At 39.5% G+C, this 72,089-nt stretch overlaps 2 long non-coding RNA genes across 2 annotated transcripts; one reads left to right on the top strand and one right to left on the bottom strand.

Annotated features, from left to right (window-relative positions):
* Nucleotides 1–28,491: 28,491 nt before the first annotated feature.
* On the bottom strand, nucleotides 28,492–54,517 carry LOC138742894 (uncharacterized). Its single transcript, XR_011344505.1, has 3 exons — nucleotides 54,435–54,517; nucleotides 29,087–29,223; nucleotides 28,492–28,956 (listed from the first exon to the last, which is right to left on the bottom strand). It is a non-coding gene; the product is annotated as an uncharacterized lncRNA (long non-coding RNA).
* LOC138742895 (uncharacterized) lies at nucleotides 42,235–61,538 on the top strand. The gene is made up of 3 exons (XR_011344506.1): nucleotides 42,235–42,462; nucleotides 46,941–47,034; nucleotides 60,239–61,538. It is a non-coding gene; the product is annotated as an uncharacterized lncRNA (long non-coding RNA).
* The last annotated feature ends 10,551 nt before the right edge of the window (nucleotides 61,539–72,089 follow it).

Below are 72,089 nucleotides of genomic sequence, written 5' to 3'. Positions count from 1 at the left end.
ATTGAAATGTGGGAAGGTATGTATCCATTATACTTAAAAAAAAAGTTTTGGACGGGTTATTTCTAGGCTTATATCCATTATAATCTTGCATAAATTGAATAAAACAAGTATTTAAAACAATGATGCCACTCTTCAGATCGGGCAGCATTGATGAAGAGAGAAGCCCGAGTTAGTCATCGTGATTTGGAGAACTTGGGTTTCCTGGCATATTGAGGTTTGTCAGCAGGATCTGTCAGTCCCAAATGCCTCTTCACTGCTCTTTGCCTTGAAATACAAGTGAAGACATGTGGTAATTAGTAATTGTAATGGTGACTGCAGGTTTTTTTTGAAGTATCACGCTTTGGAATCTTTTTTCTTTGAAATGATAATCAGATAGCTCCTTACCTCTGTTAATGCTGTATTGGACAAACTTCACACCATGATAAAATGACAAGCCACAATATCACCCAGGGTTATTGTCCCTATAGGGTAACTTGGGCCTTGCTTACAGTGAAGAATCTCTTACTTTTCTGGAAGAGTCTGTGAGAAAAAGCTTGTGGTGCTTTTCTTAAGGGAATGATGAAGAATTTGTTTGAATAGCATGAGTATAAAATTGAATGTTTGATGGTTAGCATGAATCTGGAGGGCTGAAAGGCCTATTTCTGTGCTATATCTATTGCAAAGTGTCTGGAAAAACAACCACCTGAAGAAACACACAAAGATCAGCATGTACAGAGCCGTTGTCATACCCACGCTCCTGTTCTGCTCCGAATCATGGGTCCTCTACCGGCATCACCTACGGCTCCTAAAACGCTTCCATCAGTGCTGTCTCCGTTCCATCCTCAACATTCATTGGAATGACTTCGTCACCAACATCGAAGTACTCGAGCTGGCAGAGTCCGCAAGCATCGAATCCACGCTGCTGAAGACCCAACTGCGCTGGCTGGGTCACGTCTCCAGAATGGAGGACCATCACCTTTCCAAGATCGTGTTATATGGCGAGCTCTCCACTGGCCACCGAGACAGAGGTGCACTAAAGAAGAGGTACAAGGACTGCTTAAAGAAATCTCTTGGTGCCTGACACATTGACCACCGCCAGTGGGCTGATATCACCTCCAACCGTGCATCTTGGCGCCTCACAGTTTGGCAGGCAGCAACCTCCTTTGAAGAAGACCGCAGAGCCCACCTCACTGACAAAAGACAAAGGAGGAAAAACCCAACACCCAACCCCAACCAACCAATTTTCCCTTGCAACCACTGCAACCGTGCCTGTTTGTCCCGCATCGGACTTGTCAGTCACCAACGAGCCTGCAGCAGACGTGGACATACCCCTCCATAAATCTTCATCCGTGAAGCCAAGCCAAAGATCTATTGCCCAGTCATCCTATGATTCCAAAATTACCAGGGTGTGTTCTCTGGCATTCCCTTGCAATATTTACATTATAATGACATCAGTTTCACTTTGAACCTATACTAAGAATCTATTATACAATTGTAAGGAGTCTATTATTAATCAATAATAACTTTAATATAAAAAGATTAAAATTCCAATTTTAATTTTAATAGTCTGTCACGGAGCTGTGAGCCAGCATCTCTATTAACTGCACCACAGTGCTGCCTGAATAGAAAAAAAACGTGAAAATGCTTGAGAAATGGTTAAGAATTGAATAAAACTTCCACTAATCTACCTGACAGGTAATCTCAAAAAATAATTTAAAATCTTCATTTTTCCTACTGTTTCTTTTGTTGCTTTGTGATGCGTGCTCAGTCGGCAACTGTCATGGTAACGGGATAATTAACAGCAACACACCTCTGTTACCAGAAGCTATTTTGCTGCTTTGAACAGGAAGACTATTATTGGTGCAGCAGTTCCAAATGGAAAAGGGAGTTCAACTTAGGAAAGTTCAGGGTGTTGAAAGTAGAAAGAAATTCGTTCTTAATACAAACCATCCAAATTCACCAGCAATAGTTAGTGGTACACATTGTTAACCGACAAGCTAAGTAGACTCAAGAAATCTTTATTGTCATACACACAAAATTTATTTTCCTTTGTTTTCCCTGTAAAAGTATACTAAGGAACTTATATTTATACTTTCAAGATCTGCATCTCAAATCCACCCTGATCCAAAGTGGTGAGGCTCAGTGTGGCAACCGGGCCTTGTATGATGTGATCCAATTGCATAAGCCAAACAAAACCAGCCACGTCCACCAAAACCACTGAACCTTTGAGTGCATGTCCTTAGGCATTGCCATCTGTCATAGTTAGATTATTTCTCAAGTCTCTGACATTCCAAGAACATTTAAAATTATTAACATTTAATACAATTATTTTTTCAATAATAGCATTTTCAAAAATGTAGTCTGTTATAACATGTTAATTTAAGAACAAATCCAAGTTTTCTGTACTTGTGCAGCCTATCGCAGCTGTTCCTCTCTATTCAAATGAATGTGCTCATTGTCCCCATGCCAGGCCTAACCATCTGCAGGACCAGCAGACATGTTAATAGAACATAGAACACAGAAATCTACATCACGGAACAGGCTTTTTGTCACACAGTGTTATTTTTCTTCTTCTTTGGCTTGGCTTCACGGACGAAGATTTATGGAGGGGTATGACCACATCTGCTGCAGGCTCGTTGGTGACTGACAAGTCCGATGCGGGACAGGCAGGCACGGTTGCAGCGGTTGCAAGGGAAAATTGGTTGGTTGGGGTTGGGTGTTGGGTTTTTCCTCCTTTGTCTTTCGTCAGTGAGGTGGGCTCTGCGGTCTTCTACAAAGGATGTTGCAGCCCGCCGAACTGTGAGGCACCAAGATGCACGGTTGGAGGCGATATCAGCCCACTGGCGGTGGTCATTGTGTCAGGCACCAAGAGATTTCTTTAAGCAGTTCTTGTACCTCTTCTTTGATGCACCTCTGTATCGGTGGCCAGTGGAGAGATCGCCATAGAACACGATCTTGGGAAGGCGATGGTCCTCCATTCTGGAGACGTGACCCAGCCAGCGCATTTGGGTCTTCAGCAGCGTGGATTCGATGCTTGCGGACTCTGCTAGCTCGAGTACTTCGATGTTGGTGACGAAGTCATTCCAATGAATGTTGAGGATGGAACGGAGACAGCGCTGATGGAAGCGTTTTAGGAGCCGTAGGTGATGCCGGTAGAGGACCCATGATTCGGAGCCGAACTGGAGTGTGTGCATGACAATGGCTCTGTACACGCTGATCTTTGTGTTTTTCTTCAAGTGGTTGTTTTTCCAGACTCTTTTGTGTAGTCTTCCAAAGGCGCTATTTGCCTTGCTGAGTCTTTTGTCTATCTTGTTGTCGATCCTTGCATCAGATGAAATGGTGCAGCCAAGGTAGGTAAACTGGTTGACCGTTTTGAGTTCTGTGTGCCCGATGGAGATGTGGGGATCTAGTAGTCATGGTGAGGAGCTGGGTGATGGAGGACCTCAGTTTTCTTCAGGCTGACTTCCAGGCCAAACATTCTGGCAGTTTCCGCAAAACAGGACGTCATGCACTGGAGAGCTGGCTCTGAATGGGCAACTAAAGCGGCATCGTCTGCAAAGAGTAGTTCACGGACAAGTTGCTCTTGTGTCTTGGTGTGAGCTTGCAGGCGACTCAGATTTAAGAGACTACCATCCGTGCGGTACCGGATGTAAACAGCGTCTTCATTGTTGAGGTCTTTCATGGCTTGTTTCAGCATCATGCTGAAGAATATAGTAAAGAGGGTTGGTGCGAGGACGCAGCCTTCCTTCACGCCATTGTCAATGGAGAAGGGTTCAGAGAGCTCATTTCTGTATCTGACCCGACCTTGTTGGTTTTCGTGCAGTTGGATAACCATGTTGAGGAACTTGTGGGGGCCATCCGAGGCACTCTAGTATTTGCCAAAGCCCTGTCATGCTCACGGTGTCAAAGACTTTGGTGAGGTCAACAAAGGTGATGTAGAGTCCTTTGTTTCGTTCTCTGCACTTTTTTTGGAACTGTCTGAGGGCAAAGACCATGTCAGTGGTTCCTCTGTTTGCGCGAAAGCCACACTGTGATTCTGGGAGGACATTTTTGGTGAAACTAGGTATTAGTCTATTAAGGAGAATCCTAGCGAAGATTTTGCCTGCAATGGAGAGCAGCGTGATTCCCCTGTAGTTTGAGCAGTCTGATTTCTCGCCTTTGTTTTTGTACAGGGTGATGATGATGACATCACAAAGGTCCTGAGGCAGCTTTCCTTGGTCCCAGCAGAGCATGAAAAACTCATGCAGTTTGGTTTGCAGAGTTTTGCCGCCAGCCTTCCAGACCTCTGAGGGGATTCCATCCATACCTGCTGCTTTGCCACTTTTCAGTTGTTCAATTGCCTTATATGTCTCTTCCAGCTCTAGACTCAAGAGTTGTTGAGGGAGCTGGAGCAGGGCAGATTCTTGGACTGAGCGGTTGGCACTGAAAAGGGATTCGAAGTGTTCTGACCATCGATTGAGGATGGAGATCTTGTCGCTGAGGAGGACTTTGCCGTCTGAGCTGCGCAGAGGGCTTTGGACTTGGGGTGAGGGGCCGTACACTGCCTTTAGTGCCTCATAAAAACCCCTGAAGTCACCAATGTTGGCGCTAAGCTGGGTTCGTTTGGCGAGGCTAATCTACCACTCATTTTGGATCTCCCAGAGTTTGCGTTGAAGGTGGCTGCATGCGTCAGAAGGCTCGTTTTTTCTCTGGCCAGGAAGGCTTTGCAAGGTGAGCCTGGTGGGCAGCTCGCTTCTTTGCCAGCAGCTCCTGGATTTCCTGGTTGTTTTCGTCAAACCAGTCCTTGTTTTTCATGGAGGAGAAGCCCAGTACCTCTTCAGTGGATTGCAACCTAACAATCTACTCTAACAACAGCCTAGAGTTTCCCTACTGCAGAACCCTCGATTTCTCTCAATTTCATTTACCTATCTAATAGTCTCTTAAAAGGTCCTATTGTACCTGCCTCTACCACCATGTCCAGAAGAGCATTCCATGCACTCACCACTCTTTGTGTGAAAAACTTACCTCTTCCATCCCTTCTGAACTTACTCCTAACCCTTAAATCTATGCTCCCTCACCTTTACCATTTCAGCCCTGGGGAAAAGCTCTGGTCATCCACCCAATCAATGCTTCTTAAACACCTTTATCAGGTCACCCCCTCATCCTCTGACACTCCAAGGCATGCTCTCCAATCCAGGCAATGTCCTTGTAAATCACCTCTGCACCCCCTCTACAGCATCCACATCCTTCCTGTGGTGAGCTAGCTGAACTGAATACAATATTCCAAGTGGTATCCAATGAAGGTCTGATTTAGCTGCATCATTACCACAAAGTTCCTGAACTTGATCCTATGGATAATGAAGGTCAACACACCATAAGCCTTCCTAGCAACACTATCAAACTGTGAAGCTGCTTTGAATGTCCAATGAACACAGATTGCAAGATCTCTCAGTTCTTCCGCACTACTCAGAGCCCTCCCATTAACATTGTATTCTGCTTTCAAATTTGACCTACTGAAAGGAAACACTTCACACTTTACTTTTCTGGGGTAAACTCCATCTTCCACATCTCAACCCAGCTCTGCATCCTGACAATGTCCCTCTGTAACCTTTGGCAAACCTCCAAACTATGCACAACATTATGTAAATTCATGTCACTTCCTTATTCAGATCATTTATAGAAGTTCTTGATACAACTGCAGCAGAACTACAGTAAATTCACCTTTACTGCTGGTTTCCAGGTTGACTCCAATATTTTATCAGGAATGGCAAAGTACGACCACTGAGTTCAGGAATTCAGGAATGTTGGCATGGCAACCCTGAGCTTGGTGGCACCCGCTAAGAAATTTGCACCAAGATGCCAACATTTATCGGGGGTTCTCAACCACTGATATGAATTTTTTTCTCTCTTTCCAGTTTATCTGGACTTTTATCAGTGCTTACTGTTAATGGGGTAAAGGGTAGCATTGTACACAAAAGGAGACATGGGAAAACTGAATTAATGCAACGTTGACTTTTATTTTTAATTCTGCTGGAATTTCCTTTTTTTTGAAAACTTTATTTAAAAGAATTTAAACTTACAATCAAACATAACAGAATTTTTTTAATAAAAAAACCCTACCCATCCTCCCACCCCTTCAGCCAGAAGCCAAATATAAAGATAATACAGTGATTATAAAGAATATTTCAAAGTATTTCTAAATTATTATACTCCAAATAAGAAGACCACATTTTAACAAAAAACAAATAACTATCATGCAGATTATGTAATTTTTTCCATAATAATACAGTTTCTCAACTCATTATGCCATCATGTTATATTAACCTCCAAGTACTAGCTACACATTTTCATGCTACAGATAACACTAGATGTACAAATGCAATTTGAAATTTATCCAACCCTAGTCCTCTCAAAGAAACCATATATCCCAACAAAAAGATTGATGGGTCTAATGGTAATTTAATCTTAAACAATTTTTCCAAAACCAATCTAATTCCTTCCCAAAATGGTTGTACTTTAAGACAAGACCAAACAGCATGTTAAAAAAAAAACTCCAGTACATACTCCACATCTAAAACAAGAATCCAAATGACTAACTCCATATTTTTTCAATTTCTCTGGAGTCAAATATAATTGATGTAAAAAATTATCATTAACCATTCCATAACTTACATTCGTCACTTTAGTTACACTATCAGAACACATAACTTCCCAATTATCTTTTGGAAAAATTATAGGAATCATGTTCCCATTTAAGCCTAGATTTCTCCCATTCTGGTTTATCCATACTATCCTGTAATAATTGGTATATATCTGAAATATAACCTTTCTTAGGTACAGAAGAAATCAAAGATTCAAATTTTGTCAACATGGGTAAATTCATCTCTTTACCATAATTATCTTTTATCAAAGCTCTGAGTTGATAATACACAAACAAAGAATTTACAGATATATCAAATTTCTCCCTCAATTGAAAAGAAATAAGTTGGCCTTCTTCAAAACAGTCCTGAATTATCTTTATGCCTTGAGAATTCCATCTCTTTAAATGATTATTAAACATTGAAAAAGGAATAAGCTGATTATGATATAGCAGGGTTTGAATTAATAATTTACCCTTTGATCCTAAAACCCTGTTTCTTTTAACCCATATCCTTAACAAATGTTTTAATACTGGCATATTACATTCCCGCAATAAATCCACATTCCATTTAAATATAAACTGATGTATCTCAACTTCAGATATATAAGCCCTTTCCACCATTGCCCAACATGGAGGTTGGTCCACATCCATCAATCTGCTAACAAATTTCAACTGAGCTGCATCGTAATAATTTTGAAAGTGAGGTAACTGCAATCCACCTAAAGCATATTTCCACGTAAGTTTATATAAAGCTACTCGGGCTAATTTTCCTTTCCATATAAACTCCTGCACTGCCCTATTCAGGTCCTGAAAAAATACCCTTGAAAGTAAACATGGTATAGACTGAAACAAATATTGAATTCAAGGAAAAATATTCATTTTAACACAATTTACTTGACCAATTAATGTTAATGGCAAATCTTTCCATTTAATCAAATCCATTTTATCCTTTTTAATAAAGGGATATAATTCAATTTATATAAAGACTGGCAGTCTACATTTACTACCACTCCCAAATATTTAATTCTATCTGACCACTTCAATTTTATAATACTTTTATATTCTGAATAATCTCCATCCCCAACTAACAATATTTCACCTTTATCCCAATTTACTTTATATCCAGATAGTTCTCCAAATTTTAACAAACAATCTTGTAAATATTTCAAAGAGTGTTCAGGTTCTGTCAAATATACCAGCACATCATCTGCAAATAAATTAATCTTATATTCATCCTCCCCAATTTTCATTCCTTTAATCTTATAATTCTGTGTTATTGTCTGAGCTAATGGTTCAATAGCCAATGCAAATAAGGCTGGTGACAATGGACAACCTTGTCGAGTCGAACATATTAAATTAAATGATAAGGAAATTTGACCACTTGTCACCACCCAAGCAGTTGGGTTTGTATATAACCCAGCCTATAAAATAAGGACCAAAATTAAACTTCTCTAACACCTTTAACAAAAAATTCCACTCGACCCTATCAAAGGCTTTTTCCACATCCAGTGCATCCACCAATTGGATGGTTGGGTTGCTGTCTAAATGCATTAACTAATCTTATTAATCTCAGAATATTATCAGATGCATTTCTATTTTTAATAAAACCTGTTTGATCTATATCTATCAACTGAGGTAAATATTTGGCAAGTCTATTCGCTAACACCTTTGCATTAATTTTAAAATCTATATTTCATAAAGGAATAGGTCTATACGAAAATACTTTCAATGGGACCCTATCTTTCTTAGGAATCACAGTAATTATAGCACTTGAACAAGATTCTGGTAACAACTGCTCCTCTGTGACTTGTTGCAACACATCTCCAAATATAGAGGATAAATCTTCATAAATTATTTTATAAAATTCAACAGAAAATCCATCATCTCCTGGCGATTTTCCATTTGATATCTCTTGTATAGCCTCTTTAATCTCAAAATCCGTAAATGGAGCTTCTAATTCTTTAACCTCATACCCTACTAAAACAGTTAAATTTAATTTAGATAAATAGTATTCGATAGAACCAGCGTCCTGCTTTCCCTCAGAAGTATATAATTTTTGATAAAATTAATAAAACTGATCATTAATTTCCTGAGGTTTATAGGCAACTATTGAATTCTTTTTCACAGCATTAATAATTTGTGATGTCTGTTCTGTTTTTAATTGCCATGCTAATATCTTATAAGCTCGCTCACCCATTTCATAATAATGTTGCTTAGATCGATAAAGTAGACACTCATACTGGCAAGATGGCATTGTGGGAAGATGTGTGGCTCCACCTTTCCCCAGTTAGACTTCTAAATACCTGACATTAAAATTTGTAAAAGTGATTAAAAATACTATTTATAGACTTTGGAACATTGGAAGATTGCAATGGCTACAAATGTGAAAAAAATCAAAAGCTCAATTGCAAAAGAAATTACCTTACAAAAGTGTTGAAGAACTGAGGCCTACTTACCAAGATGAAGCCACGGAGTCATTGACTGGAGTCCCCAAACCTCAAAGGACTCCTGCTCGGTTAAGTATGATGCCGGCACCGATCACGCAATCGCAAGATGGCGCTGGCTCAGTGGCGGGCTCGGCCAGCCCTGATTCATGCTCCTGTGAGTCTGGGGTTGCAGGTGTATCGGCTGACCGAAGACAGACCCGCGAGGTCGGAATAACTGGGAGCGCGCAGTGTAGCGTCGGAAGATGCACCTGCGCAGTCGGTGACTTTGCCGGGCATGTCCAGTGCATCGTGGGTCCGGAAACTACTGGACAAGGCATAGGCTGTGGGGGAGCCTGAACGGCGGTGGGCTGACGAGGTTGGCATGCTGTTGACGGGCGTCCAGACCTGCAGCCCCACTGGAAGAGGACCTATGATGTTAGAGGAGGAAGAAAGATAAACATTACAGGAACTTAACAGGAAGAAATGGGGACTGAGACCAGAGAAGGTAGGCCTCAAAGGGAGGTGATGGAACCTGGACTGGATTCTGTGTTCACTATTTTGGAAGGGATTGCTCATCAAATGGAAAATATGTCAATACAGATGTCTACTCAGATGACTCAAGGATTTATGGAAGTGAAAACTGAAATTACTACTATATGTGAAGAAATGACTTGTATGAAGCAAGATATTAATGTAGTTATAAGTGATGTTAGTAGATGTATAAAATCAGTGGACACTGTACAAGATAATTAAAAAAAATTGAAGAAGCTTTTTTTGAACGTAAGAACCAAGTGTAGCGTAATAGAGAAATGATGGAAAAAATGGAGGATTTGTTTATGGATTGGGGGATTCAGAAGAAGATTGATTCATTAGAAAATCAGTGTTGAAGAAATAATGTGAAAATAGTAGGTCTTCCAGAGGATATAGAAGGTTCTGATCCGGTAAAGTTTTTTAAGAAATGGATTCCTAAAGTGTTGGGCAAGAAATTTTTCTGGATGGTCTGGAATTAGATCGAGCACATAGAGTACTAAAGAAGAAACCGTTTCCAGGCCAACCACCATGAGCAGATTTGATTCGTTGTTTGAAATACCAGGACAGAGAAATTATACTACGAATGGCGGTGCAGAAGACACGGCAAAATCAGGCTCCATTGATGATCCAGAATAATCCAGGGTATTTTTAATGTGGATTTGAGTCAAGAAATTATTAGAAGGCGCTGAGAGTTTAATTCAGCTAAAGTAGTATTGTGGCTAAAGGGATATAAATTTGCCTTTCATTTTCCGGCCGTGTTGAAAGTTTTTTATGGGAACTTTCAATCTCAATTCTTTGAAAATGATCATGATGCATTAATTTTTGCTAATTCATTGCCAGATTTATGAGGAAATGGATGATCATCACCATTGTCACCTAAGAGGAGGGTAAATAATAATGGGGAGAATGGAAAACATGGAAAGAATGGGAAGAAAGCTGAATTGACACAAAGTCTTCTTGATATTGAAGATCCAGAACAATCATTGGAATCATTGAGTTGATTATTTTTGTTTAAGTACTTTGTGAAAGTCTGACTGGGGGGAGGGGGGATGGATGACACTGAGACCTTCAGTCATCTGCCACTAGTGGGTTTTACCACACCCAGATTTTTAGGGAGCTACTACATTTTTAGTAGTTTGTTGTGGGGATTGATAGTTTTTTTTCCTTTTTTTGGAATATTTACATAAGGGGGGGCTTTAGAATATTAAGGGAATTAGAAGGGGAACATTATTTTATAGTAGTGGGATATATTATTAGATTAAGAAATGTCTAATTTGAATTTTGCAACTTTTAATGTTCAGGGTTTGAATAATCCAATTAAGCATAAACGAGTTTTGGCTTATATAAGAAAAATTAAAGTTGATATTGCTTTTTTGCAAACACATTTGACTGAAAAAGAACATTTGAAATTGAAGAGAGAGTGGGTTGGTCATGTATTTTCTTTTTATTTTAATTCTAAAGCAAAGGGTGTAGCGATTTTAATTCATAAGAAATTACTGTTTGAATTGGAATCATTTGAAGGAAATACGGGGAGGTTTTTGATGGTTAATTGTAAAATTTTTGCTGAATCGTGGATTTTGTTAAATATTTATGCACCTAATGTAGATGATGAATGGTTTATGTCAGAGGCTTTTTTATTGCTTAATCAGACCAATAATAATAATATTTTGGTTGGGGGAGATTTTAACTGTGTATTGGATCCTTTATTGGATAGATCTCCGAAAAGTATAAGGAAGTCAAAGGTGGCAACACAAATAGGAGCTCTGATGAAGGATTTGAATTTAGTTGATGTTTGGAGGAGAGTAAACTCTACAGAGAAAGACTTTTCCTTTTATTCCTCAAGACATAATTCTTTTTCTAGAATAATTTTTTTTTTGTTTTGGCACATCTGCAAGGTAGAGTATTACAGGTTGAGTATAAAAGTTGGGTTATATCGGATTATTCTATGTTATTTTTTTCCTGTGTAGGTTCAGAAGTAGTACAATCGTCTTATAGATGGAGGTTTAATACAATGTTATTGAAGAAACTGGAATTTATTACTTTTGTTAAGGAGCAGATTACTTTGTTTTTGGCTGAGAATGTTAATTTAGTACATAGTAATTTTGTATTGTGGGATGCTTTGATTTACGAGGGCAAATTATTAGTTATACTACGAAAGTTAAAAACCAATATGTGGCAGAAAGCTTAATGTTAGAGAAACAAATTGCTGAATTGGAAAAGGAATTTCAGAAAGATGTTGCAGAAGATAAAAAAGCTGCTTTAATGAAGTTGAAATTATGGAATTTTCTTTCTGTATTTGGACCAGCCCACTTATCATATCCACTGATAAAGATGAAAATGAATGTGCAAATAGGCACAATGCCAAAAATCTATGAACATGATGAAAACATTAACCTTTTCAATGGATTAATGATGTGTGATCACTGGTTACTTAAAAAAGAAATCTCAATTAGACCAGGCATTGAGTACCTAAACATTATAGAATAGTTAACTATTGCAAACATATATACTGGACAGCAATTTATTTTTCAAAAGATTTTCTTCCTGAAAAGAAATTAGGGATTATGATAGATAATTTCATGATGAACACAAATTATAATTTCAGATTTGCTGCATCACGTAGGAAGTTGGAGAAACATTAAATTAACTTTTATTAAATTTAGCATTTTTAATCGCATAATGATGCTGGCACATTGCGTTAGTTCAATTGACCTAAAAATGTGTTGCTGATTTTCATTTGTACTCAGCATCTAATCCCGTTTGTGCCAGTGTCCAACAATAGTTGGCCAGCATTAATGGATTCCAGTTGCCCTGATACCGCTTTTCCATGGTCGCAATGTCCTGGTGAATGAATTTTCAATGACATGTTGCACTTTACAGTTTTGCATGCTTGAAGCATGTTGTCAATCAGTTGGCTGTAGTCGGTGATCTGTAGTTGCCAAGAAAATTCTCAACAACATCTTTAAATGCTTCAAAACTGGCAAATTGTTGTCATGTGGCACTGGTCTCATGGCTGAAGTTTGGGTATTCAATAGATGTCTTATTTTTAGCAGAGAAGCTAAATGCATCGGTCAGAAAGAAGTTAGCAGTCCTTCACATGATCCTTCTGTTCTCGCCATATCACTGGGACTGCAAATGCCATCAACTCCCAAGTACCTCTGAGCCAGGTTGTCTGAAGAGGTTGCATAAGAATTGTGAGGAGCCCATGGTCACCAATTTTACAACCAATATTCAAAGTGAAGAATTAGAGATTCCTGGCCAGTTAGTCTAATATCAATAGTTCACCTATAAATATCTAGATTACCTTGGGTGGTTTATGATCATGGCTGGGGGCAGGGGGTGGTAAAATACAGCAGAGATGCAAAATGGATTTAAGGTATCAGCTGCCCAGTGTACAACCTAACAACATCCTTTTCCATTGACTCCAAAGGATGAATTTTCTCCCAAATGGGGTATATTCACAAATCTAACAGAAATCATTCAAGGAACAAGTTTGTCACGAGCAATGGTATTATTTACTAGGTTTCTAAAATAAATAGCTGATAATATTTTACAACTCCAAGTTCACATGTAGGTCGGGAATAAAAGAGAATGTGAGGAACTTGTCTTCATTTTTGACTCAGTCTTGAATTTAAAAAATCCACTTTATCCCTTCAGTGTAATGGATTAAAAAAAAAATCTGGGATACCTGAGCTAATGTTCCTAATGGACATAGTAGGTCATTTTACATTTGCAATAAGCAAAGATTGTTCACTGGAGTTAAATAAGTAAGTCTGCAGATGCTAGGTTCGAGTGTAATAGACAAGTGTGCTGGGGGAGCACAGCAGGACATGTGGCCCAGGTCCTAAACTTCAGTTACACTTTACATCCTAAGGATGCTGTGTAACCTGTAACGTTTTTGCAGCTTGTTGTGAAGATTGTTCACTGTAATCCTTGTAGTGAATAATGCACATAAAAGCAGATCATTTTTTGACAAGACCCAGAAATTATTAAATGGTGAGCAGTAACTTGTATAAATATAATCTATGTACATGGTAACCATGTGTGCTGGAATATAGAAAGAAGAGAGATCCAGTCATCACCTTGACCTTGGGTTCCAACCTTACAAAACTAATAGGGATTTATTCTATCCTTTTCATTTCTTTCAGATGCAGTCATATTATTGTTATTGCAATTTTTGCCCACACCTAGTTGCTCTCATGTGTAAGAGAGATTTCATCTGGTGGAGAAGGTTTTCTCACAATCTTGATGAAGGGTTTTGGCCAGAAACATTCACCATTCTTTGTCTCCTCTCAACACTACTCAGTCCAATGAGTTCCTCCAGCAGATTGTTTGTTTCTCACAGTACTGTTAAGAGAAGAACTCGGGGATTTTGAGATGTTTATCACAAATGCAGCTGGTGTCATAGCACAGTAGAATTTCTCCGCAACTCAATATTTGGCTTTAATGCACTATTGCTACAACATGAATCTCGTGTGCTCCACTGGTACAGTGCTGAGGAAGTGCTGCAGTTTATGCAGTGAATCTTTCAGTTGAGATATTGAACTCAATATGTGTCTGTTCTCCTGTCTGAAAAAGATCCCTTGGCACTAATTGGAAGATGATGAGGAAACTTATCCTTGGTGTTCTGCCCAAATATGTAACCTTCACACATCATTGAAAAAGCGATTACCCAGTCAGTAGCTCATTTCTGTTTTGAGAGGTTTGTCTGCACATATTGCTTGCATTACAATGACTGTAAAGTTATATTGGTCATGCCAAAATGGATGGAAATGGAGCTGTACAGAAGGTTTTTTCTTCCTCTTTATAAATAGTTCCATCAGGATGGAGTGTGCTTTGAAGAAAAACGTGTTTGCATATACTTTTTTCCCTCCCTAGGATTGGCATTTGTCTAGTCTGATCTGCTGGGCCCATCTACCTGCTCTGCATTCTTTTGTTTCTGTTCCTCTCTAGCAGCTGCCATGACCAGATAACCTTGGCTCACCCCCATGGTCATAGAGTGATAAGGTGTTACACTATGGAAAGAGCCCTGCAGCTCAATTTGTCCATGCCAACCAAGTCTAGCCCATGTCCCTCTCACCATTCCAATCTATGTACCAGTCAAAATATCTTACAATGGCAGTCTTTGCTACCATTGCCTCTGGCAACTCATTCAATATACTCACCACATTCTGTGACAAAAAGTTGCCCTTCAGATTTCTTCGATCTTGTCACTCATGCCTTACATATATGCCTTTAAATTAAAGATTACCTTGGAGGAAAAAGGACTATGACGATTTACCTTATTTATGCCCCTCATCATTTTACAGGCCTCGATAAAGGTTCTTCCATTCTCTCAGCCTCCTATGCTCATGGGTGAAAGATCCCAATCTCTCCTCATAGTTCGAGCCAACCACTCTTGGTAACAAACTCATCCTTTTGTTTTGCACTTTCTAGCTTAATTATATAGTTCCTACATCTGGGTGATCAGAATTGCACACAGTATTTCAAATGTGGCCTCGCCAACAGTTGTTCCATGAGGTCCCAAGGTAAGCATGCCAAGCATATTCTTAGCTACCTTGTCTAACTGTGTCACCCTGATTTTACCCCATCAGAGATACCCCCCCTCCTCCACCCATCCTGCAACTAAATAACCTCCTTTTTCCTCATTCCCTGTTCTAATGAAGGGTCTTTTGCCTGAAGCATTAACTGTTCTCTTCTAATAGATGCAGCCTGACGTGCTGAATATTTCTACTATATTTTACTAGTGCTTACTTCTAGTAATTCTGCTAATCACAAAGGCTTGAATGTCTTTTTAGACTAATAAAGGTGCCATTAAAATCTTATTTTGTTGTTTTAATTTGAAGTATTTTGTTGCATACATCTATATTTTTTATGTTGTATTTTCAGAAAACTGGTGCTGTGTACTAACCTTTTGTTTAATCAAAAGTCTAATGGCTTGTGAAAAATTTGGAACACTTGTTTTGTCTTATCAAATTATGGACTTAATTAATAACTGAGCAAAAATAAAATAATTGTTCCTAATTTCTGCGTTGCTTTGTATATTAGTACATCTTTTTTTTTCTTCTCTTGAACTTCGTTTAATTCCAAGATGTCACAGAATTACCATGAACATTTCAACATGGTTGATTTTAAAATGAATAGCAATGAAGCATTTTGAATTTGGACCTTTGACCCAATCATTATTATTTTAAGATGATGTACAAATCTCTTCCACTGGTTATTTAACCATTGGGCATTTTTTCAATGTTTCATTGTGCTTTAATTGCAAATGCTAGGAAAAAAATTAAAGATTGTAAAAATGTTTCAACATAATTAGATACAGGAATAATCTGGTGGAAGATAAGATATATTTAGTAATATATGAATGACCTACAGCATATCAGAAAGTGTGAATAAATAAAGCTCTAGCATCTGTTGGTAAAGGATAGTGTTGATGAGAAAGAAAATAATTTTTTAACAGCACAGTGAATGATAGGATTCAATTGCTCGGGTGGGAGAGATGTACAGCGGAACAAGAAATGCCAACACTATAACTTCCATCAGCAAAAGATGTAAAAGAGGTAAAACAATAAATTAGTGGAAGAATTCATTGGGTCAAAGACCATTCATGGATGCAAAGGGATGGTTGATGCTTTGTGTTGAGGGATTTCATTTGCAGAAGGGAGGGAAAAGCCAGTTAGTAATGGAATGGTAAAGTTTAGAAGTAACAGAAGCTTGGATGAAGAATTCCATGCTCTATGAGCTGAGAAGAAATAAAGCTGGTGGCCAATCACACAAAGATCACACCATAAGATTATTTGTTGCGAAGCCCACTGTGAAGGAGCAGGTAACACCCAACAGCATCTTCTGAATTTCCAAGTTGAACTGCATTCATAAAAATCCCAGAAGTTGCTGTCCTATTTCTTTCATGACAGCAATGAATACTGTTAACGTTATTACTACATCCATACCAGTGTTATAGTCACTGAAATTTAAATGTGCCAAAGGAATAATACCACACCTTCCTTCCATCCTTCTATCCTTTCTTCTTTCCTATTCCTTCTGCTCAAACATTGTCCAAAAATTCCTATGGCTAACGTGAAGAAAATGAGCTTAGTTGAATAGGAAAGATATCAATAAGATTAAAGGAGTGCAGAGAGGATGCTGGGACTTGAGGAATAGAGTTACCAGGAAAGGTTTAGCAGGTTAGGACTTTACTCCTGGAGTGTAGAAGAATGAAGGGAAATATGATAGCAGTATATAAAATTATAAGGTATCAAGATAGAGTAAATTCAGGCAGGTTTTTTCCTTTGAGGTTAGGTGAGACAAGAACTAGAGGACACAGGTTAAGGGTGGAAGTTGAGATGTTTAGTGGCAACTTCTTCATGCAGAGAATGGCGTGTGGAATGGACTGCCAGCCGAAGTGGTGAATGCGGGCTCAATTTTAACATTTAAGAAAATTTTGAATAGGTAAATGGAGGGTAGGGATATGTAGGCTATTGTCTTGGTGCAGTTCAATGAGACTAGGTTGAATAATAGTTTGACACAAACCAGATGGGCCAAAGGGCCTATTTCTGTGCTGTACTTTTCCATGGTTCTATCGGTGTCTTTTTGTTAAAGTGAAATGATCAAAATGAGACAAAGATAGTCTAGACCAGCTATTTCCCCCAGGGAAATAGCACATTTAAGGCGGGGTGGGGGGGGGGGGGGCGAGCGGACTCAAATTCTGAATATTTTTTATGCTTTTTAAGTAGTTGGTAGAAGTACAGAAGAAACCAACTACATTTGACTGCTTCATGGGGAAAGAGGCCCATAAAAATCAAGCAGAGTAAGCAAAACATAGTTGAGAATGGTTGGTCGAGATCCTGTTTTGTTGGGTTGTACTGCTACAGTTGGACAATAAATAAACAAACTTTCACTTATCTAAGCAGTGTTTAAGCATGAGTGTTTTCATAGGCTATCTTCATTTATTACTCCACTGCTAAATATAATAACTAAATAACATTACAGGCACATTTTGATTATGTCCCATCCCCAATAATTTGACCACTGTTAGTAAAAGCCCTTTTGTCAGACTTCCTCTTAGGAATAATTTTGAAGATAATGACGAATCTGCAAAGCTACTTAAATAAAGGTCTTACAACATTTTTTTGGGATCATTTTAATGAGAAGTATGTTTTATGATCAGCAATTAGGGAGTCATCTTGGTGGTCAAATAAAGGGCTTGCAGCGAAGTCAAATTTATATCGCTGACATTGAGAGGATGGATAAAATCCCAATTACTAAGGAGAGGCAGGTACAATTGGTGAAATTAATCACATTATATTTCACAGTTATTGGTGAAACAACTGATTGGACAGACTAATTATCCAATGACAAATGTCAGATATACAGTTACCATTGACCTTCAGATACAAGCTCCAAATCAGTCAGAAAGACACAAGAATAAAATACGGATGCTCATTGCATGGGAAATTCTAAATTACCTCAGTTATTGTAATCATATAAAAACTTATGGATGTCAGCAGTAAAGAACCCTGGATTTAGCCCATTTTCCTCATGGTGGATTTACACTCAGACCAGTCAGCAATGATGCTGGACTGACTGAATTCATTTAAAAACAGCAGTGGCAATGCTCACGACTGGAAGCACATTTTCTCTTTGGTTATTCATACAATGATTTTTTTCCAACAGCCCCATAATGCTGCACAACAGTGTTCTTCTGAGTGAAAAATTACCAAGATAATGTACTTTGATTTATTGCCAAACAATGAAAACTGTCCTCTATCTTGTTCACAAAGACACTCCCTGGATTTGGAGCTTTTAGTGTATTTGCCTGCTGAAGCTATTAGTGGTAGAGAATTATAACAGCTCCATGAAAGGGCAAACCTCTCCATGAAAGGAGAACTTTAATTTAGAACCATGGTAAGAAAATAATTGTCAAATAACATTGGTGAATGATTAAAATGGAGATCAGTGAAAAAAATAATTAAACTGAAGAACAGAAAACAAAAACAATTGTCAGTATTATCCCACATTCATGCTGAGTCCTGTTTTGGATTCCATTCAGTGCAAGGTCCATTCCACACCAGTATTTCTCGTTGACCTGCTGAATTTGCTTTGCATAAACATATCAACAGGATTAATTCATGATAACATTACATAAAGTTGCACAACATGGACACAGCATTTCGCTCCAACTTGTTCATGCTGACTCAAGCCCTTCAATCCTTGCAATATCCTTGTGAAATTGTCCTGCACCCTCTCTAATAATACCCTTGCAGTCGTATAGCAACCATAACACTACACAATAGTGTGGTCTCACCAATATCAGGCACAGCTCTTACATGATGTTTTGAACGAGGGGACACAGTTACAGGATTAGGGACTGGTCATTTAAGATGTTGTGATGCAGGAACAACTTGTAGAGTGTGATGAATCTCTGGGACTCTACTCTGGAGTGTTGTGAAGGTTAGATCATTTGGAGGTATTCAGAGAGTAAGAAGGTTATATTTTTTGAAAGCTAAGAGAATTAAACGCTGTGGGGACCTGGCACAGAAGCAGAGGTGAGATTTCAGGCAGATTAGGTCAAGTGGTGGAGGCCTACTCCAGTTGCAATTTTCTTGTGTACTTGTGGATCAGAGGTCTAAAGGATTGTTATTTTTGTCATACCTTTAGTTGGTGGTATCTGCCATGATAAAGATTTGGCTCAAAAGGGCCCCTTTAACATGCATTAGTCCTTGTCTTATTAGCTCTTTTTTAGGGTGGCTGCTTCAGTTGGTTATATTTGTGTTCCATATTTTTAAGTGGGATCACCCTCTACACAAATTGGTTGTTGGCCACAGCCCAACAAAGCTGAGAAATATTTAGGTCTAAGGAATAGGTTTGGTGGGCCATGTATCCCCATATCTTTTTAATCTGGAAAATTCTAATGATAAATAATGTGATGTAATCTGTTATGTAATTAAAGATGAAATTGTGACACCTTTCACTGAAAGGTGCAATATTTCACTCATGGATGAAAGGACTTTTAATAATCTTTCCATCATTGTTCAAATCTACTTTCTTTTTTCAAGCATGCTTGGAACAAAAAAAAATTGTTCATTAAGATAACGAGAAAGACGTTGACTGCTTACATTAAACAAGATGAAAATTGTTCAGAAATAATCTAAAAATATAATACATTAAAAGATTCCAAATAAAACTTTCTCTGAGGAGAAGAAAGTAATTCCATACCATTCAACATTTCTTACAGCAATGGTACCTGAGGGGAATTTCCATGCACATCCTTGAATGCTTCTTCTCAAAGATAGAGAGAAGGTTTAGATGTCAGATTTATTGTCCGAGTACATACATGACATCACATACAACCCTGAGATTCCTTTTTCCTCCGGCTGTGGCACAATTACCACTAATTGGTAGTGCAAAAAATAAACTGTACAAAGCGTGAACTTCTAAACAAATAGAAGAACTGTAAACATATAACAAATGTAAAGAAACTGACTGTGCAATACAGAGAGAACCAAAGAAAATCAATAAAGTGCGCAAGTAAGAATCCTTAAACGAGTCTCTGACTGAGTTTGTCATTGAGGAGTCTGACGGTGGAGGGGTAGCAACTGTTCCTAAACCTGGTGGTGCGAGTCTTGTGGCATCTATACCTCTTTCCTGATGGCAGCAGCAAAAACAGAGCATGTGCTGGGTGGTGAGGGTCTTTGATGATTGTTGCTGCTCTCTGATAGTAGCATTCCCTGAGATGTACTCAATAGTGGGGAAGGTTCTTTCTGTGATTGCCTGGGCTGTGTCCACTACCTTTGAAGGGCTTTACACTCTGGGGTATTAGTGTTTCCATACCAGACGTGATGCAGCTGGTCAGCACATCTTCCACCACACTTCTGAAGAAATTTGCCAGGGTTTCAGGTGTCATACCAAACCTGAGAACTCCAGAGAAAGCTGATGTGCTTTCTTCATGATGCCATGGGTGTGTTGGATCTGGGAAAGATCCTCCAAGATACTGACTCCCAAGAACCTAAATTTGTTCACCCTCTCCACCTCTGATCCCCCAATGATCACTGGATTGTGTACCTCTAGTTTTCCTTTCCTGAAGTCAACAATCAGCTTCTTAGTTTTTGGTGATATTGAGTCCAAGGTTGTTGTTGGTGCACCATTCAGCCAAGTTTTCAATCTCCCTCCTGTATGCTGACATCCCTTTCCTTTATATAACTCACTACTGTGGCACCTTTGACAAATTTGTAGATGATGTTATTGCAGTCGTAGATGTAAAATGAGTAGAGTGGGGAGGTTTCTGTATGGTTGCCTTCAGTTCACAATCTGGATATGTTCGATCCTGGACATTGTTACCAATTCAAGGAGTACTTGCTTTACCAACAATGATAGGCTAGTCAGTTTAACCTTGGCAGTGAGGAAAATTCTAGAGATAAAGATTAGGGACTGGATTAGTACTTATGGACAGGTTGATAATTAAAGAGCTGAAATTGTTAAAGGCAAATTGTGTATAGCTAACTTGACAGGGTCAAAGGGGGAAATGTAGTTGATGTACAAGATATGACTACCCAAAAAGCATTTGATAAGATGCTACAAGATAAGGTTATAACCAAAATTGAAGCTATAGGAATGAATAAAGTTGGATAGAATTTTAGCTAAGCAACAACAAATGAATGCAGTAGCAAAGGATTGATTTTTAGACTCAAGTTAATTATATAATGGATTTACCTTTTGGGCAACAATAGTACCATTGCTTTACTTATTTTATAACTTGGAATACACAACTAATTGACCCCAAAGATTATGCTCTTTTCAATATGAGCATAATTTTGTTCACACTGTTAAGAGTTTGGAAACAAAAGTGATGGCGTGTTCTACTGACGAATGCATCATAGGAAATTTCGGTGGCTTCTCTGAATCACAGCCATTTAACTACCTGCTGTTCAGCAATTTATCCTTTTGAAGGGTTAAAAATTAATCATGAAATTTTTGAAATTAATTTCTGAAATGACTTTTCACACTCTGGAGACTAGTTCTACCGTCACTCTGCTTGCAATAACTCATGCCATGGCGGCAGCATGATCAAAAGGTTGGCAAGAAAATGTCCATCGGAATTCAACAAACCCAAGATTGGCTCAGTCTGTCACATTGGTTAGTCCTGGTGTAGTGACAAGTAGCACCTATTTTGCTCTGGGTCTTGAATGTCATTTGAGTGACTGCTGCAGGATTTGGAATTTTGCTGGCCTCTCTCTCATTCCATATCTTACCATCTGGATGTGACTTTCTCTGGGGTTGTTAGAATTTGTTACTGCAGACTGAGTACTGAAAAACAGGATATCACCCGTGAAGCAATTGACATTGTCTATTACATGCAAAATCTGATTCAAGATTCAATTTATTGTCATGCAATAAAGACAATGCAACCTTACACGAAATTTGCTTTTGCTCTGCTGTAAGGCAGGCAGATGCAGCGCTGGCAGAAATTACCCAAACCACCTCTGACTGTCAGAGAAAGACAAGCAAAACGGAGTCCCCTCAGAGTTACTGAGTGTCCGTGGATTTGTCTCCAATGCTTCTGCAGCACATAGAGTCCAGCCCAAACCATCAGCAGCCCAAGCCACAGATCTGAGTCTCTAATATGATTAGGAACCCTTCAGCACCCTTGGCATCCTCTTGCATCCCAGTCATTGGGGTCACCAGGGTTGGTGTCACCGAGTGTGGTAATTCATGGACCTCCTCCTTACAGAATCCTTAGTACTATGTTTTATGCACTAATGTTACTCGTACATTGTAATTCCTGTATATCACTGAATGTAATGGCAATAGTAGTGAGATAAACAACTAGCAAAATTAAAGTTACACCGTTAAATAAAAAAAGACAAATCAGCAATATTTGAAAAAATATATGTTGTAAAATATAGAATAATATGTGATAAATATAGTTGTAAATTATTTCAATGCACTATTTCTTAGATAATATGAATACTAACAACAAAATTGATTTGTAAAATCTTTCACATTGACATTATTACTACTGATTTTTTTATTTTTCTCCTTCCTTTCTTTTAATTACCACTTCATTCTCAAAATAGTTATTAATACGAGTTCACAAATACTAATTTCCACAGTATTGTAGTTAAAACACCAAAACATTTGACAAAAGCAGCAACTATAAAAATACCAGCAGCAACAAAAACAACAGTGCGTGCTTGTAGTGCGTGAAGACGAAACCACGTGATTCGAAACATCGTTGTAATTGGGTAATAATGACAGCTCTGACCAGAGCGCATTAGAAGGACCAAAAAGTAAATTAACAGAGTTTTAGCCTTGTAGGTATATTGATACATGTAAACTGAGCTTATGAAAAATGTTTTTGTTTTTGGGATATTTTTATAAAAAAATTATATATTTCTGCTGAAACACTGCACAAAGATTTTATAGACAATTTGGTGTTACCCAGTGCAGACTGCAGCCCCCCCCCCCCCCCCCCCCCCCGGCAAGTGACGCCAGTGATCCCAGTTCCAATACCTGGTTCCTTTCAGTCAGTTCTTAAGTCAGTCTCCAGCAGTCTGCAGCCCAGTGTAAATCCGTCGACCACAGTTGCCAGCAGCCCACAGCCTGCATCGGTCCCTCGCCTCAAGTTGCCACCAGTCCACCATCTGTGCCTTTCTTCAACCATACCGTGGGTCATCTCCTCTGCTTCTCCTTCTCAATCAGTGTTGGTCTCCACATTTTCTGGTGCCCTGCACCATTCTGCTGCTTCCCCAGAGTCTGTAACCCCTCGTGGCTGTTGCCGATCATAGGCACCCTGGGGTCGCAGAATCTCTAAGTAAAACCATTATTTACAGTTTAAAGCCTGTACGGAGCTGATGGCTGTTGGAATGGGCGGATGGAGACTGCGGCTGCGGGATTGATATGACTCCACTCCCTGCTCTCGGTGGGTCCATATCAGTGGCAAAGCTGCTGTTACAGCAGCTCCGGCAGCATCGCCATCTTGCCCAACCTCAAACTCCACCAATATTACTGTAATAGATTATATGATGCTTACTAAGTCCTATATGTTAGAACTACTAACATATATTTATTGAAGGAAATCCACAATGTCAGGCAGCATATTATGCAAACTTCTAAAAGGTGGATTCACACTCATATACATTAGATCTTTGTTGGTAAAATTCCAAGGCAGGGGCCTTTATAAAATGAACTGAATATCTAGTATGTGCTGCAGTTGACAGGCCTCAGAGTAAAGATGGGTCTAAGACTAAGCAAAGACACAAGCAACTATTGAACTTACAACCATAAGCAAATCAGAAACTGTTCTCCATATCAATTTTCACCTCATTTGGATTTAACAATGATGTGCAAATAGAACTGCTACCTCAAAACTTCAGGAACATAGGTTTGATTCTGACCTCCATTGTGGTCAGGGTGGAGTTTACATTTTCTCCTTTTGACCACTTGGGTGCTCTAGTCTCCTCCCACAAAGTCTGGTAGGTTAATTAGCCACTGAATAATTGCCCAAGTGTGGAGATAAGTGGGAGAATCTGGGGGTGGGAGTTAATGGGACTGAAGGAAGAATAAAAAAGTATTAGTGAAGGATTAGTACAGTGGCTTTGTGATCGTGCTGTGGATGTGATGGGCCGAGGAGCCTTTTTTCATGCTGTGCAACTCATCTTTGTGTGACTGAATGTCAGGAAAACTAAGGATAATGGAGTTAAGTATTCAACATTCTTTACTTACATTTCCTTAATGTTTTTGACTATTCACTATAAAAAGAACTGCTTAACAGAATGAAACAAGCCAGGCAGTTTAATTTTATTCCATTACTACCATATTCTTTGTTGATTTTTGAATATGCTCTGAAAGTTTTATGATTATGGAAGATTAGAGTAATTATAAATTTGTATTCCCTAGACATGAGATTTATTCTTTCGAAACAGATCAAGTAGGGATGTCCCATTTTAACAGCTGCACTAAACTCCTGGCTTTAGTTACGAAACAACGGGTTCATAGCAACTGGTTATTAATACGCGCAGTGTCATTCATTTGTACTGAAGCAGTCAGAACTAATCATAGTCGGTAATTAGCACCAGCAGGCACAGTGCTACATGCTCAGCACACCAAGTATGCATGGAGCCAACTCTTTATCTGCATGTTACTTAAAATAATATTCTTTTGCTTAAAAGTTGACTGCCATTGATACACAGCATAAGCAAAGAAATTATTTGAATTTATATTGTATCTTTTAGTTTAGTGAACATCTAAATTCCTTCACAACTTATGAATTAGCACTCCAAAGAAAGCAAACTAGAACAAGGTCACATGAAGAACAAGGAAATGATTGAAATATTCATCTGTTTTGAAGGTGCTGTGTGATGCATAAAGACGTTGGTTGATTCTGTGGTCCTCCTTAAATGTGGTGAGGTCCTTAATGTCCACCAAGGAAGACATGGGTTTACCTCCTTCAAGTCTGCACTAAGGTGTGAGCTAAATATTGGAACGAAGTATTTTAAACTTTCTCTGCATTTTTAAAATGTTAATTTTACACCTAATCCCTAAACTGCTTTACTTGGTATTGTTGGAGAGAGTGACATAACTTTACCGGCATCTGAGCTGCAGGTATTAGATTTTATTTCTCTTATGGCTGGGCAGACGGTGTTGCTCAGATGGAGGGACATTATCTCGCCTAATCATACTTAATGGCTATGTGACGCCATGTCATGTTGAAATTTAGAGATTAGATGCTCAATTTCCAAATTGAATTCAAAATTTCAAACCCTGTAGGGACCCTTTTTGAATTACTTTTATAAATTTTGATTTGTTATGAAGGTAGAACTGTTGACTAATGAGGTAATTTATTGCTCTGATAGGAATCCTGTCTTTTTTTTTTGGCCAAACAGCTTCTTTCTTGGTTTAGATTTTCCTTTCTTTATAATAAAATATCAATACATCTGCTTGATTAAAATGTGCAGTATCTTGGATGAAATGATATGATTTAAGAGTAATGTATCTTCTTGAGTTTTAATGTATTTACTCTCTGTATTTTTGAATGTGACATTTCAATGTTAATAAGAATGTTTAAAAAAATAATGTGAGCTAAAGTCGCTGGTGAGGAAGCTTTCTTTGATTTGTGTCATGCATTGCTTTTGTCTGTTTTGGGTTGCCATAATGCTGTAATGGCAAACAAGCAGGGGAAGTTGGATGGAGAAAAAGAAAGGCACATCCAGATGAGATCTAGTATGATAATAACTATTATTATAAAAATGACAAAATAAAACTGACCTGAATCAGGCACTGCAAATGTCCACCTGTATGTTATTTTGGAAAATATGACTGACCAGTAGCACCTGGTAATACAGATAAACCTCCACCAATAAACCTGCAGAGTGTAAGGTAAAACATCATGAGATGGGAATGTGTAAGGAGTTACCCTTCCCTGTACAGGGCTGTAACAAGATGTAAATGCATCCTTGTACTTACAAGATAAGAGAGACATTGATGGATTGAGAGGCAGGAAGCTAGCAGGGAAAGGATAGCAACAGTTTTAGTCATTGGACAAGTAATGATATGATGATGTTCTAAGCATGTATCCAAGGGTATAAAAAATCACCATTTTGCTGATAACGGCAGAATGCATTCTCCGACTAACATGGTTGGTCGCAAGTGTTACAATCCGGTAATAAAGAACAAAGAACCCTGATTTCGACTCAGCCTGGTGTTTGTCTCACTCATTCATGAACAAAGCAGACCTAACAAGAGCAAGAAGGCCCATTGTGGTAAACCATTGCTATGCTATGATTGGCTGCTGCCAGCTGGACACCCCTTCTGAGACTGATTATACCCATAGCCATTTGCCTGCTCCCCATTGATCAGTCAATGAAGTTGTCAGCTGTTCCAGTCTAGAGTTAATAAAAGCCTATTAGTTTCACAACTTCAGTCTTTTGTAATTATTGGTTGGTGCATTGCCCATGGCAGGCAAAAGTTAAAGTATATCGTATGTTAAAGGAACTTTGAACCTCGTTAGGAAACCAGTTCCTCTGAAGTCTTCTCCTTAAACAATTGCTGTTCCGTGCAACCAAACATTCTTCACTGAAATGCGGGGAACAAACATGGAAGGCTTTTCACATGTCATTGGCACTTGCATGTTTTTAAAGTATCATTATATACAAATTTTATTTATTATATTTCTATGGATCTACTGTTCTCATCAGCGCTGGCACATCACATAAATAGATCTAAGATTTCTTTCAGTGACATATGACACACTTGAGTAGTTAAAGCAGAGACTGGTGTTTCAACAGAACTTTGGCTTCTGTGCCAATTCTCCTGATTTGCTGCTCTAACTTTGGAAACAGATTGATGTTGATGTTAATGAGTGACATCACGACAGGTCACTAAGATTCGATGCTATGCCCCAAGTTGTAACTTAAACAGACCACCCATTTAGACATGATTTAAATGGAGATATTAATTCTAATTTTAAAAATCTATATGATGAGTTAAGCTATGGCCTGTTACATGCAAGTGCATCCAGAAAGACCATGTCATTTTAATGCCCACCAAGTATACCAAGAGCAGGAAGTGTTGGAAGTACTCAGTAAGTCACTTTGCATTTGTGGGAAGAGAAACAGAGTTAATGTTCCAGGTCAAAGACGCTTTATCAGAATATTCTGATGCAGGACCTGGAATGCTAACTGCTTCTCCCCCTTCGGAGAACTGAGTATTTCCAGCATTTTCTGTTTTTTTTTTTAAATTTAGATTTCCAATATCTGCAGGTTTTGTTTTGATTTTAACCATTCTGTTTGCTTCTTCACCACCACATCATCACCCCCCCCCCCCCCCCCAGTTCTATCCACGCTTTACTTCACAAGTATATTTTACCCCAAATGGTTCCTTCTGGGAAGTCCCTTACTATTTTATTTTGGTGTATTTTTGAAAACAATGAAAGTATTATTCATTTTAGTGTTCTACAAAGGGAAGTTACAGATACTGAGATTCTGCTTGGTTTCCATGACACAAAACTGTACTAAACAGATCAACCCGGCATTAGTATCTTTAATACTCATTTTAAAACATTTTAAATTATATTATTTCATCAGAAAGGCTTTGTTATCTAATGCACATTCTTACTTGCATATTTCAACAGCTATGACACAATTTGGGAACCAACTGGAAAAGGAAATTCTATGACCTCTCAAGCTAAGTGGCTCAAGTTATTTCCCAGTGATATTAGCAGAGTGCAGTTAGTTTCTTCATAAATGTGAAAGAATTAACATTATTTTAAAGCATTCATATTAGTATTTTTATGCCCATAAGAAATTATCACTGCTAAGACAATTCAGTGGAGAGTAGCGGCAATTGTTGGAAGAATGATAAGTAACAGATAACCATCAGCAGACACCTCTAACGAGTGATGAGTATTAAGAATGAACAAATAACGATACAGATTGACAGACATGTTTCTGGGTTGAAAAACCACTAAGCTACAATGGAAAAGATGTTATTCTGGTTTGGTTCACAATAATGAACATTGGCAAACAATTTTTTATTAACAGAATATTTTCCTTTTGCCTTTTCAGGTAGCTCTATGGGTCTGCTGGAGGCCTATACTGTGAATATTAATCTTCCAATCTATGCAGTATCTGGAGTCTGAAGTACAAAGTTAAATTTGGAAACTGATACTAATTTGATGAATGAGTGCAGCAAATTGTCCCTGCAACACCTTTCTTCTTATTCTTTAAGTATTATTTATTAATGTAGACAAAGAATAAAGTGCAAGACTGTTACATATTGTACGGTACGTTCCTGCAACAGTATGATAGAGATGGAGTGCCCCATTTGCTATTTTTGTCACGCATTAAAAAAAAATAGTGTCCTATCTGAATTGAGGACAATGTAGATTTACTTATTTGGACAAATGTGTACATTTATTTTTCAACTTATTTACACAGCTAATATATTGATGAATGTACAGGTCAGAAGGCAAAATGCAAATCTAATTTGGATATAAAGCTCCTTTGCAAAATATTTGATGGTTTTTCAAAGCAGAATTGTATATCATTGGTTCTAAATACATAAAGCATAAACGTAAAGTCCACATAAAAATTTAATTACTCTAAAATAAAATAAAACATTTTTTTTTCTTCTAAGAAATCTTAGACGTCAAAACATAATCGTACTGCTGTGGAGGCATTAATCTGCTCTTTTGGTAAGATCATAATCTCACACATTTTGACATGGGAAAGCATAAGCCAGTAGAGTCTTGCATAAAGATGAAAATAAAATCTGAGAAGATTGTGGCACAGTCATACTCATCTGCCGCCTATCACCTCATTCAAAATGACACTGCCTGAAGATCAAGGAGTGGATCATTTGTCCTGTCCTTCTAATTGTGCCTGGCTTCAGATTCAGGGATGCCTGGAAGCAAAATACAACAATCACTCAAACGTAAAGCACCTCCATCAACCTAGAAAATGATTCTACTCTCAGAAGTCCACTGTTTCCAAGCATTTACAATTAGTTGGATTCTAGCTTATTCAGATTTTACCTTGTGAGATGACATTGAAGATTGCCAATAGTACAATTCTTCAATTTATTCTATATTCACATCGTGAAATGGAAGGCAGTGAGGATCACGAATTCATTAAACACATGCGTGGGTTGAAGACATTTTCCTGATTTCAGCTAGATATTGAAAACACAAAGCTCTGCTCATTGAATTGCTACTGCACACATAAAGTAAAACTAAGATGCATCACATAATATTTCAACCTTGAATTCCACAGCTAATACAAACATTATTAAAATGTACTGAAGGGCTTTTTAAAATAAGCCTTACAAAATATTAAAGATAAGGAAGAAGGTAACAACAGATTCATAAATAAAATTCAAAATTTGCTGGAGTTTGCAGCAAGAGATTCATCATTTTCAAAAGGAGAGAAAAAAGAGTTGTCTATCTTGAAATGCAATTCTTTGATCCTGCACTCCTGCCAATGGGCTGGTTTCAAAAGGAACGCAGTCAAATATATCTGTTTCCAAAACTCTCACCCACGCATACTTTATGTGTGGAATTATTCAGCGAATCACAAAATCACAGACATGAAGAGGCCAAATCATGTACATGTCATTTACTGGAATTTAGAGGAACACGCATGAAAAATATGAAAATAAATAAATCACATTTTTGTTTTTTCAGTGATGGTCCATTGCAATCTATATTTGATGATCTCCATTCATTTCATTAAAATTTAATGCTGCTTAGGATTATTTATTTACAGTTTAACCTTGACCACACATTTCTAACAATTTAATATTATACATTTGGCTTTATCAACATTCTTGCTGCTGTGCTGAGGCGGTCGTAAGTTGTATGTTGATGTATGTCTTATTAAGTGTCTTCATATGTTATTTTGCAAACCAAAAAGAAGCAAAGGTGGTTTCTGTGGCCCCAGAGTGAAATTTGTTAATTTCTTGATTGAGGATAAAAGCTCTTCCAAAGAAAATGCAACGAGAGGATTACACTGTCTTAGCTTCCTGCACTACATCGGTTCATGCTCAAATTCAATGTATCAGGTCACATTCATGAATTTCAACTTATTTATCCTTTTATACATCTTTGCCTGACAACTGAAGTTCCACCTATGTTTATGATAATGTGGTTTATTTATCGTGAAAATTCCTACTCTAATAGAGATATACAGCTTAGAAGTTGGAGCTCATCTTCTGTTTGGTCTGCTATATGTCATGCCCACACCCAATCGAGTAACAAGCAAAACCAAGCAAAATTGGTGGGAAAGCTCAAGTAACAAATTGTGATTAGTGCATAAAAGTGCTAGAAAAACTTAGCAGGTCCACACAGCATCTGTAGGAAGGTCACCGATGTTTTGGGGCTGAGTCCTTTGTCAAGGTTCTGAGCAAAAAGCAAGCAGGTGGGTGAATAAAAAAAAGGTGTGGGGGGTTGGCGAGGTGAGAAGAGGAAGGAAGAAGGGGCAGGTGGAGGACATAGGCCAAATAATCAAAGGTAGAAAGGTGGAAAAGAAGTGATTGGAGGAAGGTAGCTCTCAGAATGTAGAGGAAAGGAAATGGGTTTGTGGGGGGATGGATGAAAGGAGACAGAGGGAAAGGAAAAGACTTCAGGGATGTGTTTAGAGAAACTGGAGGTCACTGTTAATGCTGTCCATTGGAGAATGCCCAGATGGGAATATTAGGGTTCTTCCAATTTGTGGGTAGCCTCGGTTTGGCAGTCCATGAGGCCATTGGTAAACACGTTGGTGTGGGAATGGTGTGTAGAATGGCCAATTAAAATGGTTGGCCACTGGGAGGTAGGTCTTTATTCTTGCAGCAGATAGAGTGAAGGTGCTCGATGAAATAGTCTCCCAGCCTGCGTCCAGTCCCTCTGATGCAGAGGAAGCCAAAATGGGAGCACCAGATGCAGTAGATGGCTCCTGCAGAATTACAAGAGCTGCTGCTTCCCTTGGAAGGACTGTTTGCAGCCTGTTTGGTGAGGGAAGAGGTGTGGGTGCATGTTCAGCATTTTGTTTGTGATCACAAGGGTAGGTACCAAGAGGGCAATTGGTGGAAAGGGATAAATGGATGAGGGAGTCCTGGAGAGAGCTGTTTCTATGAAAAGCAGAGAGTGGAGGAGTGGGGAAGATGTGTCTGATGGTGGGATCATGTAGTACAGTGGTTTTCAACCTTTTTCTTTCCACTCACATACCACTTTAAGTATTCCCTATGCCATCAGTGCCCTGTGATTAGTAAGGGATTACTTAAGGTGGTTTGTGGGTGGAAAGAAAAAGTTTGAAAACCACTGTTTTAGTCGTACCTAAATGACTCATTATGTTCATGGTTTCATAACTCCAAAGGAAATGGGCCCAATGACAATTTTTCCTCAATCAAAATATTTCAGTAACAATTGGGTCTAGAGCAGTGATTCTCAAACTTCCTTTCCCATTCACTTACCACCTTAAGTAATCGATGGGATAGGGAATACTTAAAGTGTTATGTGATGGAAAGAAAAAGGTTGAGAACCACTAATCTAGTGGGCAGTGGAAATTGTGGGATGTTTGATGTGGAGGTTAGTGGGGTATTAGTTGAGGACAAGGGGAATCCTGTCCTTGTTGCATCTTGGGATAGAGGTGGCTAGAGTGGATGTGTGGGAAGTAGAGGAGATGTGGTTTAGGATTGATTAGATGGTGGTAGAGGGAGTCACATTTTTTTTAAAGAAGGAGGATATCTCAGATGCTTTGGAATGGAAGCCCTCATTGTGGGAGCTGATGTGACAAAGGTGGAGGAATTGAGAGAAAGGAATGGAACCCTTACAGGAGACTGGGTGTGAATAGATATAGTCATGGTAACAGAGAGTTGGAAGGTTTGTACAATATATCATATTTGTAGTGAATTTTCCTCCCAAAACGGAGGCAGAGAGATCAGGAAAGGAGAGAGTGCTGCCAGAGATGAACCAAATGAATTTGAGGTGGAGGTGAATTATTGGTTATTTTCATATTAATTCATCTTTGCCTGTGTGTTCCCTAATGACAATTGCCGTGCTGACAGGAAGCAAGAGGGGTGTGAATGTCCAAAAGGCCATCATGGAGATGAAATCCAATGTAAAGAGGGAGAACCATGATGCTCACCTGTGTAACTCTGCCAGTGGTGGGGCCTGATCTACTCCCCACCACTAAGCTGCTATAAATAAATCAATACGGACATTTTTCAATAGTGGGAGGTTAGGGAATTATTTAATGAAGGTCTGCAACTGAAAAGTAAGGCTGGGAGATGTTGCTGGAAAAAGTAGGAAGTAATTTGTGGCCATTTCCTTCCCGAATTTTGTATGATGCTCTATGATTTTTATGATAACAACCAAATGCTTCCCCAAAAGATCAAAAGGAGTGGAGAAATGAAAACTTAAATTCCTTCCTTTGGATATTAATTTGAAATTATGAAAATATTTTAATAGAATTTAATAATTAATAAAGAGTCTTATTTAAACATCCCCATGGGTGAAAAGGAAAGTTAAAATGGCTTTATTCAGCCAAAATGGAGCCTCCCACTTTTATCCTGGGACCAAAGAAGAGCAAAACAACATGCTGAATGATTATTGCCTGATTGATCTCACATCAATAACGATGAAATGCTTTGGGAGGTTAACTGCAGCCTCCCAACCAACTTCACTCCATTGCGATCTGCCTACTGTTAGAGTAGGTTCACCATAGATGCAATCTCCCTGGCTCTGCATTGCACCCTGGAACATCTGGACAACAAGGACACCTATGACTGACTCTTATATATCTGTCTTCAATCACTTAGAATGAAACATCCAAAAACTGCAAGGTATAAGTATCAGTACCTCTTCTGCAAGTGGATCCTTGACTTCCTGACCTGTAGATTGGAAGATAGTGAGGATTTGTGTCAACACCTCTTCCCCAATAATCTGGAACATGAGTGCCTCATGAAGCTGCATATTCAGTCTCTTACTGTAATCCTTGACTGTGGCTCCAACATCATCTCCAAATTTGAGGCGTAGGCTGTCTCTCAATGTAGAGGGGTTTCGGAAGAAGACTAATGTGATGGTGTCAGGATAATGATAACTTTATCAATGTCAGAAAAATAATGAACTGGTCATTAATTTCAGGTGGAGATGTATGGAAAGGTTCAAGTTCTTAAGACTCACCAAAATGATGTTACAACCAATAAAGTACCCCAGATGCTCTCCTTCCTCAGAACCCTGAGTATATCTGGCATGCTCCATCAGTCTCTGACCAACTTTTACAGGTAGCCCACAGAAAATATCCTGTCCAGATGCATCAGAGCTTGGTACGCAAACTCTCTGCCCAATATCACGAGAAACTGCTGAGAGTAGTATTTACTTTGAAGAATTTGGAGCTCCCCACTCTCTCCAACTCTGCATCTTTGATGTGCAGATAAAATGTAGAAGGAATTGGGCTAAAGACTGCTCAAATTGGGCTTACGCAACTGAGCGGATTAACCTCAAAGAGAGCCACTGGCATAGGTTCATAGAGTAATTGTGCACTAAACCGAGTTGAGGCTGCAGTTATGAAGATATTATTTATGTACTCATGGGTGAAGTGCAAATTGAAACTGGTTTTATTCGGTCAGAATGATTTTATAATTCTCGATGTCTTGTGATGTCCTTCAACATGATTAACTAAGCCAGGATATGAGTTCCTTTAGTCCCAATCTGTAGCAGCATTATACTCCATTAAAATGACATTACTCATAGATTCTTCATCATTTTATACTAATCAAAGATCACTTTTGCTCTGGGGCACTGTGCCCACTAGGAACAGCTGTAAGCTGTTCAACATCATTTCTCATGGGAATTTTACAATAATAGATATGGGAAATTCCATCCTGTCATTATGAGATGGATCGGTATCATTGTCCCACAGATCTGCTGCCCAACATGTCTTCTTTTTACTCTGCTCTTTAATATTTTAATTTGCAATTATAGTACCAGCTAAATTTTGAGAAATGTGCTGAGAAATATTTTGAAAATATCTTGGCCTGTTGTTGATTTACTGTCAAATTTTCTTATTCTTGATGGTTTACACTGCAGTAATTAACAAATGATTAATAAATAGGGAGGTGTGGGCTCCCTGATAAATGGGTAATGTCTGCAACAGGTTAATCAAAGACAGATGAGAGAATTGTGCAATGTTTAGGAGCATAAATTTGAAGGCTCACAAGTGAAATCATGGTGTACATGGTTGTGCAGTGATCTGTGCTGTCCAGATGTTGGTGATGATGTAGGGATATGTGATGACAACATGATGAAGTAATAACACTGAACAAATATTCCAAGGGTGGGCATGTCACAGGGCAGATGGTGTGCAACAGCTGTAGTGAGTGGGAGCTGATGCAAACCATAATAAACGATGTTGGTATCCTTATTGTCTTGGTGTTCCAGGGCCAGGGCCAGGGAGATGGTGTTTGCTGTGGACCTGTTTCAATGGTCCACATTGGTGTAGGGCATGGGTAAATGGCAGGCTGGAGTTAGCCATGACTAACCTTTTGACGCACTTCATATTGTTGGATGTCAGAGCCTAGTCATTTAGGCCCATCACTACATTCCCTTCAGCACTGGAATGTGAGTGAAGCAGGTGGGTACTTTGGAGAGGTTGAAGGTGTCTCTGAATACCCCAGCCAGTTGACCTGCACAGGTACAGACAAGTCCAGGGACTCTACCTGGACCAATCACTTTTTGTGGTTCCACTCTCCAGGAGGCTGATCTGAGCTGCACCTAAGGCTGAACATGTGTTCCGCTGCCTGACAGTAGAATCATAAATGGGGTCTGTGACAACACCTGCAGTAAATGTCTGCTCTTTGAGCAACACTGGAGTCTGGGATATAGACACAATGAAGAATTAGTGAGGAGAACGTTATCTGGACACCTGATTCCAGGAGGATAAAACACCCTTAAATGAAATACAGAAGCATTGGTCAGTCAAGCAGGATAGAAGGATACAATTGGGGATCTAGAAGTTAATGTTTAAGGAAGCACAACCTTTGAACCTGTCCTGCAGGTACCCAGTCATGCTTTCTATTTCATGTTAGCCAGCTAATCTATTCCAGCTAATACCTCCCATCCTACTAACCTTTATATTCTGAAAGAAGCAATAATGTGGTACTTTATCAAATGTCATCTGGAATTTCTAATATCTCCAATATTTTTTCTGAATTACTCCACTTTTGAAATTACCATAAATGGTCAGAACATTTTTCATCATGATTTGTATTTGTATAACTGACCTGTTTTTTTTTGTGAAAGAACTGTTTGTAATTCCATCTATCACAGTTTAAAGCAATTTCAATGGCTGTTTTTGCTTTTGCTCAGACGCTTGGAGTCTGCTGCAGCATGCTCCAGAGGCTCCATCAAATTGATGCAAGAACTCAGCAGATCGAGCAGTAGAAGAAAAAGAATTGTCGACATTTTGGTCTGGAACCTTTCATCAAAACTGAGAGCGCAAGTGTAATGTGGATAGAGTGGAAGGGGTTGGACAGAGTACAGTGGGGACAGTGAACCAGGGAGGTGAAAAGGATGTCAGACAGAGGCAGTTGATGGGCAGGTGCTGGGAAAAGGGAAAGAGAGGAAACAGGGGAAAAAAAGGTGTGTCATACAGGGTGGAGCTGGGTGATATGTAGAGACGGAAGATGTCAGCCATGGAATCTAATAAGAGAAAGTGATTATAGTGGGAAAATGTTGGTGAAGAGATGAAAGGGGCCAAATGGAGCCGAAGAGGAGATGAGAGGGGGGTGGGGAAACAACCAGGGAGGAGCTGTGGAAGAGGATGGAATCAGAGAAGGAAGGGGATGAATATGTATGGGTGATAAAAAGGACAAAATTTGGGTGGGATCAGGGGAAGAATGGAAGTGACTTGGAAGGAAATTCAATAGCTGAAATAGAATATGTAAAATATTCATACTTTTGAGCTGTAGACTGTGACATGTTCTTCCTCTAGTTAGTGGTGTGTGTGTGTGTGTGTGTGTGTGTGTGTGTGTTTGTGTGTGTGTGTGTGTGTGTGTGTGTGTGTGTTGGGGGGGTGGCTTTCACTCTGGTAGTTGAGAAGGCCAAAGATGAACATGTCAGTGTGGAAATGGGAAGGAGATTTGAAAAGGCAGCAAGCAAGACTTGGGAATCCCTGATTTCCTGCCCTCACTGTTCCCTGTCCAAACACTCCAACCCTCTCTGCACTATGTCAGCATCTCCTTTCTGCACACTCAGTCTTGATGAAAGGTTTTCGCCTGAAGCACACCTTTGTCCCACTGGTTCTGCTCAGTCCGCTGAGTTCCTCCAGGAGATGGCTTGTTAGTCCAAATTCCAACATCTTTCCTGTGCTCTAGGGACTAATTATTGCTTCACATGTGTGCTTTTATGTACCTTTGCACAAAGGTGATCCTTTGTTCATGCATTGCAGATGCAGATGGATATGAACCCAGAATGTACAATTGTGGTGTTTTCATCCACAGTGCAGATGGACATGCAGATTTGCATCAGAGACAGTGCAGGCATGACCAGGAACCTTGAGGGAGAAGGTATTGAGGTTTTGTATCCACTACCCTCCTGGACTGAACAGGGGCCAATGTTCATATTATCACTTTCCTGGGAAGTTCTGGAGACTGAGTGTTTCCAAGTCAGCCAAGACCATTCTGGGACCTTTTGCAGACATAGTTGCAAGGGCGTTCACATATCTAAACATTCAGGTCACCATTGTTCTCAATCTCCTAGCCTTTGCAATATTAAAATAGTGCAAGAAAATATTTTTTATTCACCTTTTGGGGGAGGTGTGCATTTTATTGCTCTTCAGAAGATGGTAGGGAGGAATCTCTGAACTGCTACTTCATGCTGTTGTTAAATGGGCCATTCCAGAGTTCAAGATAAGGAAATAAGCGATGATAATTCCAATGCAACTTGAAGCAGAAACTGAATATAGTGGTATTCTACTGACATCCTTGTTGGTAGAGGGCCTGAGTTTGCCAGGCACTGTTTCTACAATTAATGAATTTATAATTTTGTGACTGTTCTGGAAAAGGCAATTTCCTTTCAGAAGAGAGCAGAAAGCAACATTGCCTTCCCCAAGTTACAAATCATGATTCAGATTCTCCTTCAAAGTCCAGAGCTCCTTAAAATGTATTTGTCCATGGTCAATGCCCGGTATCCAGAGAGCTTATGTGAACTGTTCATTCTTAGGCATGTGGCAAATTTCAGGGGCAACAACAAAAAGTGGAGAGGGCTGTCTTCTCCCTGTTTGTCCTCTGACTCAAAGCTGCACTCGAGCAACTGCAAATAAGCATCACTATGGGCCTGGTAAAGAATACTATTGGAACCATTACCGTGATTCAGTTGTGTCCCCACTTTGGGAACCATCCAGTGTAGAGCAGATGGGATTATAATTAAATGATCATTGCTAAACGGCCAATTGGAGGCATATATTTTTGCTTGGGCCCTCCAAAAAGGGGGAAAGAGAGAGAGAAAGAGAGATCATGCATAATAGTTGGAAGAGCATCATGGGAGGGCAGTTCTCTCTCGAAATACTCAGGATCATTCTTATGCAATTAGAATGATCCTGAGCATCTGACGATGCAGGTTATTTGCCTGGTTGTAGGTCTGACAAGTAAGCAATGCATCACATCCGCCCTTCTCTTTCCTTCAAGTAAGACCCTGATTTATGATGGGGTTCAGTTCCGGGACTTGCATCATAAGTCAAAATTATAGCAAGTCCAAACTATACTGCACTCTACAGTTTTAATTATTTATTTTTAATTTAAATGCTAAAAACCTTTATTCAAACTTTCAGTTTTGAAGCATTGCACTAAAATTATTCATTGGATGGTGAGTATGATGGGGATGCTAAAGGGTCTGCCCAAGGTGTCGGGAGCGTGGATGTGCGGGCGGCCTGGATGTCGGGAGCTCGGATACCCTGGCAGCCAGGGAGAGCATCATTGTGTCGCATATCACAAGTGCGGAGAAATATTGGAACTCAAAATCAAAATTACAAATTCTGACCATCGTAACTTCAAAATATCTCAAGTTGGAACATCATAAATCAGGGTCACCGTACCATAGAATAGAACATCACAGAAACAGGCCATCTAGCCTGACTCACCCATGCTGACTGTGAAGCCTGTCTGCATTGATTCCATGTGTCCACATTAGAGTCATACCTCTTTATTCCAATGCTATCCATGTACCTGTCCAAAAACCTTTTAAACAATATATTCACCTTTACCACTTCCTCCAGTAGCTTATTTCTTGTTATCCTCATTCAGTGTGGAAAAATTTCCTGTCAGATCTCTTTTAAATTTCTTCCCTCACACCATAAAGCTATGCCTTCTAGTTTTAAATTTCCCCCTCCATGAGGAAAAAAAATCTCCATGTACCCTACCTACTCCTTGTAAATTTATAAACTTCTATATGGTCATTCCTCAGCCTCCCATGTTTGAGTTAGTGTAAACACAGTCTATCCAATCTCTCTCAATAAGTAAAGCCTTTTTAAGTGAAAACAACTCCAGTTTTTCAACAGAAATTCTTTGGGTGTGTACATATGGCCACTGGAAAGACTTTGCTTGTTGTAACCTTACTTGTCCCCAAAGCCAAGAGAACACAAGCTTTGGTTTGGATGCATGAAACATTTTTAACCTTTCAAATTGCTTCATTGGGCTGGCCTGTGAGGGTTCATCACTTTGAGTACAAGATCACATTAGCTTTCATTTTATCTGCAATTAAGGGAATTCTTTTGCAAAGAAAACCATTATTCCATTGCAAGGATGTGGTCCCATTAAGAAAGCTTTCAGTTTTTAATCGAATATATTCATGAAAGACCCTCAGAGGCACCTGCATTGATAGATAGGTCAGCACTTGCAATTTCTACTCCAATGTAATTGGTAATAAGATTCCACATGAGAATTCGTATGTCCTTGTTTGATTTACAGCCAGTTCTCATGATAATAGGCAACTGCTGAACCATTTAATTGAACAATATCTGCAGTGACTATGGTTAATACAGCCATCTGATGAAAAATAGAGCAGATAGATTTTGAGTTGGGTAAGATCTTGAAGTGGTATTTGTAATAACGGAAGCACTTTTTTGGCTCTACAAGGATTTAATAGCATCAACATTAGCCAAACCAAATGCAAAGAAAATCCTATTTTATGATCATTGGATTTGCTGCTTGAGCACGCCATCTTTGTGGTGACCTCATGAAAACCAACATTAGGCTCTATCTTCATAAACACACAACAAAAGCTGAAAGGAAAACCACTGCAATGGACCTTCTCACATAAAACATGAAGTAGTTTACCAATTCTACTAACTGGTGATACAAAATGAAAAGGATTAAGTATTGGCAAAGGAATCTGTCTTGTGATGTCGAACATTGTGTGGAAATATTTTCTGCTAACAAATGAAACAACACTTTGAACAGTTTAGACCCATAGTTGTAAGGATGAATGCAGAGCTTGTATGAATATTGCCTTCATTTAACAATGTCTTGCAATGAATGGTCTCCTCTAACTTTAATTGGATTCATCTACATTCAAGGCAAAGGTGAGGGATATTTACTTTGTACTTTCTGAGAGCATAATAAGGATTCTTGATACCGAAATTGAGAGCAGTAGTTATGTCTCCCCTAGTACTGGATACTCTGGAAACACCAGTCATCTTTCTCTCTTCAAAATTGGAACATGAGCATTTTTTTCCGGAAGGTTAATGAATTGTCAATGATTTCTAAATTTTATCAATGTTATTTTTGCTTTCATTACCTTAGAAATGGTCAGTGATGAAAGATATGATAAAAGCCAGCAATGTAAAATGTGGTCATCCATTTTGCATGGAGCTATGTAATAATTTTGTTGGCACAGCCTTTGGATCCTTGACACTGGACTGAAGGAAAGGATTGAACTTAGAGCATCAAATTAAATTCTAAATACAAATGAAACATCAGATAATTATGATTTATTATAAAGGCCACAGAGCTTACACTTTGTTATGATTTCACAGTCCTGTTGTTACGACACAGATCCCTTTTTGAGATTAGCAGCAGGTTTGTGGAAGGATGCCTCATTTCATCATCAAAGATGTCAGACCTTCATGATAGAGCCCTATGATCAACTCTTGCATCTTCTCACAATGACTGTCATATCCAAAGGGACTGGAAAAGCCATGGGCTGTATATCTGATATGACCCAGAACACGTGACTGATGTTAAAGCCTCCAGTCCTGTGCTAACCCCCCAACATCTAACTCAGATCTCTGCTCCAAGGCCTACACTGTTCCAGTCAGTGCTCTGTTTATAAAGAAGTGGTCCTCTCCTGGTGGATGACAATCACTTCCCAGGTGGGACATCACTCTTTTCTAGAGAAGAATGACCTGCTCCAGGAAGGTGGTAAATTGAATTCTGATTGGTTAAGCCTAAGGCAAGAAGCACAAAAATATTTACTGTCCTCCACCTGTGACTCTTTGAATGGAGAAACTTGCTTTATTAGCAGCTGTAATATATTAGTGTCAATGCTGGCTGACCTCAAGTTTGTACTGTACAACTTATGGATCAAAATTATGCGTTGTGAGGGGTTTGAGACACAATCCTCCAGTTTATCTTTAAAACAGGCTGGTCAATGCTCAAGGCCTTTCATGATGTATCCATCCCAACCTTCCTATTGTCAATCAGACTCATACGCATGAGTGAATTTGATTTCTGAGATGCTGGTCTGAAAGTGAAATGGAAGAAGCTGTGATATTTTAACATTAACAATTTGCATTAAACATAGAAATGTCTGCTGTTGAAGTTTATAATCATTTGGTGAAAAGGGACGATTCTAACAATCTGTAGATTGCCTGTGAAACAGTTAAGTTGGGAGCAGATGAAGGGGAGGGGTAAAATTATTAAAGTTTAAAGTTCAATTCAAATTTATTGTCTCTTTCTTGATGGCAGCAGTGGGAACTGAGTATGTCCTTGATGATTGCTGCTGCTCTCCAACAGCAGCTTTACATGTAGATGTTCTCAACGGTGACTTGAGTTTTGTCTGTGATGTCCTGGGCAGTGTCCATTACATCTTGCAGGGCTTTCCACTCAAATGTATAGGTGCCCCCATTCCAAGATGTGATGCAGCTGTTCAGCACACTTTCCACTACACATCTGCGAGGGTTTCTGATGACATACCATACCTCTGCAAACTCCCGAGGCAGAAGAGCCCCTGATGCACTCTCATTACGATGACATTGGTCCAGGACAGGTCTTCCGAGATAGTGAGTCCCAGGAGTATGCTCACCCTCTCCACCTCTGATCCCCCTATAATTAATCAATCATTACACCTCTGGTTTTCCTTTCCTAAAGTTGACAATCATCTCCTTGGCTTTGGTGTTATTGAGTCCGAGGTTGTTGTTATTACACCATTCAGCCAATTTTTCATTCTCCTTCTTGTATGTTGATGTATTGCCCCTTTTAATACAGCTCATGCCAGTGGCATCATTATAAGCATATTTGTATATGGTGCTGTCAGTCTAAGCAACATAGTCCTTCCTTTTTCAATATTTTTATTGGTTTTGTCAAATTAATGTTACATAGGTACATAACAATAAAATAAAGTATTAACAAATCTTGTGTAGCAATACAAATAGTATTGAAACCTATGTTATATTAAAGAAAACTAAAAAAAACCCTCTATACTAATGATCTAAATATTAATCCCCTCCCTTTGGAGGCTGCCAGTTTAACACAATCAGTCCACTTCTAATATTAAGAAAAAAAGGATGGTAAACTTTGGGTTCAAAAACAAGTTAATCTTACAAATTTTGAAAGCAATTAAGAAATGAACCCCATAAAGAAACAAAGTGAAGATTCATTTCCGTAGCGGAGCATCTCATTTTTTTTCCAAAGACAACCATTGAGTGGGAGGGTCAGCATCTTTCCATCTCATTAAAATGGCCCTTCTAGCGATAAGGGGGGGTCGAGGGCAACTACATGGGATTGTGAAGCAGTCAGAATTAAACCGATGGCCCACTTATTCCAAAGAGAGCAATAAAAGAATTTGGAGTCAAATTAATATTAAGAACTAACAAGGTATGAAATACCCCTTCCCAAAAATTGGGAAGAGAAGAACATAACCAAAACATATGATACAGTGAACCTTCTTCAGTTATCCATTTGTCACAGTTAGAAGAGAGATTAGAATGGAATTTAGCTAATTAGACTTTGGAATAGGGGCCCGGTGTACTACCTTAAACTGTAACAATGAATGTCTTGCATAAAGAGAGAATGAATGCACTCATTTCAAAATGGAATTCCATGTCGTTTCAGAAAATAAGATGTTCAAGCAGCATAGTCTTAGGTGAAGAGTGAGTAGAGCAGGGGGAAAAGAACGCAACCCTGTGGTGCTCCGGTGCTGATGGAGATTGTGGTCTGGAGGTAAGGAAATCCATGATCCAATTTCATTGTTGGGTATTGAGGCCCAGGTCTTGCAGTTTGCTGATCAGTTTTGAGGGGAAGATTGTGTTGAATGCCAAATTGTGTTCAAAAAAGAGCATCCTGATGTATATGTTTTTGCTGTCCAGGTATTCCAGGTTTTGAGAGGACCCAGTTGGCATCTGTCATAGACCTGTTACTGTGGTAGGTTCCCTAAAACAGAAAACTGGATCGCAGCCATTAGCTCATGTCCATTGATTAGAATGAAGACAGTGAGCAAATGCCGTGCTACTCGATCAATTCATTGAGTAGCCAAAGATTTCCACATAGTTGAATTGCTGAATGTATTGGGTGTAGATGGTTGATAGGAGATATGAAGCATTATGGCTATTTAGTTGTAATCAAACCTTTCACCTCTGATGGTCACATGCTTTGTGGCCGGATCAGGAAACAGTGCAGGAAGTGAATCTGACCTGGGAATGGGACAGTAGGGGCTTAAGACCCATCATTTAAGGAGGTCGAAAGTGATATTGGATTCTAACCTTAACCTGAGCTCCAGATGCAAACATCTAACACAATCAGGAAGCCTTCAGCACCCAAGGCCCTTCAGGAGCCCTTGTTGTCCTCAGCACCCTCTCAAATCCCAGCTCTGATACCTGGTTTCTATAAGCCTGTCTCCAGCATCAGCAGTCTGTGCAGGTCCCCCATCCACAAGTCACACTGTGTGGGCCCCTCAGCTGCTGAGCCCCTTGTTGGTCCGTCACTTTGGTCACCATCTCCTCTGCTTCCCTTTCTCATCTGAGTGTGTTCTTTGCATTTCTGGTGCCCTGCACTGTAACTCTGCTCTCCTGGCGTCTGCAAACCCTTGTGGCACTGCAGTCGCAGGATTTAAAATAAAACATCATTAGCTCTTTTTAACACACTATTTAAAGCCTGTACAAAGGCAGCAGTAGTAGGACTGGACAGTAGGCATCCGCGGGGGAGTGCTGTGTCTCTGCTCCACATTCTCCCTGGGTCCACACCAGTGGCAACACCACCGTCATCCAACCTGTTTCCTCAATCCACATGCTTTTTCAAATTCGAAAACTGCAGATGGAAGAAATATGGAGCATTCACTTTCCAATCCATGTCTCATAGCACAGGTGGAGACACCGCGTAATTCAGTGAACAAAATGGCAGGATTTCCCTTTTCCACAGCCACGTTGCCTTCCTTGCTACTTTCCTCCACCACCATCTTGTGCCTCGTGGTTTTCAGGTTCGATTCCAAGCCTTGCAGTTTGGCCCTTGCAAGGACTTCAGGTACCTACAAGGAATGCTTTCGCTGTGTCACTTGGTTATGAAGTAACCAGGCAGAGGGAAGGCAGTGCACGGGTAAACTCTCAGATGGATAAGGGCACGTCAGATTTGGAGCAGACAGTTTTTATGAGGAATCACTGATAGAACTGAAGTGGAAAACAATGCTAGATGTATTGCAAAACTTATCAATTTGAATTGAATGGTGGCGAGCATAGTGTTAACGATGGAAAGGCCTTGTGCAGGGAATGTAGGTGAATATGAAAGGAGTAAATGAATCCCTCCCAGTGGTTTTTAAACTGACCCCCTAAACTCACATTCTACCTTAAGCAATCCTTATGCCATAAATTATCTGGGATTAGTAATGGATTGCGTAAGGTGGTATGTGAGCGGAAAGGGAAGGTCGAAACCAGTGATCTAGACCCAATTGTTACTGAAATATTTTGCTTGAGAAAAATGCCATTGGCCCAGTTCTTTGGGAGTTATGAAACCGTGGACATAATGAGTTAATTAGGTACACTTACAACAGTGGTCTTCAAACTTTTTCTTTCCACTCACATACCATTTTAAGCAATCCCTTACCAATCACAGAGCATTATGGTATAGGGATTGCTGAAGGTGGAATGTGAGTTTAGGGTGCAATTTGAAAACCACTGTTTTAGATTTTAAATACAGCAAGATTTCAGCCCTGCTCGCATTCAATAAGATTATGAATGACCTTTTATCAGGGCTCTCTCTTCCAAACCTTTGTCATATTTCTTGGTTCTCTTAAAGAATCCTAAATAGCTTCATGCTTGTTTGCGCAAATGTGAACCAAACAATGATGTAATATCTGATAGGTAACCCTCCCCAGCCTCCAATTCAGCACATCTTAAGTCAGCAAACCCTGAGTGCTGCAGATTCAACTCAGATCCTATTGTACAAAGTCAGATTAAAGGTGCACCTATTCCATCTCCATGCAAAATGGTTGTGGATGTATTGTGTTGAGAGGTTTGTAGGACTGCACAAATCTCATGCTCATCAGAGTAGCTGATCTTGAATAACAGTCCTCAATTTTGTTCATTTCTATTTGAGTTCTTCATGAAAAAAAAATGGTATTCAGCATAAATTTATTTCACTTCATCACCTAGTTTCAAGTAGTGCAATTGAAAGATCAATGAGAAGTGTCAAAGAAGTATTAAACAATGAAATACTTCAGGGCTGATCATGTTTGAGAAGGATTCGTTAGTTAGCAATCTCCTTTGTCAATGACAGATCAGTGTCTGAAATGTTGAAGTAAGAGAGAAAAAGGAATAGTGAACACAGAAGCAAAGTTATGATTGAAGCCTTGGAGAGAAACAATTCAAACATGACAAAGTTAGAATCCACCAGCAAATCTGACATTGAAAATGAACCTTGGAGGGTTGATTGAATACCTGGCATGAAGAGAGACCTTGTGAAAAGAGGAAATGAAATCAGAAATGCACATGCTACCCAACTCGTTTCAGAAAGAGAATATTCGAGTTTAGTATTGCACTCAGATTTTGGTCCAGTGGAGGCTGTGGAAGAAAGAGTCCAGGAACCGACTAAAATAAGTCAAAATGGATGTAAGGCTGAAACAACAAGTTTTGCTGAGATGAATAAAGAGACAGAAAAGACATTAATTAGTTAAATCTGTAAATTCGTCACTTCCATTTAATTTGGGGAAAGCAGCAGTGTGCTGTTTGAAAATGCAGAATGACAATATATGAAAAGTAGCTACAGAGTGGAACAAATCAGTAGCATCTGTTCTACGGTTTTGCATTTTCTCATTTCCCCATATTAGCTGTGATAACCCTGGTTAGAAAAAGGAAAGCATTCAGTTCACACTTTACAGCAGTCATCACAGTTGGGGGAGTTGTACACAAATATATTGGGCAGAAAGGGACTAGCTAGTTTTCTCCTCTCCCCACATCAGGCTTCATCTCTTCACTGTAGAGCCTAGGGAAAGGTCTGCTGCTTCATTGCCCTGAGATTGTTCTGCATGTAACAGACCAGCACAAACCTGTAAAGTATGGTTCTGCAGGATTTGTCTGCAGGCATGCAGGATGTGACAGCTCAGATTGTGCACTGGACCCAACAACCTGGCTGTCAGCTGAGAAATGATTGTTAACCATTAGCTTTGATTTTTCATGGCAGCTCGACAGCACAGAATGAAGGCTTCTGCCTTTTCTCAGGATACTGGGAAAAAAACTTGCATGATTTGCTGTCTTTGGTCACAATCCAGGTGAATATGTAAGGAGTAAATTAATCCCTCCCATTTCCAAGATAGAATAGAACTGCAATTCAAAACCCATGAAGTGATGTGCATGAAGTAATCTGCAAGCTGTGTGCTCTCTCTGCCTTCTGCTCTTTGGCCAGAGTGCATGTAATATTTTTACTTCTCATGAGTCCTTTTCCAGAGATTTGTTGAAAATAACTCTGGCTGCAGGCTGGAAGAATCTAAGGATATTAAAGTTCTCCCTGGAAGCCACTGACAGTACACACTTTCTCTTGGTCTAAGGATGCACCTGGGACCAAGTAAGATGGCAGATTTCAATGAAAAAAGCCTTCTTGTCTTGTCCGCTGTTCCTCACTGAGGGGTCATCATTTGGTATAAAGCCTTTGAAGGCATCACAGTGCCATAGCAGATAGTATTGCTGCCTCACAGCCTTAGTAGGGAGGATTTCATTCAAAATTCTGGCTCTATTGGTGAAGAATTTTTACCTTCTCCCTGTGACTCCATGGGTTTCTAGCAGTAGTGTAAGTTTTGTCTTACGTTGCAAAGAGATGATGGCTGATAGGTTACCTAACCATTATAAAATGCTGTGGGTGGGTGGCAGTAAAGATCTAGCATTAACTTGATGTGAATAGCCTCCGTTCATGTCAAAAGAGAACACGAGACTGACTTCAGTCTTCAGGACATCTTATCCATTGTCCTGATTACCAAGTTCATTTTCCAATGCTTGGAATACCATATCAATGGATGGATTACCATTGCTTGGCTATCATTCTGAGAGAAGAGTCATTTTAAAAAATAATTATATTGATTTTATCACCTTGTATTTGTGTATTCCTTTGCCAACAATGGAACCTCTAATGTTTTGAGACCAACTGTATATTTTGTATAATAAATTTCATTAATTAAGATTATTTATTTATCTGCCTCCAATGCCAACTTGTGAGTACAGGCAGTCCCCAGGTTACGAACGATCGACTTATGGACAACTTGTTACTTACCTCATGAATGTCCCTTCCAGTATGCAAGGCATTGATGGATTGAGAGTAAGTGTTAACTTCTAATCATGATCTTTTTTTTTCCTTTTATTCCATCTAAACTGTTTTAAGAACTGATTCTTTTTTTTAAACATTACTAAGACAAACATTTGAATAACTGATGGTAAATAAGAACCATATGTTCCAGTTCTGACTTATCTACAAATTCGATTTAAAGACAGATGTAGGGACGAATCTCATTCGCAACCCGGTATACGAACAATGCAATTGAAATCAAACAGTTGTTACTAATCTAATATTTCTTAGAGACAGAAAATTAGATATGCCTGAATTTGATACAAAGGGGTTGTCACAAAGTATACAAATGTCCTCAGCCTTCTTAGCTCCTCAGAATCAGATTTTAAAAGGCACCCTCCATGCCAAGTGTAAAATGTAATTAAATTATACCATGATACCAATGAAAGAAAGAAGCAGTATTACAAGCTCTTGTTTGTTTTTTTGTGAGTGTTACTTTGGGGATTTGTCCAGGGTACACACCATACATATTTTTCACAACATTTATAGATAGCCTGGCACCACTGAGTCCAAACTATATACAAAGTATGCTCTCAACTAAGAACCAGGAAATAATGGTGTTATTGGAAAAAAACAGATGGTGAGAGCAAAGTCATATGAGTATGAGTCGTGTGTTTGAAAAACTTAAAGAAACAAAATTTCAGTATTGATCAGCAAGCCATTTTAATGAACTCAGAAGTGCAGTGACTTTGTGTGAAATAGACACTTCTGCTGTTTATCTTTGTCAGGGGAAACATTGAACTTGAACCAGTGAACTCCCTGTGACCACTCTAATAGTCATTTTGATTAACCCAGATTGGGTTAAGGAAGCAGGAAGATTCCAGGATTTGGATTGTGACCATTCTGATGGTCATTTCATTTGACCCATGCCTGGGTTTTGCAAGCATTGTGGAAGTCACACATTTTATTTCCACTATGCAAGGAAGAGGGGAGTTGTGACAATCATTCACGTGAAAGGAAATTTCATAACAAAAGAAGCAACTCAACAAGGATTTATGAGTTTTCAGCAGTCTGATCACACAGTCACTCTCTCACCTCCTTTTTGATTACTTCTGTATAACAGTTTAAAAATCTGAGCTTCACAAAGGATTTCTAAGACTGAACTTTGAATTGACTTTCTACAATTGTGCCTAAGATGTAATGATTTGGATATTACACACACACGCACACATATTTGGGGTTAAATTGTTATATTATCAATAGTTATTAATAAATATTTTGTTTTAAAAATAAAACTGTCTTGGTGAATTTCTATTGCTGGTGGTCTGTGATGTAACAGTAGATATTTCTAGTTTAAATAATGACAACACAACTGAGATTTTCAGAGAGCTGTCTCCTCCCTCCCATCACTTCCCAGCTTTTTTCTCTTTTGCTCTCTCCACATGTTACCACTTGTCTGTGGCCCTGTGCTCCTCCCCCCCCCCACCATTTTATTCAGGTGCCTGTCTGCTTTTTACTCATAACTTGAAGAGCTCAGGCCTGAAATGTTGGTTATGTATCCTTATCTTTTTTATATAAAGAATGCTGCACAACTTGCTGGATTTGGACAGTATTTTTATGCAAACTAAAAAAAAACCCAACTGATTTGAGTCTGTGCTGGAGATTTCACTGGGATTATATACAACAAAACAAATCTCAATGTGCACAATGACAAAGTCTTTGAAAGTTAAATTCACCTGGTTAAATGCATTCATGCTTTTTTTTTGAGAGAGTCAATTGTCAGCACTTTGATGCAAGGTCAGTACCTGCACAAATGCCACTGCAATGGCAGAATGGGGTTTTTGGCTATCTCACCTGCTGGATGATTCCTGTTTTTTTTTTAAATCTGAGGACTGTGATGTGCATCTTCCTTTGCTACATTCCTGGGCCCAACTGGGATGGGGATAAATGGAGGTGACATAAGAAAGTAAATGAAAAACAGGACCACGAGAGGAGCAGGCAGTCCTGTAAATTTACTTCACCATTTGGCAAAATCATGGGTGACCTTTCAGCTCAGCTCCATTTCTAGCAATATCCCCATATTCCTTGATTCTCTTAACATCTGGAAATCTATCAGTACCTGCTCGGAATGAAATAAATGACTGAGGTTCCACAACTAACCAAGTAAAGAATTCCAAAGAGTACAGATTATAGCCAAATACTTGAGGATGTGGGATTGATGGGGTTGTTCTAAGAGCTGGCATGAACTTGATTGGCTGAATAATCTTATCTGTGACATCTGTAAATATGAGTTCCCTGCCTTATACAGATATGTGTACAAATTACTTCAATGACAAGATTCAATTCAATGGGTTAACGGTGGTGCATGTGGAGTTCTAAACTGATATTAAAGATCTCCTGTATTCACAATGGACAAACAGGTTCCCCACAACCTCAGTGAAATCTCCATACATAGTGAGTCATTGTTTGCCTTATCAACAGCTTTGCCACTATTAATGTTAACAAAGTAAGTATGTGTCATTGCCCACCCTACCTGAAGCTGAGGAAGGTCACATGATAATTAGTTCCCTTCCATTCACACCACTAAACATTAATTCCTCAAGTATTGCCAATGCCTCTGTGAATCGAAGGGAGAGTCGGTGGAGAGACTGAATATGTTGCCACTTCCACTTTGCTTGGGATTTCCAAGATTGAATCACAAATGGAAATTTAAATGATATATTATGGTGTGGGATAGGATCAAACAATGGCTTATGGTTCTGGTATGATGCCCAATGGAATTTTGAGACCAAAACATTCAACAATGATGTATCATGTATGTGAACCCATCCAGGTTTGACTGATTCTCATTACAACCTGTTGGAACCAGCAACTTTTGATTGGAATCACAGAAAATCCAGATCAAAATGTTAGCTTTACATGGCAGAAATGAATGGATGGTTTGATGTTGCAAGCTTTTAAACTGGAAAAACCAACAGCTGTGGTGCACTGATCTTCAAATGACCTCTTAAACTCCAATTAAATGCAATTTGACTGTGACACTCTAGCTTGGATTTTGCAATTATAATCACAATGTACTACTAGCATATGCCATTCTTGATCTATGTGAATGTGCAACTTAAAACAGAAATCTTTTGGTGACCTAGTTTGCCTTCGTAAGCACTTTTTACAACCTTCTCGCTCACAATCAAGTTCCAATCACTTGATTAGGCATGAACTTTATAAAATATTTATTAACTAACTCTACTGTGTAGTAGCTTCATCTGTTATATCAGGTCAAACTGAGTTGTACTGGGATATAATTGCTGCTTGGAAAACTACCTGGCCTTAAAAGAACAAGCTTCATATCACTATTGTACTATCTAAAATAAATGTCATAAATTAAAATAATTAAAATGAACTTTTATTTGATATTTCAGCTTTATTTGAATCATGAGCATGTTCTGATCTTTATTTGACACTCTATGGTCTGGGATCCCACTGAGCTGACACATGACAGTGAATAGCAACAGAAATTTGTGACCTATTTGGTCATTTGGAACCGGGTGCCTTTGAATTCAGTGCTAACTACAGATTCTGGGCCTATGCTATCCAAATCTGAAGATGGCACTGTGATGCAAGATGATTAAAATAGATAGGTGGAGAGTGATAAATGAATATTATAATGTGAAGAATTGTTGATACGCTATTATGAGCTGTAAACTTTGATTTTATGTCACCATAGTAATACTGGAGGTACATAATGCAATAAATTAAAGAAATTGATTTTGAGTACAAATGCAGATATAGAATGTTTAGCTTTAACTGGAATTTGCGACTCTGATCACATACTCTTCCTTTCTCTCTCATTTGCCATGTTTTAATCATAATAATTTATATCTTTCTATCCCTTTCTCGTCCCCTGAACACTGTTGCCTTCCAGATGATACATTATCCTGCTAGGACTGTGCTAGATAGTCCATGGCTCCCTCTTAGTCACATCCCATGATTAAGATATACGTCACAAATTTTGAACCTTCTGTTTCCATGGTGCTAGGTAAAGACAAGTAAAGCACACCTGCTTTCTTTAATCATGCCTTGATCCACAAGAGGTAAGAAAATGTTGATGAGGCTCTATGGGGCACTAGTGAGATATCATTTGGAGTACTGTGTACAGTTTTGGGCCCATTATCTAGGAAAGGATGTGATATTGTTGGAGAGGGTGCAGAGGAGATTTACTAGGATGATTCCCAGAATCAGGAGCGTTTGGCAGCTCTTGGGTTGTATTCATTGGAGAATAGGAGAATGAGAGGAGATCTCATAGAGGCATTTCGTATTTTGAAAGGTTTAGATAGGGTGGATGCGGGTAAGATGTATCCCTTGGTGGGTGAATCGAGGACAATGGTTCTGAAAATTAGAAGTTATCCATATAAAACAGAGATTAGGAAGAACTTCTTTAGCCAGAGGGTTGTGGATCTGTGGAACTCACTACCGCACACAGCAGTGGAAGCCGGATCACTGGGAGTATTTAAACAAGAAATAGACAAGTATCTCATGAGTGAAGGCATCAAGGGATATGGGGAAAAGGCCAGAATTTGGGACTAGTGTAGATTTATGGAACAGACTCGATGGGCCGAGTGGCCTGCTTCTGTTCCTTTGTCTTGTGGCCTACAAAAACAACCCTAAATGTTCCCTGTACCTATTTGCTCTAATAAAAATATTGGAAATTGCATCACAAGAAAAAAAGACCCTTAACGTTCCATGTGTTGCCTATTCTATGGAATACAACATTGTGGAGCCTCTTGCTTTCTTTCACATGAACTTGAAATGGTACAGAATGGGATGACAAAATTGTTGATTGACTACCCACAGTTAACAGCCCCATTGCAACTGTACATCTGCATCTATAATCACAGATGAAATCGCCTTTTCCCAGTGGATGTTTAGTGCACATGGAGTGTCCTGTTCCAAAAGAAATTCAATCAGTAAGTTTTCAAAGTATCTCCCTGGAAGCACCTCAGTGGAATCCCATCATAATACAGAAGGAACACAAAGATAGTGAGACTACATGGAATTGGTCCATTACTACTCTTGTGTTATGAAGGTGCCTATAAACTTGATGAAGGGTTGATGATCATTTCAACTCAAAACATCACAATTCTTTTTCTCCCTCTGATGCTATTCAACCACTAGACTATTTTTTGCTCCAGTTTCCAGCAACTGCAATGTCCTGTGCCTCTCCATATATTATTTTTCATTTAATGATGGAACTGATTTATATTATTTATTCAGGTTATTCCTTCAATCTTTCTTGAGGGTAGGTGCCTCAGAACACCTTGTCCTCTCCCTAGCTGATCATTTCTGTTCCCGCAGTCCTGCAGTTCATTGCTTGAGAATTGTGACTCAACACCCCTCTCTGTAACTGGATTCCAGACTTCCTAATGGAAAAAAAACACTGTCTGTCTGGGTGAGTAGCAGAACATTGGCGCTGTCACGTTGATCACTGGCGCACCTCAGGGTTGTGTGCTCAGCCCGCTCCTGTTCACACTACTGACACACGAATGCATCGCCAGAACCAGCTACAAAAGTGTCATCGTTTGTAGATGACATAACAGTAGTTGGCCTCATCAGCAACAATGGTGAGTCACACGACAGAAAAGAAGTGGAAAACCACATGATATGGTGCAAGAATAGCAAGCTGAGTCTCAACATGGATGACAAAATGAAAGAGGTGATTGTGGACTTCAGGAGGACCAGAAACGACTACCCTCCACTACACATCAATAACTCTGTAGTGGACAGAGTAAAGAGCACTAGGTTCCTTGGAGTTCACTTCACTAGTAACCTATTGTGGTCACACAACATCTCATCTCTTGTCAGGAAGGTGCAACAGCGACTACGCTTCCTGATAAGACTGAAGCGGGCAAGGCTACAGGCCACCATCATGTCAACCTTCTAGCTCTTATTGAGAGTGTCCTGGCTGGATACATCACAGTGTGGTAGAGTTGCTGCAAAGAAATGTATCAGAGGTCAATCCACGAGACCATAAGTGTGGCAGAAAAGATCACTAGTGTCTTCTTTCCCTCGCCCTTTGATTAGAGGGAGTTTAGTCCTTTAGGATTTTTCTTTTATTTTAATCCTTATTATTTTAATATAACAATCTAATAATGGGTCTGACATGGTTGCATTCATTATGTTTATTACTAGATGGAGTTATTACAAGAAACTTAATGTAGATATGCACATTTTAAAACTTACTCATTTTTTCCTCTCCCTTTGGTATTTATTTGCTTGTATACAATTGATTCATGATGTAATTGTCATTCATTATGTGTACTTATTACATTAAACTCAAGAAAATATATAAAAGAAAAAGAAAAGAAGATAGTTGTGTCACAAGACATCTTCTCAACTGGGAGTTCTGAATAGCTGAGTATCTAATAATCACTTTGCTTGGCAAATTTACTCTGAGTTGTGTTTAATTGGTGATTTGATGTCCCCAGAGACTTTGTCAAGTGATTTTTTTTTGATTCTCAAGTCAACAAGGCTTCTAATCATGGTACCTTAAACATGCACAATACCCTGGAGGAATGGTAAACTTTTCATTGACAAGAAAAAAAGTGTTGAAAGTCAGATGTTAGAAGAATAATTTAAAGATACTAGTGACCCTTTATAAATGGATAATTTCAAATGTCAGAAATTGTGAAAATACTTGCCTAGATTTTTTAAATTATTCCTACATTAAAATGAATATTTCATTTCAATATTCAGAAAAAAATATTCTGAAACAAAAGTTTGGGCCCTGAATATCTGAGGTGTTTTATTTCTTCTCTGTTGCTGAATTCAGCTTGGAAATTTTCCAATAATTATCCATTGAAACTTGTAGAGGGTACAAATTTAGATTCATAGCATGTGATCTGAAGAATGTTTTGTGGGTTCTAAAATAACAGCCATTGTGCCAGGCACACTTGTTGGATGTATTTTTGTGATTGTCACACAGCAGGCACCCACAGAGAATAGGTGAGGTAGGCTGATCATGAAACAGATTAACATACCAACCTGTTTCATCCAGGTTCTACTTACCTTAACCGCATCAAACTGGCTCAGCAGTTGAAAGGAACCCACCTTCTATATTTAAAATAATTTTCTGCTACTTTCAGGCTAATTCCTGATTGATTTCTATTGATTCTGGCTCTGATTGTACAAGAATCACTCTTGAACTGTTAAAATCTGCTGAGATTAATTGGAATTGGTATGGAAATAAGTTTAGGATTTGGAACTGATTTCAACCCTTCTGCATACACTATTTTCCCCCCAAATATGGGTGTACTGGAACACATTCCCTTTGAATTACACTGTGCCTGGAGAATGAACAAAGGCATATAGAGCAGGGTTAAGGGAAGGAGGGGATGAGGGTTCACTGCAGGAGTCCAGGAAAAAATCTTCAAACTAACCTTCAGAAAGAAACTGTGAGGGAAGGATGTTCATTGAAATCTGCCTCAAGCCACAATCACAAAGCTAACTGCAGAGCTGAATGTGGACCAGATTATTAATGGTTGTCATGGCGACCATGGCAATGAATCCATGTGTCGTGACTCCTCCATTCTAGAGCTGGAGATACAGATTTGCAGCAGGTACAAATACTGCCTGTCCATTCCAGTAACCTAGGATCAATCCTGAGCTCAGGTGCTGCCTCTGTAGAGTGTGAACATTCACACTCTACAGTGTGTGGGCCAGCCCATATTAGACAGAACTAACAGAGTGAACATGTTGCGCAGTGACTTGATGACCGTGGTCACGTCTGGGCAGGGGTTGACGAATGGGAAATGTGAGTTCTCATCAGCGATGTTGAGAAAGAACATGTTCTGGTTGGTAGAGGGGAGGGGGCCCTTAAAGTCCATTCAAAGGGATGGGTGGGCTTAATCAGGTGAGTTTCCTCCAGCCAAGAGAATTGTGGTTTGCACTCCGTGCAGACTGCGGGTCAATATCCTGATGTCCTTGACTGAGTAAGGAAGGTTGTGAGCTCCAGTGAAGTGGTTGAGCCTCGTGACCCCTGGGTGGCAGAGGCTGTTGTGGAGGGCTTGGAGGTGATCTGCTTGCACATTGACCCATGTCCCCCAGGATAGTGCATTGAGGGGCTTGCTTATTGAGTTTGTTGAACTTCCTGGGCCAGTACATGATCTTGTTGTCTCAATTCTCTACCTCAGGTTTTGATTTTTCCACACCGTTTGTTATTAAAGATAAAGGCAACTGCACATTGGTCAGTCAGCAGGGTATATGGTTTGCTGGCCAGGTAGTGCCTTCAGTGGCTCATTGCTTCCACTATGGCCTGGGCCTCCTTCTCAATGGCTGAGTGCAAGATTTCGGGGTCCTGAAGGGTGTGGGAAAAGAATGCCACGGGCCTGTCTGCCTGGTTAAGCATGGCAGCCACGGGAAAGTTGGACACATCACTCTCCACCTGGAATGGGATGGATTTGTCCACAGCATGCATCACTGCCTTGGTGATGCCACCCTTAAGGTGGTTGTTTTGACCAGGGGGCGTGATTAGGTACCTGCCTGGGGTAATAGGAGAATAACCCCAAGCACCTCTTCAGGGCCTTCCTTGAGGCTGTGGGGCACTGGGAGCTCCAGCATGGGGCGCACACGGTCTGAGTCAGGCCCAATGACTCCATTCCCCACCATGCAACCAAGTATCGCCAGACATGAAGTGAGGAATACACATTTTTGATTATATGTGAGGTTGAGCTTTTTTGGCTGTCTGGAGACATTTTTTGTAGGTAGGGTCATGGTCCTGCTGGTCATGCCCGCAGATGGTCATGTTGTCCAGTTAGGGGAACATAGCCTTTAACCCATAGACGTCCACTATCCAGTCCATCTCTCTCTGGAAGATGGAAACCACAATACTGACCCCAAAGGGGACCTGGAGGAAGTGGTGGAGGCGGTCGTCTGCCTCAAACGTCGTGTATGGGCTGTCCTCTGGGTGCATCAGGAGCTGGTGGTATGCCGACTTAAGGAAATGGTTGAGAAGATCTGGTACTGTGGGATCTCATTCACTATGTCACCTATGAAGGGAGGGGTTATGCATCCATTTGGGTGAATTGGTTGATGGTTTGACTGTAGTCTAAGGCCATGCGGTACTTCTCCCCACTCTTTACCACAACCATTTGTGCTCTCCAGGGGCTGGTGCTAGGCTCTAGCACCTGTTTTGCCTTCTTCAGCTAGAAGTCATTTAACTCTGTTTTAATGAAGGCTCTATGCTCAGGGTTGTATCACCTGCCCTTGATGGTGATAGGCTTACAGTCAAGGGTGAGGTTTGCGAACAGAAGCAGTGCTGGGTCCCAGAGCATGGGCAAACCGCAGGTCATATGCAATGGGTTAATTTCAGGACACTGATTGGCTGTGTTCATGGGGAGGGTGGGTGGTTTAAAATTTGGTAATTACAGACCATGAGGGAGGGGTGAGGTCCGTTATATTCCATTAGGACACTCTTAAGATGGCATTGAAAATCCAATCCCAATATGACCGGTGCACAGAGCTGTGACATAATGAGAAGTTTAATGTTTTTGTATTTAGTGCCACGCACGGTCACTGACATGGTGCAGCTGTTGTGGATGTCGGTTGAGTGAGATGTGGAGGCCAAAGAGACTTTGCACTTAGCTGGAGTCACTGTAAGGGAGTAGCACAGTACTGTGACCGGCTGCATGAAGCTCTCAGTGCTCCTGGTATCAAGCAGACAGTTTGTAATGTGATCGTTTACCTCAATGTCCATCAGAGATCTGCTTAGCTGATGCAGGCTTTTCTGGTCCAGGATGATTGAGGCCAACGTCTGGTCACTATACTGGGTTTGTGGTGCCTCCAGTATGGTTGCTTTTATGGTGTGCACACGGTGCTGTTCCTCGCCACTGGAAGTGGTGCCATTTGGGTTTTCATCCTTATGATCCCACAGCCGGAAGTGGCACCGGAAGTGACACAGTCCAAAATCATAACAGCAGCCGCCCATTTGCAGCACTGCTGGAGGAAGGTATGGACCTACATACCCCTTCCTAGGCCCCCTTCTTCCCACAACCTGAACAAGTCACATCTCTGGCCAGGCAGCTCCTAAGTGGATGCTTCACGTAGCCACAGAAGTTGCACTTCGGGAGCTCAATGACAGTGACTTGGGATCCTGTGACGCAAGATGTTGGCGCCCATGTTCCCCACAATGGCAGCCACGTTGCCAGAGGAGAAGACCTCCGCATTTTGCTGTGCTGTTTCAAGTGATTTGGCCAGCTCCATGACTTCTTGCAGGCTCCGATCATCCTTTTCCAAGAGTCTCTAGCGGATGTGGTCTGACCTGAAGCTGGCTACACACGCGTCTTGGATCGGCCCCTTTAAGTGGACTGCAGCCAAAAATTCTCTGCAGCCACAGGCTCACCCCAGCTCCACAGGACCTGCATATACTCGTCCACTGACTCACCAGGCATTTGTCTGCGATTGCCCAGAAGATACCTGGCATAGATGACGTTCGTCAGGGTAAGGTAATGTCTCTGCAGGAGCCCCATAGCAGCCATGTAAGTACTGCAGTCTCTGATCATTTGATGGTGGCCGACTTATGCGAAGAACAGATCCCGTTTATCCTCTTTGCTCTGCATATTTTTTCATCTCATGAATGCATTGAGACAGTGCAGCCACTGATTGAATTTTATGGAGTCCTCTAGAGTTTGAGGGTCAGTGTCCAGTTTATCCACCTGTTTTGCCTTATTCGTGGCACAAAAGTATAGTGATTAAATTGATATGCTATCAATGACTCACATCAGCTTAAATAGACTTTAATCACTATAAATTGCAAGCACATCACACATGTTAGTGTCCCGGTTCCAAGGCCGGGTTGGGAAGCTGTACCACCTTGGATTGAAAGACCCTGCAGGGGATAGTGAAGTCAGCAGAAAAGACCATTGGGGAACCTCTTCTTAACATGGAGGTCATCTACAACACTCAATGCAGGAAAAAAGCAATAAACATTGTGAAGGACTCCACACACCCCCTCATGTAAATTGTTCTGCCATCTGGTAGGAGATGCTGTAGCACCTCAGGTCATTATGTCCAGATTGGGTAACAATTTTCCCCCGAAGCCATCTGGCTCCTGAATTCCTAGAACATATGTGGATAGTGCACTGTGAACTTTTACTGTATATGTCTTAATATTTTAATAAGTTCAACTTCTATTCTAACATTTTATGTAAATATATTCCGTGATCCTAGAAAAACACCATCTCGTCTTTACCGTGCGAGCATGGTATGAACGATAAAAAAAGGTGACTTGACTGTACACAATGAAACCCCTACTAAATTCTTCTTGTGTTCAGAATCTTTTCCTCAAGATATCTGCCAATACTTTCTTTCCTTCCTTCTTTCCTCTTTCGTTCTCTGTAATTTCTTAAACATGAAGCAGAACCTGTTCCAAATGCAAGGGAGCTTTACCAATCTACTCATTATCTATTTCATTATCAGCACCTTCTCTCAGAACCCTAGTATGCTGACATATCAGTCCAGGCAGTTTGTCAACTATTATAGTTCTTTATAATATAATTTAATTATTAATACGTCAACATAGTTTAATTTCCTTGTTTCCATTAGCCCCTTGGATCCCCATTCCTTCAGGTGTTTATTGTATCTTTTTTGTGTAACCTTTTAAAGCAATAACCATTTCTTTATTCACATTGATAATTTGTCAACACTGTACCTGAAGGATGTTGTTCCTCTTAATGAAATTGGAGAAGCTATTGCTGTTTTCTATTTGGAATTTGTACCGGAGCAACCTCGTGTTGAGTGATGGAAGTCTGAGCTACCAATGCAGCAACTGGACTTGGTGTTACTTGGCTTTGGATCATAGTCGTGTGTGTGTGTCTGCAAATGAACTACATTAGTTTTCCAACACCTGCAGAGGGTGGACAGAAAAAATAAATCATCAATAAGTCCATCACCTTTCATTAATGTTGCTTTTCATTATATTCCTCAAAAGCTTTGAACTTGGCTAAATGATAATTTTGTATATCACTGTAGACTGTTATTAATTTGAGGAGTTTGATCAAATTTCTCAGTCAAATTTATGTTTTACGTCATGGCCTCTGGAAGTTTATTCATGACCAATTGGGTTTTTATATAAAGCTTTAGCCCACCCAATGAAATAAGGGCCAAAATTAAATTTCTTTAAATAAAAAATTCCACTCAACCCTATCAAAAGCTTTTTCCGCATCCAGTGGATGATTGGGTTGCTGTCTAGATGCATTGACTAATGTGATCAATCTATGAATGTTGTCAGATGCATTTCTATTCTTAATAAAACCTGGTTTATCTACTTGTATCAACTAAGGTAAATATTTAGCAAGTCTATTCGGTAATACTTTCGCCATAATATTATAATCTACATTTAGTAAAGAAATAGGCCTATATGAAGATACTTTCAATTGGATCCTATCCTTCTTTAAAATCACAGTAATTATAGCACTCGAACAAGATTCTGGTAACACCTGATCCTCAGTTATTTGCTGGAGAACATCTCCAAATACCGAGGATAAATCTTCTAAAGTATTTTATAAAATTCAGCAGAAAATACATCAACCCCCGGTGACTTCCCATTCGGCATCTCTTGTATAGCTTCTTTAATCTCGAAATCTGTAAATGGAGCTTCTAATTCCCTAACCTCCTCCTCTCCTAAAACAGGTAAATTTAATTTAGATAAATAAGAATCAATAGAACCAGCTTCCTGTTTTCCCTCAGAAGTATATAATTGTTGATAAAATGAGTAAAACTGATCATTAATTTCCTGAGGTTTATAGGTAACTATTGAATTCTTTTTAACAGCATTAATAATTTGTGATGTCTGTTCTGTTTTTAATTACCATGCTAACACGTTATGAGCCCTCTCACCTAATTCATAGTAATGTTGCTTAGATCGATAAATTAAACGCTCATACTGGTAGGTTTGTAGTGTATTATAATGTAGTTTCAACTTCGCTAAAGCTGCTTTTTTTTATCTTCTGTAACATTTTTCTGAAATTCCTTTTCCAACTCAGTAATTTATTTCTCCAATGTTAAGCTTTCTGCCACATACTGTTTTTTTTAACTTTTGTAGTATAACTAATAATTTGCCCATGCAAATATGCTTTCAAAGCATCCCATAATGCAAAAGTATTACTTACTGTATTAACATTCTCAGCCAGAAATAAAGCAATCTATTCCTTAACAAAAGTAACAAATTCTGTTTTTTTTTTAATAGTGTGGCAAGATGGCGAAGAGGGAAGACGTGCAGTTCCACCTTTCCCCAGTTAGATTATAAATACCCGATTTTAAAACCTGTAAAAGTTGTTAAAAATAGTATTCACAGACTTTGGAAAAGTGGAGGATTGAAATGGCTACAAACGTGAAGAAATCAAAAACTCAGTTACAGAAGAAATTACCCTATAAAAGTGTTAAAAATTGAGGCCTAACGGCCAAGTTGAAGCCACGGAGTTGTCGACTGCAGTTCCCAAGCCTCAAAGGACCCCTGCTCAGCTGAGTATTACGCCAGCACCGATCGTGCGTCTGCAAGATGGCACCGGTTCTGTGATGAGCTTGGTCAGCCCTGACTCACGCCCCCATGAGCCTGGGCCCATGGGCAGATCGGCCAAGTGGGGACAGACGCGCAAGCCCGCAGTAATGCTTGGTGGTCTAGGGGTGCGCAGTGTAGCATTAGAGGACGCACCTGCATGGTCGGTGACTCTTCTGGGCATGCGCGGTGCTTCGTGAGTCCGAGAATTACTAGAGATGGTATGAGCTGTGGGGGAACCCGGAAGACGGCAGGCTGACGAGGTCGGCACGCTGTCGACAGGTATCCAGACCCGCAGCCGCAATGGAAGAGGAACCATTGTGTCAGAAGAGGAGGAGAGCCCAGCACTATTGGAATCAACACAGGAAGAATATATGGGGACTGGGACCAGAGAAGGTAGGCCTCAAGGGGAAGTGATGAAACCTAGACTGGATTCTGTGTTTACAATATTGGAAGGGATTGCTCACCAAATGGAATACATGTCAATGCAGATGTCTACTCAGATAAATCAAGGATTTATGGAAGTGAAAACTAAAATGCACAATATGTGTGAAGAAATGACCTCTATGAAGAAAGATATGACTGTGGTTAAAAGTGATGTTAGTAGATGTATAAAAACAGTGGATACTGTACAGGATAATTTTTTTAAAATTGAAGAAGCTTTTTTTAAATGTAAGAAGCAAGTGGAGCGTAATAGAGAAAAAATAGAAAAACTGGAGGATTCTTTCATGGATTGGGGGATTCAGAAGGAATTATTGAAGAATATTGACTCATTAGAGAATCAAGGTCGAAGAAATAATGTAAAAATAGTAGGTCTCCCAGAAAATATGGAAGGTTCAGATCCAGTAAAGTTTTTTAAGAAATGGATTCCTGAAGTGTTTGGCAAGGAATTTTTTCTGGAGGGTCTAGAGTTGGATCGAGCGCATAGAGCATTGGGGAAAAAACTGTTTCCAGGTCAATCACTGAGGGCAGTTTTGATTCATTGTTTGAAATATCAAGATAGAGAAATTATATATTTAGAGTTGCGGTGCAGAAGGCACGGCAAAATCAGACTCCATTGATGGTTCAAAATAACAGAGTGTTCTTCTGTGCAGATTTCAGTCAAAAAATTATTAGAAGGCACCGAGAATTTAATTCAGCTAAAGAAGTGTTGTGGCGAAAGGGTTACAAGTTTGCCTTTCGTTACCTGGTTGTACTTAAAGTTCTTTATGGAAATTTTCAGTCTAAATTTTTTGAAAATGATCATGATGCATTGATTTTTGCTAATTTGTTGCCAGATTTGTGAGGAAATGTTCGGTCACCATTATCGTCGCCTAAAAGGAGGGTAAATGGAAATGGGAATGGAAAGAATTGGAAACACAGAAAGAATGGAAAGAAGGTTGAATTGACGCTGAGTCTTCTTGATATTGAAGACCCGGAACAATCATTTGGATTGGAATTGTTGGGTTGAATATGTCTAAATAATTACTTTGTGAAAGTCTGATTCGGTGGGGGGGGGGGGGGGGGTGGATGACACTGAGACCTGATAGTCATCTGCCGCTAGTGGGTTTTACCACACCCAGAATTTTAGGGAGTTACTACTTTTCAGTAGTTTACTGAGGGGAAGTTTTTTTTTGCTTTTGTGGTATTTTTATATAGGGGGAGGGTTTAGAATATTTAGGGAATTAGGGGAGTAATATTTTATAGTATAATTTTTACTGAAATGTCTAATTTGAACTTTGCAACTTTTAATGTCCAGGGATTGAATAATCCTATTAAGCATAAACAGGTATTGGCTTATATATAAAAAATGAAAGTCGATATTGCTTTTTTGCAAGAGACACATTTGACTGAAAAAGAAAATATGAAATTGAAGAGAGATTGGGTTGGTCATGTATTTTCTTCTTTTTTTCAATTCCAAGGCGAGAGGTGTAGCGATCTTAATTCATAAAAAATTACCCTTTGAAGGTAATGCAGGGAGGGTTTTGAGGTTGAATTGTAAAATGTTTGCTGAATCATGGACTTTGTTAAATATCTACGCACCTAATGTGGATGATGAACGGTTTATGTCGGAGGCTTTTTTCTTGTTAAATCAGGCCAAGGAAAATATTTTGTTTGGGGGAGATTTTAACTGTGTTTTAGATCCTTTGTTGGATTGGTCTCCAAAAAGTATAAGGAAATCAAAGACGGCAATTCAAATAGGGACCTTGATGAAAGATTTGAATTTAATTGATATTTGGAGGAGAGTAAATGCTACAAATATTTCTCCTTTCATTCATTTAGGCATGATTCATTTTCTAAAATAGATTTTTTTTGGTATCGGCACATTTACAAGGTAGAGTACTCAAAGCCGAATATAAAAGCCGGGTCATATCGGATCATTCTATATTGCTTTTCTCTTGTGCAAGTCCAGAAGTGGTGCAATTGTCTTATAGATGGCAGCTTAATACAATGCTATTAAAGAAGTTTATTCACACCTGACATTAGTCTAAATTTTACAGAGTTTTCACCCTTTACAATAAGGAAAGATGCAATGATCATAAAATCAATGATCGTGAAACTTTTCTGACTTCCATCAGCATGCTGAGATGGAAAAGGTATGATTACAGCTTGGTGATATTTCACTTTGAGTTCAGTCACATCATTTGAGTGACAACTTTGTATTTAAAACTAATCTCTCCAATCAGTTCACCAAATTGTCATGTTTTATGCTGCCACTGTCATATCACATACAGCCAAGATTTCTTTTTTCCTGTGGGTGCATCAGAATTACCATTAATTGGTAGTGCAAAAAAAACTGTACACACTATGAACATGTAAACAAACAAAGAACTGTAAACAGATAATGAAAGTAAACAAACTGACTGTGCATCTGTGCATTACAGAGAAAACAAAAAGAAAATAAAGTGCGAAACAAGAGTCCTTAAATGAGTCTCTAATTGAATTTATAATTGAGGAGTCTGATGGCGGAAGGGTAGCAGCTGTTGCTGAACCTGGTGGTGCGAGTCTTGTGGCACCTATACCTCTTTTCTGATGGCAGCAGAGAGAACAGAGCATGTGCTGGGTGGTGAGGGTCTTTGTTGGTGTTGCTCTCTGAGAGCAGTGTTCCCTGTAGATGATATACTCCTAAATAAATGGCCTGAATAGACTGGAATAATAAGTTTTATTTATAATTTCAGTTTTAAAACATAGAACATTATACCAGAATGCTGGCCCTTCATCCCACAATGCCAACAAAAGCTCTGATTTTCTAAGGATGTTCAGGTTTTGTTGTATTCTTCTTGTTATTTTAATAATAGGCCAGTCTAGTACCTGATCATCTTCGATTGAAATAATTTCTACTACTTATGTACCACCTTTTATTCTTGCCACATTTTTGTTGCAGTTGAATCCCCCTACTCTGTCATTCTCAGCCCTCAGGCGTTAAACATTGGTTATATAATGTATATTTACCTCCTGCTGTATTTCTCCACAATTTTTGTGTTCTTCTTTGCATTTTTTGTTAATTTATGGCACTTAAAATACTTTAGAGATAGTCAATGCCTTTGGGGAAAATAAGCTTTGTTATATAGTCAGGATAATGTGAACTATTTTGTAACCGCGCATGAATACACCCTTCTCACTGTAGTAACTGTAGTGCACCACTGTGAGGCGCGCGCGTGCACCGTTTGTGTGTGTGTGTGTGTGTGTGTGTGTGTGTGTGTGTGTATGTGTGTGAGAAAACCTTTTCCTGAGATGGTGAAAGGCATCAGAAAGTAAGTCTCTTCCGTTATTTGAATCTTGCATCTCGAAGTTATTTAAGAAGCTTCCCAAGTAACACAGAATAACAAGCTTGTTCTTTTTGATAGCTGTCTACTCCTGAATCCACCTTTCTTATCGCTTTACTGTACAGAATACAAGTAATTACATAATTGTTTATATTCTCCCCTTTAATGAGTCTATTAATATTGCTTCTCAATACTTATTCCTCAAGAGTTGAAGCAATCCTAACTTTATTACTGAAACTGTCAACTCTTTGCATGTGTCCATGTCTCCTTCTGCTTATTTTTATAGCTATTGCCAGTATGTGGCAATAACATCCCTCAGCAAGTCAAGTCAATTTTTCAAAATCATTCATACCATGCTCGCATGGTAGGACAAGATTGCATTTCTCCAGTACCATGGAGAATATGTACATAGATACAAGTTAGGAAAGCAGTAACACATTAAAATATTAAGGTATTAAGACGTATACACTGAAAGTCCACAGATCACTGTGCACATCTGTACTGGGAGTTTAGGAGCCTGATGGCTTGGGGAGAAAAAGCTGTTTCCCATTCTGGACATAAGGGCTTGAGTGCTTCGGTATCTCCTGCCAGATGGCAGAAAGGAGAACAGTTTACCTGTGGGATGTGTGGCATCTTTCACAAAGTTTATGCTTTCTGTCTGCATTGAGTGTAGTAGATATCCTCCAAGCTAGGAAGAGTCCTTTCCCTTGACTTCACTGTCTTCTGCAAGGTCGTGGTCTGAGGTGGTACATCTTCCAAACCAGGCAGCGATCCAGTTGCACAGGATGCTTTCAATACATCCTCTGTAGAATGTAGTGAGGATGGAGGGTGGGAGATGGACTTTCCCCAGCCTTCATAGGAAGTAGAGGTACTGCTGGGCTTTCTTGACTATGGAACTGGTGTTAAGGGACCAGGTGAGATTCTCCGTCAGGTGCACTCCAAGGAATTTGATTCTCTTGATGACCTCAATGGTAGAATCGTTATCTCCCCGGGCTTCATACTCGTACATTGTGTGCTATTTTAATCAACTGCCCCAAGTGACTACTTCTGAATGTCAACTCAGTAGCTTTACAACTTAATGTTTCCATCTCAGAACTTGGCATCATGGCGAGGCATTCAGTGAATTGGGAAGATCATCGAAATTGATACAATTCCCTAATAATTTCCAGAGCTGAATTCAGCTGTATGGCTTTATCTTTCATAACTTGATGAACCAACACATAAAAATACATTTATGTTTTCCCTATTACTCACTATTACTCCCTTTAGATTTGTTAAGTAGTGCCAGGCACACATATTCTCCCATAGCCAAGCATGTTAGCTTTGAATGAAGATATTCAATATAATAAATATAGATATATGTAAATTATAATACAGCTTTACAATGCTTTGTCCATATTGACAAATTTAATCTTTAGTACAACTGTTGTACGATTAGGTTAACCTTATTTGTCATTATTGTAAACCAATGTACAGTTGTCTCCAATTCAACTACCTGCTGCTATTGTACCTGATGTGATAGATGTGTGGTGGAAGACAGCCACTGCTGCAGTCTTCAGTTAATGTATCTTAAAATGATGTTGCAGTCTTTCCAATCAATTTATGGGTGCAGACAAATTTCATGTTTATAGACCATCCATGTATTTCAATGATTGTATTAGGTAATGGGTCGGTGTTTCCATCTTGACCTGTTTCCTTTCTGAACTGTTCATAATAAAATGCACAAGGTTTTGTGCCTGGCCTTTTACAAAATAACTTTTCCCTCCTGGTCAAATGTTTGTTACTTATTTTGACCTTTGTTTACCTTTCAATTGGTGCATTTTTTTTTAAAGAAGAGTTGGAATACTCAGGATGTAAGAAAGCAGCCGTAGAGAGGGGAACAAGAAGTTTTCCAAGCCCCCAGTAAAGGAGGAGGAATCAAGTGGTGAGGGATGATGGACTTTTATTGGCTAAGCACACATGAACATTGTCAATAAATATATTAACACATTCAGACTCTTGTTAACTGCACCACTGGCAGAACAACCCTGTACAAAAGGTGATAGACAACAGGTAAGTGTTGCTTGGAATCACAGACATGCCAATACATATTTCCGTGTGGTGGTGAGTAATCTTGAAATGTGATGCAAAATGAGCCTGAGAGCTTTTAAAATGTTACTACCTCGCCACTAGTGTCCTAAAGCAACCCAATACACCATCAATAAAAGTAGTCAAGGAATTGGGTATAACTTTGAAGAAGAACAGGCCAATAGTTGACCTGGCCACTAGTTCTCCTTCAATGGTCACTGCCATATTTCCTGCAATGTGCCTGCCTTTGAGAAGAGAGATTTTTGTCACATACACAAGTACAATATACAGATACATGAAAGGTTTACTTGCTGCAATCATACATGTACATAAAATTCACCTGCAACAATAGTATGAATTAAACTAACACATAAGACAAAAAGATAACAATTAAAATAGATAAATATATATATTTGTAGTTGCAATGAGTGCAATAATGATTCAGTACTACAGACAGATCTTTTGGTAGTCCTGGCATATTGTTAGACTTCATGTAGTACAGGGAGGCTCAGGAACTTGATAGCTGTTTTCAAAGAAAACCCTGTTCTTGAACCAAGAGGGCCTCTGTATATTTTATGTGAAGGTAGCAGTGAGAAGTGATTATGATCAATGTGATGAAGAGGAGTATTGATGATGCTGGCTGCCTATTGTGTGTGGAGGAAACAGGGCCTCCCTATCTGGAAGTTATTCAGAAGGTACATGACCTGCCACGAGTCAGTCAAGGTTGGACTCTGGCCTCTAATTAGTGCACACCTTGCCGTTGGCTAATTTATATCACTTTGGGTCATTACTGGCTAGACTCACAGAATAGCCCTGTATTAAACAAGAATGCACAGCATATTCTTTCTCTCTGCCTCATGGTCCAACCCCAGACATTGCTCCATACCAGATCATTACAGTGGACGCCGCTGGCAGGGTTGCGGGCAAGGTGTGCACTACACTGAAGCTGAGCTGTAGCATTGCAATAGATCAATACTTGCAGTGGAACCACATCCCCATTGATCAGGGAATCAGGAGCGTGTGTAAGAGTTCCTATTTATAGTGTTTGAGCAAGGTCGAATATAGCTTTACCATTGTTACACTAACTGATGTCCGAGGTGAATGTCTGCATCGTCACTTATGTGGATTAGTAATTGTGTTCCATTTAACGTTCTCCTCTGTTTGTTTCCCGTGTGATAATAAAAGTTCCATGTGATTGTAACCCTTATGTCCAGACTCATCTCTCTGTGAAGCCACCGAACCTGATGCACAACAGCATCTCACATAGATGGGAGGTCAGTGCTTGTGATGGGCTTGGCTATGGGTTTCCACTTTTTACAGCCTTCTATGTTCCTAGGGACTCAAGTTTCCAAACCTGGCTGTGATACAACCAATAGTTCATTGGGTGTGAAGTACATAGTGAATTCCAGAACTTAAAAGTTCGACATAAATGTAAAGCTTACATACAGCATGGTAACAGGCCATTTTGGCCCACGAGTCCATGCTGCCCAAATTACACCTAATTAACTTACACCCTGGTATGTTTTGAATGGTGGAAGGAAACCAAAGTCCCTGGAGAAAACTAACAAAGACATGGGGAGACACTTAAACACTCCTTACAGACAGCATGGGATTCCAACCACTACACCAACCATACTGCCCCAAATAGCCTTTACTAGGTGCTTTCTCATAAAGCCCATTATTGATTACTCTGCCTTTACAGAGGGACATGAGTGGTAGTAGGAAAAAAAAAAAATCACCCAAATAACATTTCTTCATTGAGCAAATAAGGCCAACATCAGGTTTCCCTCCAATAACTCAGAAGCAAAATGTGTAAGGGTTTCACTAAATAAAATCTATTTGTATCTGAGGGAGTACATTGGACATTTCATTGTGCTCTCAAAAAATGTCTGGCTGTGTCAGCTTATCTTCACTGTTGACCCACAATAGTCTCCCCTGCTATTCTTTAATCAAAAATTTCCATTCTATAACTGTGAAGGAACTTATAAAATCCACCCAACTCCTGGAACTGGCTGTCCATGACCAAAACATTTGTTTAACTCTGCATAAATATGAAAATGAGGCCCAAACAAAAGGAAAGTTTGGTCACCAAGGGATTTTTATTTGATTGATGCTGAACTTGATCCATTAGTTTTCTTCTGAGATAAAAGAGACTCAACTGAATATAGGTCTCCCAAGTGATATTCCACTTATATTACTGGATAATTTTGCTTTTACAAATTCCATTGAAGGCTTTGGATGGAGCAGCTAATTGTGAGAAACATGATTTTTCAGTATTTACAGGGAACATCTGCTCTTTTCAAATTTTTAATGGAGCATGATAGTTCAGGTTTCAAGTTCCACTCTAGATTTCAAGCACAAATTGAGGCCGATACTTCATACATCACAAAAGAAGTGCCACACTGTGAGCGATTTTGCTGTTCAGAGGAGAATGAGTTTGTACCCTTCAAACTCAGTGTCTCTTCATGAATCATAGCCCACCAATTGAAAGAGGCCAAAGCTGCTTAAGGTGAAACATATTATGATAATAAGCTGACAATCTGCTTCTGCAGAATTTCTTCATTCATTGTGTGTAATATTTTTTGCCTTCTGAACAACACAATCAGGAATACATGTCAACATTCAGAAAGAAGGAACACTGAACTAATTATTTTAATCTTAGAAAATTCAAAAGCAACATGGAAAAGATACAAGTCAGACAATTTAATTACATTAGAGTAAAATTATGACCCCCATAACTTCTAGAATTTTATATCTGAATTATTAATTGAATAATGAATCTTTTCCACATTCAAAAAGGAAACAATGTCATGGAACCACTGATCATGAGTAGGTGGAGCAGCATCCTTCTATTTAAGTAAAATCACTCTCCTTAGCAAAAGAGAGGCAAAATAAATGGTGCGACTCTGTACAAAAGATAAAGAAGAATCATTCCCTCCTGTTGTGCCTAAGAGGACCACTAAAGGATTCGGTGTTAAATCTGTACTGAAAATTTTCTGATGAAGTATCTTTTCCATATTTCTTATTTTTTTAAACCTTTGTTTTTCTTTTAATACCAGTCATATATAGCTTCTGACAACACGGTTTGGTAAGGGATTTGAGATTTTTTTCCTCTTCTATTTTCTTCTTTCCTCCTTTTTTTGTATTATTAGTTTTTTTTCTAAAAAAGTTATATACTATTTTGAATATGAATTATGCATATGATTTACAATTTATGTATGTTAATGAGACATGGAATATTTTGTTTAGTTTATGTAACTGTCCATACTCTCTTATTGAATTGTACCTTTTTGTTTGTGAAAGTTCTTTATTAAAATTAATAAAAACATTTAAAAAGATAATTCAAAAGAATATGAATGGTATATTTTCATTTTCCAATGTATTGCAAAGCTTTCTAGAGTATTCATAAGAAAATCGGAGCAGGGGTAGGCCTTCTGACCCTTTGGCCTGCTCTTTCATTCAATATCAGCTCAGCTGATTTGCCCCAACTCCTCCTCAGTGCCAGTTCCACAGAGCTCTCAATTCCTCATCTTTCAAAAAGTTATCTATGTCCTCTTTAAGTACCTCCAAAGATTCAGACACACAACTTTCCATGCTAAAGTACTTCAGAGATTCATCACCCACTGCAGGAAGATATTCACATTTTAAATCAGTGCTTGGACTGCAAAAAAACATCTCTTTCCAATTTTTTCAAAACATCATTTAAATATTTAGCATTATATTGAGTTAACTGTGCCAGCATTCAGAAGTGCTCATCTGCACAATCTCCATCAATATTGGAGCTCCACAGGGCGGGGTGCTTAGCCCCCTTCTCTACCCACTTTATACCTTCGACTGTGTAGCTCGGTACAACAATAATATCATCTACAAATTTGCCAACAATACCATGGTAGTATAAAGGATGAGAATGAGTCAGCGTATAGGATGGAGACTGAAAACTGAATGATGCAGCAACAACGACCTTGCCCTCAACATCACCATAACAAAGGAAAAGGGAAAGCTGGAGGTATACAATCATTAGGGGATCAGAGGTGGAGAGGATGAGCAAATTTAGGTTATTTGGAGTCACTATCTTGGAGGATTTTTCCTGGATCCAACAGAAAAAGTCACTGTAAATGTGTGAAAAAGAAAAAGTGTATATCATGGCTATTGTGATTTATGGTGTGGAAGAAAAAAAAAAGAAACCACATCAACACCTCTACTTCCGCAGGAGTTTGCGGAGGTTTGTTATGACACTAGAAACACTGGAAAATTTCTACAGAGGTGTGGTGGAAAGTGTTCTGACCAGCTGCATCACAGTCTGGTAAGGGAACATCAATACCCCTGAGTATAAATCACTCCAAAAGGTAGTTGGCACAGCCCAGGACATCACAGGCAAAACCATCCCCATTATGGAGTATATCTACAGGGAGCGGTGCCGTCGGACAGCAGCAGCTATCATTAAAGACTCACACCACCTAGCACGTGGTCAATTCTCGCTGCTGCCATCAGGAAAGAGGTATAGGTGCCACAAGACTCACACCACCAGGTTCAGGAACAACTGCTACCCCTCTGCCATCAGACTCCTCAATGACAAACTCATTGTCATAGACTCATTTAAGGACTCTTACTTGTGCACTTAATTGATTTTTTGTTCTATTTGTATTGCACAGTTTGTTTACATTTCTTATCTGTTTACAGTTCGCCAAGGCAAATAGCGCCTTTGGAAGACTACACAAAAGAGTCTGGAAAAACAACCAACTGAAAAACCTCACAAAGATAAGCGTATACAGAGCCGTTGTCATACCCACACTCCTGTTCGGCTCCAAATCATGGGTCCTCTACCGGCACCACCTACGGCTCCTAGAACGCTTCCACCAGCGTTGTCTCCGCTCCATCCTCAACATCCATTGGAGCGCTTACATCCCTAACGTCGATGTACTCGAGATGGCAGAGGTCGACAGCATCGAGTCCACGCTGCTGAAGATCCAGCTGCGCTGGATGGGTCATGTCTCCAGAATGGAGGACCATCGCCTTCCCAAGATCGTGTTATATGGCGAGCTCTCCACTGGCCACCGTGACAGAGGTGCACCAAAGAAAAGGTACAAGGACTGCCTAAAGAAATCTCTTGGTGCCTGCCACATTAACCACCGCCAGTGGGCTGATATCGCCTCAAACCGTGCATCTTGGCACCTCACAGTTTGGCGGGCAGAAACCTCCTTTGAAGAAGACCGCAGAGCCTACCTCACTGACAAAAGGCAAAGGAGGAAAAACCCAACACCCAACCCCAACCAACCAATTTTCCCCTGCAACCGTTGCAATCGTGTCTGCCTGTCCCGCATCGGACTTGTCAGCCACAAACGAGCCTGCAGCTGACGTGGACTTTTTACCCCCTCCATAAATCTTCGTCCGCGAAGCCAAGCCAAAGAAGACAGTTCTTTTAATTTTTTTTACATGTTTACGCTGTATACATTTTATTTTTTGCACCACCAATTCGTGGTAATTCCGTCATGCCCACAGGAAAAAACGAATCTCAGGTTTGTATGTGATGTCATGTATGTACACTGACAATAAATCTGAAATCTGAGTCTGGATACAAGACATTGATCAAGTACAGCCTAGGAACAAGCCTTTTGGCCTATACGTCTGTGCCAAACATAATCTCCAAATCAAGCTAACACTCTGTTGCTTGAATCTATTGATATTTCTCCTTCATATCTATGTATCCAGAAGCCTCTTAAATGCCAACT

The sequence above is a fragment of the Narcine bancroftii genome, chromosome 9, assembly GCF_036971445.1.
Source record: "Narcine bancroftii isolate sNarBan1 chromosome 9, sNarBan1.hap1, whole genome shotgun sequence".
Classification (NCBI taxonomy): domain Eukaryota; kingdom Metazoa; phylum Chordata; class Chondrichthyes; order Torpediniformes; family Narcinidae; genus Narcine; species Narcine bancroftii.
This window is presented reverse-complemented; position numbering and strand designations above follow the sequence as displayed.